The sequence below is a fragment of the Hibiscus syriacus genome, unplaced genomic scaffold (assembly GCF_006381635.1).
Source record: "Hibiscus syriacus cultivar Baekdansim isolate YM2019G1 unplaced genomic scaffold, ASM638163v2 tig00110317_pilon, whole genome shotgun sequence".
Taxonomy (NCBI): domain Eukaryota; kingdom Viridiplantae; phylum Streptophyta; class Magnoliopsida; order Malvales; family Malvaceae; genus Hibiscus; species Hibiscus syriacus.
The window spans coordinates 837-72,925 of NW_024062676.1; the positions used below are offsets into that span (position 1 = coordinate 837).

The 72,089-nt window shown below is 36.7% G+C and overlaps 2 protein-coding genes and 1 pseudogene across 2 annotated transcripts in view; 1 reads left to right on the forward strand and 2 right to left on the reverse strand.

Moving 5' to 3' along the window:
• Positions 1–12,740: 12,740 nt before the first annotated feature.
• On the reverse strand, positions 12,741–40,878 carry LOC120116985 (annotated as a pseudogene).
• A 355-nt stretch (positions 40,879–41,233) lies between these two features.
• LOC120116986 (squamous cell carcinoma antigen recognized by T-cells 3-like) lies at positions 41,234–49,444 on the forward strand. Its single transcript, XM_039137348.1, has 14 exons — positions 41,234–41,482; positions 41,605–42,009; positions 42,104–42,379; positions 42,602–42,736; positions 42,857–42,982; positions 43,585–43,629; positions 43,719–43,823; positions 44,342–44,484; positions 44,576–44,699; positions 46,336–46,410; positions 47,065–47,430; positions 47,541–47,633; positions 48,173–48,323; positions 49,248–49,444. The coding sequence occupies exons 1-14, from the start codon at positions 41,294–41,296 to the stop codon at positions 49,442–49,444; spliced, it is 2,430 nt and encodes an 809-aa protein (XP_038993279.1). The 5' UTR covers positions 41,234–41,293.
• A 12,378-nt stretch (positions 49,445–61,822) lies between these two features.
• Positions 61,823–72,089, reverse strand: part of LOC120116964 (potassium channel SKOR-like) — a 12,767-nt gene continuing 2,500 nt past the window's right edge. The window contains 15 exon segments of the mRNA XM_039137332.1: positions 61,823–61,832; positions 62,806–62,808; positions 65,031–65,270; positions 65,703–65,824; positions 66,155–66,320; positions 66,323–66,448; positions 66,539–66,614; positions 67,215–67,403; positions 67,553–67,774; positions 68,160–68,258; positions 68,794–68,874; positions 69,230–69,525; positions 69,672–70,011; positions 70,629–70,692; positions 71,142–71,366. Coding sequence (XP_038993263.1) covers positions 65,032–65,270; positions 65,703–65,824; positions 66,155–66,320; positions 66,323–66,448; positions 66,539–66,614; positions 67,215–67,403; positions 67,553–67,774; positions 68,160–68,258; positions 68,794–68,874; positions 69,230–69,525; positions 69,672–70,011; positions 70,629–70,692; positions 71,142–71,366 — 2,245 coding nt within the window. The 3' untranslated portion in view covers positions 61,823–61,832; positions 62,806–62,808; position 65,031.

Here is a 72,089-nt window from a genome sequence, read left to right on the forward strand (position 1 = left end):
GTCCCATTCATCTGAGGGTAAATGCATCTCCCACAGATTTCTCATTCCAACATCCTTACTAAGGTGCCCCTCCTTTTTATTTTTACTCGCCGTATCTTCCCTCAACCCATCAGACGAGGCTAATGCTTATATGATCTATCATCCCTCATACGGTTGAAAGACTCTGATCCAACACTTCTTTTCCATTTCGCTCTCTTCAATACCTTATCATCATCTTTTTGGGATTTCTGCTTACAAAATGCCTATCTCTGCCTCCGTATCTAGCTGCACCTACCGAAACTTTCTTCCATCTATTGAGATACCATTGACATTCGCTATCGCTTTCTTCATTCCTTCCTCCTTCGCAAACTGAACGAACGCAAACGTATGGTCTCTATAATTTGGCTTGTTATAATTATTCTGGATGTAAACTCGCATAACACTACCTTGCTGACGAAAAATATCCCTTAATGTTCTCCAAGTGACTCTCTTGCTAAGATTGTCTACAAACACCGTCCAATCCTCACCAGAGGACTGTCCCCCTAAGACATTATCTCTCTAACCAGGCGTTTTCAAATTTCAAATTTCAAATTTCAGGCGATTTCAAACATCAAATTTCCATTCCTTGTAAACCACATCCACACTCCCCGGCGTCTTTCCTCTCAAACCCAGTGGTCGGCCACCACTTCGCTGCCGCGACAGTCACCGTCAATAGTCTCCGACCGTCGCTCGGCGGCATCGGAAAAGGAAGAAAAAATACACCTTTTGAATCCTCTTCACCCAAGCATAGATCGGACGTTGGTTTTTTCAAAATCGAAATAAATCGGAGTAGATCTAGAAGAAAAAATTCGCGTTCAAACGAAATTCTCCCCGTCAGACAGGAAATTAAAAAGGTTCGTGGAGTTCGTCAAATGATGATTTCTCAGTGGCGGTGCTTGCTTCCGAATTGGGTATAGAATCCCGTCCTTTCTTTTTCAACCACGACACTGAAATCGAAGACCAAGACCACTGGCTCGACTGTCCCCAGGATTTTTTCGACCTCGTTCTCCTCCAGTTCTTCCGCCGTCAGTGACGCGATAAATTCGGTAACTATATCATCCGTATCATCGGAAAGTATTTCCCGTTGAACACAGAGACTTCCTGTTTTGCTCGCTTCGAAGTCATGATCAAGGATATACTTCCACAATGAACATAAGCTGACTGATCTTCAATTTTGCCGCCCTTGTTGGCTCTACCGAGCATTCTCTGTATCTTTGAAGAAAGAAGGATTCCGATCAGTTTTCAAATTCTGCTTTGCTTCAGATTTTTGTTATAATCTGAATTTAATTGCCTTCCGAGTTGAGAATTTGGTTCGTGTGCTTGAGTTATATCGGATTTGGCGTTAAATCCAAGCTTGAGATTTTCTTCGGGTCGTCTTATGATGGCAAGTAAGGTGACTAGTTCTGCTGGGAAAAATTGTTTTACGGTGATCATTTTCAACATTCCAGAGCGTCTTCATCATAAAGGGCTTTGGCTGGTATTCGATAAACATGGAGAGGTGGTCGATTCTTTCATCCCTAACAAAAGAAGCAAGGGAGGAAGTAGGTTTGGCTTTGTTCGTTTCACCAGATTGGAGGACGCAAGGAAGGCTATCAACTGTGCTGACAGATCTAGGATTCGCGGCAATGAAGTTAGAGTTTTTTTGGCCAGATTTCAGCCCCGGAAGCTTTTTGGAGAAAGAAGTTTTCGGGTTTAAAACCAGCCGAGACAAGAGTAAAAGGGAGGATGTTGGGCATTTAGAGGCTCCCATTGTGGGGTTCTGTTGACGAGGACAAACTGCTAACTTAGAGGCAGCTTGGTAGGGTGGTGCAGAAATTTTTTAAGATGAATGAGTTGGATGCCATAATGCATAAGGAAGGCATTTTAGGCCCGAAAATCATGAGGCTAAGCGGGGTAGCAGTTTCTAATCATTTTTGAAGATGATGAGAGTAGGGATTTCACGCTGAATAATCAGATGGGGGCATTGAATAAATGTTTTGGCAAAGTAGAAGTGGGTCGGAAAACTTTCATTGCAGCAGCCGTCGGGCGTGGCTTTCGTGCAAAGGGATCCCACCGTTTTTGGAATCCCTCCACCTTCAGAAGCATTGCAGACAAATGGGGAGAACTTATCTCCATTGACGAAGGATCTGTGAATCAGGTTCTTTTGAAAGGGCTTGCTTCAAATTATTACAAACCGTCAAACACGTGTGGAAGAATCCGTTGTTTGAAAGCCGGGGACTTGTTATTACAGTTTGTATTTCTGAGTTTGAGCCTTGTTTCAGTCCCGACTCGGTCTGGGTAGACTCGTTCTTGATGGATGAGGCAGTTGCCTCCCCGTTATCTTTGGTGGGGGAGCTCGTCGGTGTCTCGCCAGTTAATTCTACCGTGGTGGAGGTATGTCTTGAGGGAGCTGGCAGAAACGAGGACTCTTCGGTGGAGAAGATTTCTGAGCGTTGTTCTGTGGATGAAGAAAGTTATTGTATGGGGAAAGAGTTAGTGGCTGCTTCTCGTCGGGTGGGGAAGTAGTGGAAAGGAACATAGGGAGGATTTTATTATGGGCTTAAGGAATTATGCTGCTGGTGTGGGATTATTCCATCGAAATTCGAGGATGTGGTGGAGCACGAGAATGTGCTGGATCAAGGGGCTAGAGAGTCAGTTTTTGAAAGCAGCGAAAGTTGTATGTCTGCACGTGATAGAGAGAGAATATTGGATTTTTTTGATTCATCCAACTTGGATGGTCGGTTAAAGGCAAAGGTGATGAAAACGTGATTAACATTATTAAGAGGCGTGCTATTAGTAGTTCCAAAGGTGTGGAGGCCCATCAGGATGGGGATGCCCAACAGGTTGGGGCGGTGGTGACAGGATGGATGGCAGAGATATATCGGGGTTAGCAGAGAAAGTTTCGGGACCCCAATTAATGGCTGATACAGCCAAATCAAGCAGCATAGAAGGTTCAATGTGTGGGAGATTTGTATGTTCTGGGAGCCAGATTATGATTCCATTTTTCCAGCTTTGGAGCCAGAGTCTATAGTTTGGTTTTCTGCCCTCTTCGTGTGGATGGAAGCTCCTGGATGTCTGTGTTTTATTTTGGATACTATGGTTTGAGTCAGCTGTCATTTTCTCTCTTTTTTAGGTGTTCTGTTTTCTGGTGCTCTCAGAGTCAAGTTAGACTTTTAGTTGGGTCAGTCCTTTAGAGGCTATTGTGGTTGATATTAGGTTGAGCTACTGTGCTGCTATGGGGTGTGGTTGTTTTATGGTGTTTTGTTTTATGTACGGGGTTGATATCTGGTTGTATTTTGGTGTTCTTATGTTCAATGAAATCCTAAGGAACTCTTTTCCTCCTTCCGCTGATTAAGGAGCTTATCTTTAAGTCTTTATAATCAAGAGGGAGGTTTTTATTGAGGCCTTCAATTCCTATCAAAAAAAAAAGTAATGTATTGGACCAAAGGGAAATGGCATTTGAAGGTTTCAACAGGAGGAAAGATATAAAAAATATTTGGGAAATGCATATTCCTTCAGAGAGCTCCAGTTGGGTGAAGAGGTCATTAACGGATTATTAAACATTCTTTTGAGTTAGAATTAGTCCAGAAGTCTCTAGTTAATGAAGGCCTTGAAGTTCAGATGCCAGATGGGGTTACGTTTGGAATTCATTTGTTGTAACCTTTAAGTCGGATGAAGAAATGTTGGATGCATGGTCGACGAAAAAAGATGAAATTACTTTTAGTTCGATAGCACCTTTATTGAATGATGATGGCATTCCAATGGCTTTTTGCCTCATAGAACTATCTGGGGTTCCATTATTATGCTGGCAAAACACCTTCTTGGAACGTTTAGCATGGAGGTGGGGAATGGTGGAAGATATCCATGAAGATACAAAAAACATAGAAGACCTCTCCACGGTGAAGATTTTGATCAGGGGTGGAGAGCCTTATGATGTCCCTGAGGGTGATAACACTTGGAGCTTATGGAAGATCTTATACAGTGAAGATTAAGCGGGTTCAGTGCTTGAGTATAATTCAGATTTTTCTAGCAAATCGCCGGTGGGAGGTTCCGATGAAATTCAAATTGGTGAGAAGATTGCTGGAGAGGAAGCTGACAGGAGTGTGTCAGAAAGTATGGAAAGTGCTGAACATTTAGAAGAACACAGCAGACAAAAGGTAGACTATGGTTTGACACAGGGAGCTCATACGGGTTTGGTTGGAGTAGGTGGGGAAAATCATATCCCAATGCTTAACAGAGATGGGAAAAGCATTAATTGTGAGGTGTCAGACTGCCAGGATATTGGGAGAAACAATTTGGGTGACTATGCCGGTTTGGGATGCAGAGTTTTTAATTTTCGGCTGATGGGTCTGAAGCCCAGTCAGCAGAAAGTGGGCAGCCTGTTTCTACAGATTTTAAAATAATTCCAGTTGGGCCAGTTATTAAATTGGATAGTTTTGGGAGAATGGACCAAAACCAATTTATAGTTCAATCTGTCAACATGGAAGAAGCAAATAATGGAGGTATATCTCATTCCAGTTTGATGCTGCGTAGTGGGGGAGTAGAGAGTTAACAACAGCAACTAAGATGATTGACTCTAATGCACATGCTGGAAAAATTATTTCTAGGGGAAGATCGCTTCATCGATCTAATTCATCTTTAACTACTAGGAGTGAGCCATTGGAAAGGAGAAGAACGGTTAGTTATAAAAGGGTGTATTCGAGATCAAGGGAGAGAAGACTTGGCCATTACCTACAAAAGAGGAAGCTTAGAAAAGCTAAAGGGTAAGGACTTGGTGCTAAATTCAGTTTGCAGTCAGTCCCAGTAGCAGATTTTAATATGGATGGTTGTGTGGAGTCTACTGTGGAGAGGCATGTTGCTGATAGTAGTTTGGGTAATACGTGTGAAGAGTGGTTTTCAGAAGGTGATGATTTAATTTCAATTCCATTACATTTATTCGAAGAGCCAAAAGATTGTTGATAAGGGAGGCATTGGATCAGGCTAGCACTTCAACAGTTTCTTCTCCAGCTTTTTCAGTTCTATTGGAGGAAGCCTTAGCTACTTGGGAAGTCAGTAAGCTTTTGGGGGTGTCTTTCAAGGAAGGGAAGTCACTTTTTTGGAAAAATTATAAAGTTGGAGGAAGATTTGGGGCTGGTTTGAGCTTCGGTTTTCTTGGCAGTTCTAGTTTTATTTTTTTTGATGATTAACCAATTAGCAATTATTTCATGGAACGTTCGGGGATTGGGAAGAAAGGAAAACAAAGATCTGTTCAAAATTTAGTTTTAAAGAAACACCCTATTTTTCTTTTGCTTCAAGAAACGAAATGGAGAAGATTCAGAGGCATATTTTGAGGAGGAGTGGTTTGAATACCCTTCAAGGGTTTACAGAATCTCCAGCAGTGGGTTCTTCTGGAGGTTTATTGAGTTGTTGGGATGAGGGCATGTTTGAAGTGGAAAATCATGTTATAAACCGAAGGTTCATTGCTACTTTTGGGAAATTTCGAACTTCACAACTTAGGTGTGGTTTTATCAATGTTTACGGTCCTATTGTTGAAGAAGAAAAAGCTTGCTTTTTTGAAGAGTTAGTTGTTTTTATGTGGTCAGAGTATTCCTCTTTGTGTGGGAGGTGATTTTAACGTGTATCTTTCAGAATAAAAGAAGATTGGAAGAGCCCAAAACAGAAATTCAATAAGAATTTTCAGTCATTTTATCCAACAGACATGTTTAATTGATTTACCTCTGCATGGGGGTAGGTTCACATGGTGTAGCAATCAGGATATACCCACCTTTGTTAGACTGGACAGGTTCCTAGTTGATGTCCATTTTTTGGAAGCCTTTCTTGAAACTATACAGTATTTGTTACCTAAGGCTGTATCATATCACAATGCCATTTTTCTTGAGAACAGTGGAGTTAGTTGGGGTAAAAAACCAATAAGGTTATTTAGTTATTTGATGGATGAAGAAGGTTTTCAGAATTTAGTTGGCTCTGCTGTACAAAACTGCAAGAGTAAACACAACAGAGCTGGAATTTTTTCTATCATGAAATCTACCAAATTGGCGATCAAGGAATGGGCGGGGAATAGAGATCAATACCCAGCTGTAGAAATTGCAGAATTAGAAGGAATATCCACTTAGCAGAGGAAAATTTCCAGCAAATGCAAGACTCTAATGGTTGTGAAAAAGCAGCAAAATTGAGGACTATGAGAACAAAATTATGGAAGCTTTATAAAACTGAAGAACATATATGGTTTCAAAAATCGAGATCAAAATGGGTGAAAGCAGGGGATCGTAATACAAGATTTTTCCATGCATGTGCTTCAGTCAGGAGAAAGAGGAATTTTATGAGTGTTCTAAATATCAATGGTGAGATTATTCAAGATCCAGCTATCATCAAAGCTACTGTTAAGGACCATTTTTTTGGAATCTATAATTCTAAGTCTACCTTGGAAGTTGAAGATTTGAAGCTGAATTTTTCCAGAATTTCTGTGGAGCAAAGTGTGTTTTTGGAAAAAAGAATTTACAGAGGAAGAAATTTGGGAAATTCTTCAATCGTGTGATAGTAACAAAGCTCCCGGACCGGATGGATTAAATATGGGCTTTTTAAGAGATTTTGGTCTATTCTAAAGGTAGATATTCTGAATTTTTTTCATAATTTCTATATGGGGAAAGATTGGGAACATGGAGTCAATCATACTTTCATTACTCTTATTCCCAAGGTGTATAATATTGGTGGATTAGATGATTTTAGACCCATAAGCCTTGTAGGAGGGTTGTACAAGATCCTTTCAAAATGTCTTTCAAGGAGATTAAGGAATTGTATTACTAGTTTGATCAGCCCAACACAGTTTGCATTTATTCTAGGTCGTCAAATATTGTATTGCTCTCTTATAGCTAACGAGGGAGTTGATTTTTGGAGGAAAAAAGGGCTTAAAGGATGTGTGTTTAAAGTGGACTTCAGAAAGGCCTATGATACCGTGGATTGGTCTATTCTTTTTACGGTTATGGATAAAATGGGATTTGGCTTCAAATGGAGGAGTTGGATCTGACAATGTGTAATAACAGCCTCAATTTCAGTTTTGATTAATGGGGTCCCTTCTCAGAAATTCCCTATGGCAAGGGGTCTCCGTCAGGGCATTTCTCTATCTCCTATGCTTTTCAACTTGGTTGGGGAACTTCTAAACTTACTGCTTTTAAAAGCAGTATCTGAGGGATTGTTTTCTGGACTGCAATTTGGAAGAAATGAGACGGCTTTTAATTTTTCTCATCTGCAATTTGCAGATGACTTAATTATTTTCTGTGAAGCTTCGAAGAACCATATTTTAAATGTTAAGAGGGTCCTAAGAGTGTTTGAACTCATTTATGGCCTTCAATTGAATTTGAAGAAAAGCATATTATTTGGTGTTAATACAGCTGCGAAGGAGGTTGAGGAGTGGGCCTCGTCTATTGGTTGTGCAGATGGGAATTTTCCCTCTGAATATCTAGGCTTGCCTCTCAGTGCATCTAGGAATTCTTCCTCTCTTTGGGATCCGATGGTTTTACAATTTAACAAGAAGCTTGCAGGTTGGAAATCTAACACTCTTTCATTGGCGGGGAGGTTAGTCTTGATTAAATCGGTTCTTTGTTCACTTCCAACCTATTATTTATCTCTTTTTAAAATTCCTTCCTCGGTTAATTCCAAACTTAATTCCATAATGTCTAAATTCCTATGGGGAGGTGGAACGGATAAAAACAAGATTCATTGGGTCAGATGGCCCAATGTGTGCAAATCTAAGGAGGAGGGAGGTTTGGGAGTGTTGAATATTATTAATATGAACAGAGCTTTACTAGGGGAAATTGTCTTGGAGGTTTGCTAATGAAAGGAATGTTGTTTGGAGGAGGTTGATATGTTCAAAATACAATCTGGATCCCTACTCTTTACTGTTCAATAACAAGATACCAGCTCAATCCTCTTGGATTTGGAGTTCAGTGGTTAATTCTCATTTTAAAGAAGACTCATTTGGCTCAAAATTTCTAAGTATGTGCAGAATTCAAGTTGGTTGTGGTCAGTTTATTCGGTTTTGGCAGGACAAATGGGCAATGGACTGCCCTCTTATGGTCTCTTTCCCAAGGCTGTTTGCTATCTCTTCAAATCAGAGTGGTAAATTGATTGATTTCGGTGAGTTTAGTTCTTTAGATTGGATTTGGAATATTCGATTGAGGAGGAATTTGGCGGATTGGGAATTTGAACTGTGGACTAATCTGATGACAATCATTTCTAATTTTTGCTTGTCTAAAGATGCCAGCGATGCTCTAATCTGGAAAGGGAGAGGGGATGGTGTTTATTCTGTTAATTCATGTGTGAAGATTTGTTCCTCGGTTTCTCAGGCGAACTCTTTTTGGAAGAAAATTTTGTGGAAAGGATTGGTGCCACCAAGGATTGAGACTTTTATGTGGCAGGTGGTCCTTCAAAAACTGCCAGTGAGGACTGAACTGGCTAAAAGAGGGGTTTAGGATATTGTAGATCTTTCCTGTCCTTTATGTAATTTGGTGAATGAATCCTCTTCTCATTTATTTTTCTCTTGTTCTGTCGTGTGGTCTTTGTGGAATAAATTTTTTCAGTATTGGAGTATCAGTTCGGTCTTTCATGGAAATGCTCAAAACTTTCTTCTAGCTTGGGAAGATCTAAATTCCAGTTCTACTATTTGGAACTTTATTCCGGCTGATGTTATGTGAACTGTTTGGAAAGTTAGAAATGACATCGTCTTCGAAAGAGGGAAGTTAGATCAAACTAATTTATTTTTCTTAGCTAGAGTAAGGCTTGCATCTTGGTTCCTAGCTAAGTTTGCATATTCGGTCATTTCTTTGGATTCCCTTATCAGTGACCCTTCCCTTGGGGATTTATGTTTCCCTCCAAACAAATCAATTGTCTCTACCATCCCTTGGTCCCCCCTCCTAAGGGCTTTGTCAAATTGAATGTGGATGCAGCTACTAGTTCTAATTGGAAGAGCAATGGAATTGCGGGTATTCTAAGAGATGAAGAAGGTCTACTTTTAGGTTCTTTTAAAACGGCTTCTGGTCCAGGTCCACCTATTCTGATGGAGTTAAAGGCTGTTAAGGAGGGTTTAAATTTCTTTCACTCAGTGAGAGGAGGTATTAAGGGTCAGTTGATTATAGAATCAGATTGTAAAATGGTAGTGGATTGGATTAAGGATGGATCTTGTTGTCCTGTTTTCTATGCCTCATTTGTTAGGGAGGTAGCTGTTAAACTCAAAGAAGTCGAGGAGTTATTAGATGGGTGGCTAGGACAGCCAATATTGAGGTTGATGGGTTGGCTAAGTCTGGTATTGGTTAATTTTACTTTGTTGTTGGGGTATTTTATTTTGGGTTTTTAGGTTGTTTGTAAGGGTTTTATCTTGTTATTGTAAATCTTATGTATCTTTATTAATAAAGTTTAAGGCACTCTTTTCCTCCTTCCTCTGATTAAGGAATTCAATATGAGTTCCTTAAATCATGAAGGGGGTTTTTAATGAGGCCTCAATTCCTATAAAAAAAAATGTAGCATTTTCTACCTTCCACTGGGTGAAGGGAAAGTATGCTAGGAATAGAAATGAAGGATAGCCTAATCAGAGCTTCCTGTAGTTTACAATGTTACATATTGTCCTGATGTGCCTCATTATCCATTTAGCCAGAATCCCTTATTTGATAAAGAACATCAGCCCCAACATGATTGGTTCATTATGCAGCCCAAATTTAAGCTCTCAAATTATGTTAACGTACTCGGATTTTCTAGCTTAGCTGACCAGACATTTTATTCTTTTATTCCACTTGTAACATAAAGTTCATCTTTAATTTCCAGTGTGGATTGAAAGTGACGAGGGAAGTAATTAAGTTTTCGACATGTAAACCATTCCAAAATTTTGAAAAAAAAAAATATTTCCATTTTCAGATTCGTCTTCAACTTGAGACACTGTTGGCAGAGAAGGCACGACTTGCTCATGAGAATTCCATCTATGCGCGTGAGAATCGTTTCCTGAGGGAGTTGTTGAATATCACCAACTCACCATGCAGGATGTTGTATATCTGGATGAGAGCACTGAAGAAGTTACCGAAGTTTACCCTTTCAAGGTACCTTCATTACCAAATATGAACTCCAGGCCTGCTGCATCTGGTGCACGACCATCTGAGGCATCTCTTGACACTAGTCTGCAAATAGCTCAGAATATCCCTGTTCACCCTGTGGCACCCCCTGAGTTTGCTGAGGCTTCCCAAAATTCTCTGTGTCCAAGCTCTCGAGCTCAATTTTAGATGGAAGAGGATGCTGAGTATGTATCATACTTTCTATATGGGCTCAATTCACATTTAGTATACATACATATATATTCTTATATATTTATATATTTCTCATGAACAATTGAAGTGTTAAAAATAGTCTTTAGTTCACCTTTCCAATTTTCTTATGAGTTACGACTCATTTATTTATTTATTTATTTGGTGGAACCAAGATATCCTCTATGTTTGTTTTCTGGTATATGAATACTAATCCTTTGTGTGTCTGTGGGCGTGTGTGTGTGTTTTTTGGGGGTGGGGGGTGTTGTCTCTTGTTATCCCTAAGGTTTGAACATGAGTTCTCTTTATGGCAATGCAATGTGTCTATAACTATGCTCAACACAGGTTGCGTTCTCTTGTTTTTTGAATTTTTTTTAATTGGTGTCTCCCCTAAGTCCCCTTGGCCCGTTGACTTGATAAATTGATGGTGTATTTCTGAAGAACATTGTGTTTTCTGCAGTACTAGGATCAATCTGAGCTTATTATTACGCTGAATAGTAAGGTTTGAAATACATGTTCTCTTAGTTTCTCTGAAAATTTTGTTTTGTTGTCGTTGCTCAAAGTACATTAGCTGTTACTGATGAATAAAGGCCAAACATCATTACCATCAACTGTCTATAGCAGCAGGACTAATGCTATGACGTGGTTTGGTTAGTAGTAGTAGGTTGATGAATTGCTGAGCCCATGCACATAGCTAGTTTTTTAACGCAATCCTTTGTTACACAAAACCAAAAATGCAGCTGAAATTTGCTAATCAAGTTATTGAAAGATTATGTTGAGTGTATGGCGTTTGGTTTCATAACAAATGTCAGATTTTTAGAACAACCGCGATTCTGGATTAGTCGATCCATTGGGAAATCATCTGATACTGGCTGTTTTCAGTTTGGTAAACCTTTTAGAAAGTGGGGTAGAAAAGTGCTTTTTAAAAGTTATCGTAAACATTAACTTTTGGATTTTTGTTTAAAAATCGAGTGTTTAGGATTGTTGTCAAAAGAAAATTACTTTTAAATAGATAAAATATCTGTTTTAGACGTTTTTGAAAATATAAAAGAATTGGCATCGCTTCTAGCCTTAAAAACACTTTTGACCTCAAAAGCACTTTTAAGGACGATTCAACTAGTACACTACAAGAATATGTTTGTTTGATTTCATCTCATCCTAGGTAAGATGTATTTTTTTTTATAAAAAATAGGGTAAGGTGTATTCTAACGGGGGCTTAGCTTTCATATGGCTTTTGTAGACATGTAAGCATGCACAAATAAATGTTTATTTTGAAAATAATATTTAAAATATATCATTTTTATTTAAATATTTAAAGTATTTAAATAATTTTTCGGTGAATATTATTATTTGTGCATATAGGAGAATATTGGTAAATAATATCATTGGTGCATATAATATATTTTTTCTTAATCAAACGTTCTTTTACTGTACAATGATAATATTCACCTACTTTGATAAACAAACATTAACATCTAAAATAAAATAATAATTTAAGCACTTATTCATCGAGGTGTGCATAATTTGTGCATATGTAAGTTGAAACTTGTATAATAATAATTTTCTAATACATCGTAATAGTGCTTTCCAATGTTAATAACCATTTCTATTATTATTTTTAGATATAATAATCATTTTTTATGAAATTAAGTATAATATTTTTCGATATTCAAATTTTCAAACAAAACATTTCAAAAACCTTAAATATGAGAAAGTACTGCAACCTAAAAATAACAGATTTTTTATGCCTAATTTTATGGATTTTAAAGGATTTTTAAGAAAATCTTAATCAATTACTTGTCTCTAAGAATGATCGTAAAAGACATTGAAAAATTACGATTTTCGACTATGATTAAAAGTAGATGCAAAACTTTTAATTTTGATGAAAATAATGAAAAAACAATTAACTTCATGTCAACACCAAATTATTATTTAATTATTAAAAATTATGGATCAATATTATAATTATTAAAGTTAAAGTTAAAATCAATTATATATTTCAATTGATATAAAATTTAACGATAAAATAAATATAAAATATAAAATTGAATGGAACTTAATATAAGTTATCCATAATAAAATCAGAATTAAAATATGGGTAAACTACGCCAATGTTCTCTGATGTTTGAGTAAGTTTTCGTTTTCACCACTAATGTTTCAAAAAGTTACAAATAGGTCACTAACGTTATCGTTTGTGACAAAATGGTCACTGGCCGTTAACAGTCGTTAAGAGGCATGACGAAAAATACAGATGGACCATTATCTGCTGAGGTGGATCGTTGACTGCCATTTTGATCGGCTCTTCTTCTTCTTCAACCCATTCCCCATCTTTTTCTTCACTTTTCTTCTTCTTTCTTTCTCTTTACTTTTCTTCTCTTTCTTTCTCTTCACTTTTCTTCATTGTTCATTTAATACCAAAATTTTTGTTCAACATGTTAAAGGTTAATCATGTGATCAGAACTAGCTAAAATCTATTGTGGATTCACCAATGAATGAAATGAGTATTTGGGATACTTTCCCTGCAGTTGTATTCTCTGGCCCCCTTGATTGAAAACTCCAGGATTCCAAGTAAAGCATATATCTCATTTGCTTTTGGATGAGATTTATCAGCAACAAGAAACTCGTGTACATGTCCATTTAGTTGTATCCAACTACAACCGGGGACTTTCTTTAGTCCTTTCTCTTTAATAAGTCTCCTCATTTTAGCAAATTTGTCCCACTTCCCTGCGGCTCCATACATGTTCTGTAACACCCCCAACCCGTATCCCAACCCGTATACGAGTCAGAGATATTACATTGACTTTTAAAACACAACTCATTACAAATAATAGTAAAATACTTGAACTTATATTACGAAAAAAATACAATAATATATACATATGGTAATATAAGTTTACCAAAATATTCAGAGCATACACAACTTAACTATTTAATTACATGCCAACATCCATTTTCATAACAAAATGACCTATTGATTAAGTTGCTTCTGATCTGATAGTTGCAGGAGTAATGTTGTCCAGCTGCTTAACCTCGATCGTCTACTTTATCGGATCCTATGTGTGAAACACTCACACGCTAAGTCATCGACTTAGTGAGGCAATAATATAATAATAATATCAATAAATATAAAGTAATTGCCAAAATGAGAGGGGTTGCAGTAATAAGATGTATGTAAACAATGCAATAACTAAAACCATGTTTCTTACAAATATACTTATCAAATTCACATTCATAAGTTCGCCTTAGTAAGTTCATTAGCCCATGGTACCATACAGAGAACCTAAGGTATGTGAGTATTGTGAGGTTGTGCACTATGCTGTCACCACAGCTCGTATAATTGCACATAAGTGCCACTTAGAATTGCACCGGAGTGCCGCGTAGAATTGCACCATAGTGCCATATAATAATGTCCATAAGGACCACATATTATTCCTTAAGAATCATATACATATGCCAAGGATCAAGTATGTGTCTCACCAGACCTCACACATGTTCCAAAGAATGCATATATGTCCCGAAGGACCACATATCATTCCTTAAGAATCATATACATATACCAAGGATCAAGTAGGTGTCTCACCATACCTCACACATGTTCCAAAGAATACATATATGTCCCGAAGGACCACATAGACCCTCTACCCTTGGCATGCCAACTATACCTATAGTTCTCATTTACATAACATGGGCTTTCACAATTTATCTAATTCATATCACGTAGACATATTATTTCCATACCTTTATCATATAACTCATATAACTTTTTCTTTCATATTCATGTCCCATAATGCATATGGTATGGATTTGTAGATGCTTAATTTGTCTGGGAAGTTAAGAAACCAGAAAAAACTAGAGGGAACGGTTTGTAGAGAGTGGGGGGTATTGTGAGTTATCAAAAAAAACTGTAAATGGAGGAAATGGTCAGTTTTGAGGGGGTTTTTTAACCACTAAAAACTATCAATCGAGGGAAGGATAGAAAAAAGGGCATCATAGAAAAGAAAGGGGGGGGAAAAGGAAGAAAAGATATAAAAAAAAAGAGCTCCTTCGTTTCTCTGGACAGAAAGTAGATAGCAGAACGAAAAAACAGTGTAAGAAAAATTTGATTTTCCGAAAAGCAATAGAAACAAGTTTTGTTTTATGTTATTCTCCCAACTGAAGGAAAGTTCACAAAGAGCAGTGTCATATTCTCAAGCCAAAAACAACACCAAATACAGAATACAATCCAACAACGAAAGCAACACATAGCATCAAAAGGGTATTCGTTTTCAATTTCCATTTTTCATTGCTTTTATAATGTTCTTGTGTGTGTCTATGTTTCAAATCAGAACCAAAACAGAAATATAAAAAGGAATAATAGTATGTTTACCTTAGATGTTTACCTTAGAAATTGGGGCCATTTCCAGTGCCAGGGTTACATCCTTAGGGCAGAAGCTTGTTAACTTAGCATCTTTGAGGCGATTTAGGAGATTTCGTTTGAAGGAATGATCTAAAAAATATGTATTATGAAAATGTTAGAAACGAAATTTGTTCATTGAAATGAATGCTATAATGAAATTTTTTACCTTACTTCTTCGTCGATATACTTACTTCCGTTGTTGGGACTTTGAGCGATGGAGGTTTGTGATGGCTGTTTTGCTTCGGTTAGGGTTTCGTTTAGGATGTCATAGAATATAGGTGGTCGGTTTAGCCATTTTCAGTTGTACTAAGTGGTGGCCGGTGGGGACTAAGGCTTTTGGGAGTCTCGGCTGTGGGAGAAGAAGGAAGCTATAGTGAGGGTTTATGCTCGGTTTAGGGGATGAGAAGTTAGTTGAAGAGAGATGAGGGTCGGGTATGGTGGTTCAAGGAGAAGAGCGACGCTGTTGTTGGTTAGAGGTTGGTCTGGGTTTCGTCGGACCACGGAGGTCGAGGTTTTAGGTGAGCAGGGAAACGGTTCCATTAGGTTTCTGTCGAGAGAAGATGGAGAAGAATGGAGCATTACGGCGTTGTAGGGGTTGGGCTTAACAGAAAGAAGGTTTAATTTTTAGGTTAAATCTTAGGTTTTAATTAACAGGGATAAAGCGACGTCGTTTAGGTGTTTAGAGTACCCATTTCACGTGTGGGTTATCCACAAAGTGAGCCATTCAACTTTCAAGGTCATGCATTCTGATCCTGAAGTCGAATCTTTTATGTTTTAATTCTGTCTTTTTTATTTCATGAACATTTGAATTTAGTCCTGGACACTAGTATATTTATTTTCCATTTACTTATACATTTGGCTCATAATTCTCTTCATGTTATATCTTAGTGCTTGAATATAATCTTTTCTGTTTTTTTTAAACTTAGTTATCAATTGTTACATTCATTTAAATTTAATCACCACATTTATGTAAATATACATTTTTTTAAAAAAAAAAATTTGGTTTAACATATTAAGTTTTTGTTTTTACATTTGAGTCATATTTATACGTTATATGTTAATAAGCATTGTTTATATTTTAATTTTAAATATTTTTTTTATTTTTATTTTATGATATTTTTAATTTAGTTTAATTAATTTTTGGCATGACATATTTTTTTGCATAATTTGTATGATAACCTCATTTGCATAACTCGACATATTACATAATTAGATTAAGGGTAATACCCTTTTAATTTAAAATTATTGTAAGTGGACAGTCATAACTGATTTGAGGTCCGCTTTTAATGATTTTAAAATAAAAGTGTATCCCGAAAGTGAAACAAAAAAAAATGATTTGTCACCTAAAATTTGGGAATGAGAGAAAAAGAAATGTTCGTTTATTTAAATATATCGAGAAAAGGTTGTTATATCTTTAAGATCTGGTCTCGATATTTGTAAATAATCGAACATTCTTTATCTTTCTAAAACGACTCGGTAATTTTAATTTAATTTATTTGAGTGCTTTTGAATGTTTTAAATTTACATTTTTATTTTATGGGATCAAAAATCAAATTGAATTCGAATTTGTAAAGTTCAATGCAAGGACGTTAATTAATCGATTAGGTACCGATTTAAGGCGTTGTGGGGGTGCTAATCCTTCCCCACACGTAACCGACTCCCGAACTCGGATTTTGGTAACGCATACCTCAATTTGTTGTTTTAATTAAAATTAATTTTTATTTAAAATGACAAAGCATTTTTGGGTGCCCAATCACACCCTAATCAAAGATTGGTGGCGACTCTTTGAACCGTATTTTTTGATCATAAAGGAAATCCAAAAATTTTCGAAACGAGAGGTCTTTTAAATCGCATTTGTTTTTTTTAATTAAAAAGAGATAATTAAGAATTAATGTGGTTTTCAAAATCTCACCTTTAAGGAAAAATCGTTTCGACAGCTTGGCGACTCCGCTGGGGACCTTTTTTTTAGAGAGTCAAGCCGATAGTCGATTAATTAATTGTCTTTGCAATTGAAAATTACAAATTCATTTTAATTTGATTTTTGATCCCTTGTTTGGTTTTTAATAAGTTTTGTTTGCATTTTGATTTCTTTAATTTAATTTGATTGACAATTAAATAGTTGTACTGATCTGTTTGCTAATGATTTCAGAATAATTGTGTGTTTTGGGAATTGATTTTGAGTGTTTTTATTGTTTGTTTTTTCGCTTTTCCTCACACACTGCACAGCTGCATTGTCATAACATGAGCTAAAACCCCGCTCCGTCCTATTTAAGTAGGAGTGAGAGACTATGCCCTCGTGTGGTTTTCACCTCCGCATGGGATAGTGGATCGCTCCTGGAGCTCACGCCTTATGGTCCTCGTGATGGTAATCACCTCCGCATGGACATAAGGAGGTGTGTTCCCTTGAAATTGAACTCGATCCCCTAAAGCCTGTGAGGGGCCAGGATTGAGGGTTCGGCAGCCCAAGGGGGCACCGACAAGGACAATTCGAGAACCTCTTACTTTAGAACCTAACCCAGCATATAGTGAACGTAGAGCCTGAACTTAGGTCGAACCAAACCCGAATCTTAAGAATCCCGTGAGGAGGGTACACAAGGAAAAGCTTTTTTGAGTCATTTATTTTCATTTTTTGAATAAATGCTTGCGAACTAGATATCATGCGGTTAGGTTTATTTTTCGAACAAGCATGCGAACTAGATATCATGCGGTTAGGTTTATTTTCTGAATAAGCATGCGAATTAGATATCATGAGGTTAGGATTTCTTTTTGTGGATAACAAAGCATGGGGGTAGATATCATATTGGGTAGGATCTGATAAAGCATGATGGGGTAGTCAACATATGTGGGTAGGATTTTTGAACAAATTATTATCCTGAATTAATTGCTTCATGTTTACTAACCGATCTTTTGTTGTTTTTGCCTGGTTTCTTTTCTGTTTTGCATTGCATTGTCCATTACATGGTGTTGATTTGGGATCGATGTCCATATAGAAGGCCAGTAATATGGAACGAACGGCTCAGAAAGATGTTGAAGATAATGCAGATGTTTTGAGGTGGTCGGAACAGTCCCAACTGACCAATGGGGACAGCGTAATGCCTGGATATGTGTCAGAGTTATTTGGTTACACTCACATCAACGTGCGTCAGAATGCTCTAAGTGAGCTAAAGGAGATATGGGGAAGATGGACAGTAGCCGATAAGGAGATGTTTTATCAGTTGTACGGCGATATTCCTTATCTTCTGGATGTTTCTATTGACCGAAATCTGTTTAGAGCATTGGCACAGTTATGGAACCCGGCTTATAGCTGTTTCACATTTGGTAGAGTGGATCTAACACCAACAATAGAGGAGTATCAAGCTTTGGTCCGTTGTTCGAGGTCACAGATGGATAGAGTATATACCAAGCTGCCAGTCACTCCTTCGTTTAAGAAGAAATTACTATTGATGACCGGAATGAGTGAAGATTGGGTAATCAGAAACATTAAGAAGAAGAGACAGTGAGTGCATCTCTTGGGCTGCTCTGAAAGAAGTAATTGCTCATCATCCTGATAAGAGAAAGAAGCTTGACTTGTTTGCTTTAGGGATTTATGGGCTCGTTATTTTTCCAAAAGTGTTAGGATATGTAGACGTATCAGTTGTTGACCTGTTTGAAAGATTAGACAAGCGCGTGGATCCTGTTCCAGCTATTCTAGCTGAGACGTTCCGGTCTTTGAGTTCTTGTAGGCGCGAGGGAGAAGGACGCTTTATAGGATGTGCGCCTTTGCTGCTAGTGTGGATTTTGAGTCATTTCAAACATGTTGAAAGGGCACCAGGACGAGTATTTTTAGACGGTTTCTCACCTTTGAAGGATTTTCTTTCTAAAGAGTGGCCTGGGGGTTTTACCGAAGAAAAATGGATGGTTATCTTCAAGGATATCAGAGATGGTGATATTTTGTGGTGAGCTTCGTGGAATACCTCTTCGGATATACTTTACCGATGTGGAGAGCGAGATTGGGTTCCTTTGCCAGGTATATGGGGTTCTGTTGGATATGCACCGCTACTAGTTTCCAGACAGTATGGGTCAAGGTAGTTCATTCCAGCCACATGGGACTTGGTAGGGTCGGATTTTGCATTCAAAGGAGATCAGTATAAGGGTAAAGTTAAAGGGGTTGCTGAGGCCTGGAAGTAAACTCGTCGCGTGAATTTATTTACCTCGAGTTGTCTCAAGAGTACGAGCAGTGGAGAAGCGGTCAAGTAAATGACAATATCCCGATGGTGAATCCTGAAAATATTCAGCCGGTGGAGGAACAGTTGAGAGTGGTGCCATCTCCATTAGAGTTAGTCAAGCGTGATTTCGAAGTAGAACGGAGACAATGGAGAATGACTGTGCAGAAGCTAGAAGATGAAGTGTATCAAAAAGGATTGGAGATTGACATTCAGAAGAGTAGAGCAGATCGAATTAAAAAAATAGAGAAGCAACTTCGACTAGACTTTGACGATCTTCGGTCAACTTATCAGCGAATGGTAAAAGCTCAAGTAGGTTCTAGCTTGAGTAAGTATGTCGAATTGAGGCAAGAGGTGGCGAGCCTCAAAAGAGTAGCCGGAGAGAGTCAAGAAGAGCTCAAGCAAAGCAGGCACCAAGTTAAGATTTTATCGAAAGAAAATGATTCTTTAGAGCAGCGGTTACAAGAGAGTCAAGCCCAGAATGAGAAGTTGAAGGGGAAAATTTCAAGTTTAGAGACTGCATTACGACGATACCGAAGCGGGGAAGGTAGCTCGAGCCGTGGGGAGGTTGAAAGTTTGAAGAGACAAGTGAGCGAGCTTGAAGCCATGGTTCAAGAGTTTCAGAGGCAAGGAAGTGAGTTATCGATAGTTCCCTATGAGGGAGATATACAATGGCGTTTTCGATGGGAGCGAGCTCAGGCGAGAGTTAAGCAAAGAGAGGAATTTATTGCTTGTTACCTAGAACACGCGCGAGGAATAGCTCAATATTTGGTCATTCTATCTGAGGAAGCTGCTGATGTAACTGAAGAACTGGATCCAGAGGCTGAAGAAAATCAGAAGATTGTAGAGTTACTAGCACACGTACAAGAAATAGGAGAGATGGTGCAAATTTATTTGTGATATGTTTCAACTTTGTAATTGAACGTCGTTCTAATATAAAGAGTTGTTCTAAGGAGTCGTTCCAGGATCAACACCCTGCATTTTGCATATGCATTTTTAATGCATTTAATTTTTGCATCGCATTCTATTCATTCATAATCATATATTTTATATTCATTAATAAATATCAGCGATAACAAAATGACTCTGTGACAGAGTAATACTGGAAAATCTCAAGCATATCTACAGAACCAGGAAGAAAGTTATGGAAGACAAACTTGCCCAAATTGAGAAGGCTCAGTCGGAGTTACAAGATAATATCAAGAAAATGCAAGAAGATATGATGAATGCCCAAAAGCAGATGTTTGCCAAGTTTGCGAGTATGTTGGATGGAAGAAATCCAGAACATGGGAAAAGCCCTATGCCAGAAGGTGTAACTGAAGACCCACTTCATCATTCAGGGTTAACCCCAGAACAATCTCAGAATGTTCAAGTGACCCCTGTTCATGTCGGGAAGGTGCACATTAATCCAGTCGGTGCTTCTGTTAACGTACAGCCTGGATCTAGTTCGTATCAGGAAGAACATCAATATCATCAAGTTCCGGACCTTGATGAAGAAGCCAAGAAGGACCAAAACAATCTGTTGGAAGAGAAATGGAAGCAGTTAGAAAGAGAGGTCAGAGCCATGAAGGAAGATACCAGTGTCTATGGATTCGACGCAAAGGAGTTAAGTCTAGTTCCTGATCTGGTCTTGCCTCCAAAGTTTAAAGTTCCTGACTTTAAAAAGTTTGATGGTACCAGGTGCCCCTCTGCACATATCACAATGTTTTGTAGAAAGATGACCGTATACATAGGGGACGATCAATTGTTGATACATTGCTTTCAGGAAAGCTTAACTGGCTCGGCAATCCGATGGTATAACCAGCTGAGTAGAGCTAATATTAAATCGTGGAAAGACTTGGCTAAGTCCTTTCTTGAGCAATACAAACATGTGAAGGATGTTAGGCCCAACAGGATGATGTTGCAAGGAATGGAAAAGAAGTCTAACGAGAGTTTTAGACAATATGCTCAAAGATGGAGAGATGTAGCAGTGCAAGTCCACCCGCCATTGGAAGAGGAAGAAACAAATATGCTTTTTGTCAACACCTTAAAGGCTCCTTTTTTCTCGCATCTTATTGGTAATCCTTATCGAAGTTTTGCTGATGTAGTTACGGCGGGAGAAATGATTGAAATGGCTGTTAAGAGTGGGAAGCTCGAGGGAGGAGAGTCTAGTAAGAGGCCACCAATGAGGAAAAAGGAAAACGAAGTCAGTAATGTGAGGCAGTACGATTCTAATAACATCACTGTTTCCCGTCCTCAAGGAGCAGGGTCGTCAACACAAAATGATAATAGACAAGGGGCAAGGGACCAGAGGAGAGTGAGGCCTCAATTTGATCCAATTCCGATGACTTATAAGAAATTTTTTCTGATTTTGTATGATCGGCATGTGATTTCGCCATATCACGTGACACCAATGCAACCTCCTTTTCCCAAATGGTATGATGCTAGTGCTCAGTGTGAGTACCATGCAGGGAACCTCGTACATTCCATTGAGAATTGTACTGCTTTTAAGAAGGTTGTCCAAGCTTTGAGAACGAGGAATGTCATCAACTTTGGTGACAGTGAGCAGCCGAATATAGCTCAGAATCCGTTGCCAAGCCATGTAGGGGCAGGAGTTAAAGCGATTACTGAAGATAAGGGAAAGAGGATTGTAAGGAATGTTAGTGAGGTGGTATCACCTATGAGTTGGGTGTGGTGCCAGATGGTCAAGGTAGGATTGTTGAAGCCCAGTTTGACAGGTGAACAGTTTAACAGTGGAGAGGCATGTCTGTATCATAACAGTGAAGGACACAATATTCAACAATATCCTGACTTCCTATCTTTGGTACAAGACATGATGGACAGTAAAGAAATTGAGTTCTTTAGAGAGATTGTTGAAGAAGAGGAAGCGGAAGTTTACGCTTCAGAAGGATCGTCTAAAGGGGTATACAATGCCAGTTATCCCCTAATTATTACTCCCAAAAATCGAGTTGCTGAGAAGGTAGCCCCGAAAGTGGTTATTACACCTCCATCTCCATTCCCATATCGGGATAATAAACAAGTGCCTTGGAGATATGATTGCCAGATGGGAGATGTAACAAAAGAGAATGAGGAAATAGATGAGGTAGGACGCTTTACTAGAAGCGGTAGGTGTTATTCTCTTAATCCACCTAAAGAGTCTGAGAAGAAGGTTGCAGTTGATAAGGGGAAAAAGGTTGATGTGCAGATAGAAGAAGATAAGCCTGTTATCAATGAACCAGTAACCGAGAGTGAAGCGGTAGAATTTTTGAAGTTTCTGAAACACAGTGAATACAGTGTTGTGGAACAGTTACACAAGTTGCCTGCCCGTATTTCTGTTTTATCATTACTTTTGAGTTCAGAGGCCCATAGGAATGCTCTGTTAAAGGTTTTGAACCAGACTTTTGTTCCGAAAGAGTTTCCCATTGAAAAGTTGGATCGGTTAGTTTCTAATGTACAAGCTGATAATTTTTTATCTTTTTCTGAGGATGAAATCCCTTCTGGGATGATGGGTAGTCAGAAGGCTTTGCACATTACAGTTAAATGTAAAGGGCATGTGTTGTCCCGGGTCTTGGTTGATAATGGTTCAGCTTTGAATGTGATGCCTTTAGTGACTCTAAAGAAGCTTCCATTAGATAGTACACTTATGAGAACCTGTCAAAGTGTGGTTCGAGCTTTCGATGGGACTAAAAGATAAGTATTGGGCAAGATTGATGTTCCTCTGAATATTGGTCCAGCAACTTATGAAGTAGAATTTCTCGTAATGGACATTATGCCTACGTACAATTGTTTGTTAGGAAGGCCTTGGATTCATCAGGCCGGTGCAGTTCCGTCCACATTACACCAGAGACTGAAATTTGTGATTGATAGAAGGTTGGTATGTATTCATGCTGAAGAGGACATTATTGCTTCTGTTTCTACTACTGCTCCGTATATTGAAGTTGATGAGCAAGCCGTCGAGTGTTCTTTCAGATCGTTAGAGTTTGTCAATGCTACGTTTGTGGCCGAAGGCAAGAAGATACCAAAGCCTCGATTGTCAAACTGTACCAAGATGGGGCTTAAATTGACTCTTGGAAGAGGAGCAAAAGTTGGAAAGGGTTTAGGCCGACAGTTGCAAGGACCGGTGAATCCCATATGCCCTATTACTAAAAAAGATCGATTTGGTTTGGGATATCAGCCAACTTCGAGGGATAAGATGAGGGGAATTAAGAAGGGCCAAGAAATCAGAAAGGCCAGATTGGCTGGTGAAGACCTTAGCTGGGAACCCATGACCTTCCCGCCGTTGAGTAGCATTTTCATGTCTGGGGGGCATATGTTTCAAGGGAATTCAAGGAATACTGAGATGATGGTTGAGAATGCCTTGGGAGATTTAAGCATTAATGTTATAACTGATGATGAATCCGAGGAAATGAGAGCTATGGGCATTTATCCTGCACCACCGGGCTTCGTGTTGAACAATTGGACCGCGGAAGAATTGCCTGTAGTTTACAAATCTGTTACAGAGTAATGCACTGGAACTTTCTCCCTGTTGTTCATACCCTGGGGCAATAGGTGATTTTATGTAAAGGGTTAAGCTGTTTGTTTTTTCTTGCTTTCAATAAAGGATGCATTCTGTTAGTTCCAAATGGCAAACATTCTCCCATCCATTTCATTCATTCATTCTTTGTTGTATATATGTATGTATTTATTTCTTTTTATTTATTTATATGGGAAAAGATCCTCCCATATGTATATATGTATATATATCTTCTCTTTCATTATTTTTTCAGGAGCTCAAATATCAATAATATGAATGCCAATGACTCTGACCCGGAGATTGATTTCGAGAAGCCTATATGTCAAGGGGAAATCGAAGATTGTGATGATGATGAGGGATGTGAATTACCTTCTGAATTGCTGAAAATGGTGGATAATGAAGATAAACAGATTCTACCTCATAAAGAGCCTACTGAGATTTTGAATTTGGGGACAGATGAGGATAAGAGAGAAATAAAGATTGGTACCACTCTGTCAGTTGGAGGTCGACATGATTTGATAGAATTGCTTCAAGAATACAAAGATGTGTTTGCTTGGTCATACGAAGATATGCCGGGTTTAGATACAGAGTTGGTTGTTCACAAACTACCAATAAAACCTGAATGTAAACCGGTACAACAAAAACTGAGAAGAATGAGACCCTGAGATGTTGCTCAAGATTAAAGAGGAAGTGAAAAAACAATTTGATGCCGGGTTTCTTAAAGTGGCCAAATATCCTGAATGGGTAGCTAATATTGTCCCAGTACCGAAGAAGGATGGGAAAGTTTGAATGTGTGTTGACTACAGGGATCTCAACCGAGCTAGTCCAAAAGATAATTTTCCTTTGCCACATATAGACACTCTAGTGGATAATACTGCTGGAAATTCTTTGTTCTCTTTTATGGATGGTTTATCTGGCTATAATCAAATTAAGATGAACCCTGAAGATATGGAAAAAACGACATTTGTTACCATGTGGGGAACGTTTTGCTATAAAGTAATGCCGTTTGGACTGAAGAATGCAGGGGCAACATATCAAAGGGCCATGGTGACGTTATTTCACGACATGATGCATAAAGAGATAGAAGTTTATGTCGATGATATGATAGTCAAAGCCAAGACAGAGGAAGAACATATTGGGAATTTGAGAAAACTTTTTAAAAGACTAAGAAGATGCCAGCTAAAACTCAACCCAAATAAATGTACTTTTGGGGTGACATCTGGGAAGCTGTTGGGATTTGTAGTGAGCCGAAAAGGAATTGAAATAGACCCAGATAAAGTAAAGGCTATTCAAAACTTGCCACCCCCACGAACACAAAAAGAAGTCAGAGGATTTTTGGGGAGATTAAATTATATAGCTCGGTTTATTTCACAGCTGACAGAAAAGTGTGATCCCATATTTCGCCTTCTTCGCAAGAATAACTCAGGAGAATGGAGTGAAGACTGTCAAAGAGCTTTTGAAGCAGTGAAAAGATATTTGTCGAGCACTCCAATCTTAGCACCACCCATCTCAGGCAAACCCTTGATTCTTTATTTGTCAGTTTATGAAAATTCAATGGGGTGTGTGCTGGGGCAACGTGACCAAACTGAGAAGAAAGAAAGGGCTATTTATTATCTCAGCAAGAAGTTCACTGAATGTGAGACAAGATACTCACCCGTTGAAAAGTTGTGTTGCGCTTTAGTATGGGCTACCCGAAGGCTTAGGCAATATATGTTGTATCATATTACTTGGCTTATATCCAAGCTTGATCCCTTGAAATATCTAATGGGTGTGCCTACATTATCTGGAAGATTAGCTCGTTGGCAGATCTTATTGTCCGAATTTGACATCCAGTATGTAAACCAGACGGCAATTAAAGGAAGTGCTATAGCAGAATTCATTGCAAGCAGGGCTTCGGAAGAATATGAGTCGTTGAGCTTTGATTTCTCAGATGAAGATTTAATGGCTATTTCGGTAGAAGAAGCAGTGGCATCCACTAGCAAATATTGGAAGTTGAACTTCGATGGTGCTTCAAATGCCATGGGACATGGAATTGGGGCAATTTTGGTCTCACCAGATGGAGAGCATTATCCTTTCACCAGTCGGCTTAATTTTGATTGTACTAACAATATGGCCGAGTATGAAGCTTGTGTTCTGGGTATTAGAGCTGCTGTTGAACGCAAAGTAAAAATGCTCAAGGTGTATGGAGATTCAACTTTGGTAATCTACCAACTCAGGGGAGAATGGGAGACAAAAGATCCTAAGCTTGTAGAATACCGTAAGTTGGTTATGGAACTTGTTGAAGAATTTGAAGAAATAACTTTCAATTACCTCCCCAGAGAAGAGAATCAGATGGCAGATGCCTTAGCCACACTGGCAGCAGCGTTTAAGATGAACGAGCATTCAAATATGATGCCCATTGAAATGAAAGCTTATGAGTATCCAGCCCATTGTTTTAATATCGAAGAGGAAGAAGATGGAAACCCTTGGTATTATGATATCTTGCAATATATAAGGTATCAGAGTTATCCAGAACAGGCCACTGAGAATGATAAGAGAACCATTAGAAGAATGGCATCAAGGTATGTGCTTGATGGTGAGACTCTATACAAGAAAAGTCTGGATCAGATCTTGTTAAGATGTGTGGACGCGAAAGAAGCCAAATTGATTCTTGAAGAAGTACATGAGGGAATATGTGGTACCCATGCTAATGGGCATGCTATGGCTAGGCAGATTATGAGATTTGGGTATTATTGGCCAACTATGGAAACAGACTGTATCAATTATGCCCGAAAATGTCACAAATGTCAGATTTATGGAGATAGGATACATACTCCTCCTCATCCGTTGCACGTAATGACAGCGCCATGGCCATTCTCAATGTGGGGCATGGATGTTATTGGACAAATTTCGCCCAAAGCTTCAAATGGTCATCGCTTCATTCTGGTAGCCATAGATTATTTCACCAAGTGGGTAGAAGCGGCTTCTTACGTAAATGTTACTCAGTCTACAATATGCAAATTTTTGAAGAATGAGATCATTTGTAGATATGGTTTGCCCGAGAGGATTATCTCCGATAATGCGTTGAATTTAAATAATAAGATGATGGACTCGGTCTGTAAACAGTTCAAAATAAAGCATCATAATTCCACCACTTATCGCCCAAAGATGAATGGGGCAGTAGAGGCGGCCAATAAGAACATCAAAAGGCTCATAGAGAAAATGACTGAGACCTATAAGGATTGGCATGAGAAGTTACCCTTTGCTCTGTTTGCTTATCGAACTTCAGTACGGACGTCAACTGGGGTAACTCCGTTTTCTTTGGTTTATGGGATGGAAGCTGTCTTACCTATTGAGGTGGAAATTCCCTCACTTCGGATTTTGTCAGAGGTAAAGCTTGATGAGGCATAATGGGTCCAAGCTAGGTATGACCAGTTGAATTTGATTGAAGAAAAGAAATTGAAAGCTATTTGTCATGGTCAGATGTACCAAAAACGTATGATACGGGCACATGGTAAGAAAGTTCGCCTTCGAGAATTCCATGAGGGAGATTTGGTGCTTAAAAGGATTTTGCCTATTCAGAAGGATTTCAGAGGAAAATGGATACCCAATTGGGAAGGACCTTATGTTGTCAAGAAGGCCTTTTCCGGGGGAGCTTTAGTCCTAACTGAAATGGACGGATCAGAATTACCATATCCAGTGAATTCCGACGCTGTTAAGAGATATTTTGCTTGAAGAAGAAATAAAAGAGAAAAAATGAAAAAATGAGAAAAAAGAAAAATGAAAAATGATGGAAAAAACAAAAAGAAAGAAAAAGAAGAAAAAATGGAAAAGGGAAGAAAACGTATGTAAAAAAAATAAAAAAATAAAAGGAGGGTTCAGAATGAAAACCCGAAAAGGGCGTCATGGAACCAAATAAGGTCTCAAGTTGAAAACCCGCAAAGGGCGACTTGAGTTGAATTTGAAATTCAGAATTCGCGCATGGTGGAGGTTCTGAATTAATTTTGGAAGTGGAAAGAGCTCCTAATATGGATAGTAACAATGACAGTTGGTGATCAAGGATGAGACTAAAGATTAATGAGTCTCGATGAAAACAACCAGAAGAGAAATTGAATGCATATGAGATTCAATACTGGTTTAGGGCATCCAATGATAGAGATTTGGGGAGTTTAGAAGTAGCTTCATACTCTTAAGCACCACAATTTTGGAAATCCTTCTGACAGAAGCTACATTCGAGATATTCTAACGGCGTGCCAGTTCAAAAGCATTTGCATTATTGATATTTGAAGATGCCTACTCTTTTGTTCTTTTGCTGTTTCCAGTTAAAAGTTTGCCATTTAGTTGCCTAAAATTCTCTGTATTTATACAAATAAAGAGATGTCTTTTCTTGATAATTTCCCTTTTGCAAACATCTTATTTTGAAAGGTTAAAACATATGGCTTAACTTGAAGTACATGAGATCATTTTGTATTATTGTGCAAAAGGTTTTGGAAAATGCAGGTATTCTGAAGTTGACAATGGTTTAAACATTTGAGCTTGTGTGGTTACGGGAAAATGAAATCTTGAAGTTCGTAGAAAATTTCAGCCATTAAAAGATGACCCTAAGAGATTGTTGTTTGTCGAGAAGTTGGTCAGGGATACTGGCGGGTTTCAAGAAAGAAATAAGTAAAGGTACTGTTAAGCCGAGAGACATGGAATTGAGATTGTTAACTGGGGTGAACTGGTCAAACGTTCTGTGCCCAAGATGAAGCCGAGTTCCATCAAGATCAAAAGGAGATAGAGTTCCTTCAAAGAAAAAAACGCATTGAATTGCATAATTGCATACATTTTAGGCATGAGTAGGGTCATGGCGTTCATAATCGCATGATGGCTTAAATATCTACAGGTTTCCCAGGGATAGTTGAAGATTGAAGATATGAAAGCATCGAGATGAAGATGGTCTTGAGATTTTGACAAAAATGATGTTTATACGAAAATTGAGTCAAAGCAGATTCAAATATCCAATAGCTCCAGACAAGTTTTCACGATGGAGATGGATTTTCAAAAAATTTCTCAACTTCTAAATTTTTTAGTATAATATTTTTCAAATATACATTCATGATGAATAATGTTTGATTTTCAGGTTTGATCTTTGAAGCAAATCATCTATAAGCCTTCACGAAAGAGTAGTGAAGCAAATTAGTTCGTTGAAGATTGAGTCCTATACTCTCTGAAGGAATAGAGAGCGGACAAGTTCGTTGAAGATTGAGTCCTATACTCTCTGAAGGAATAGGGAGCGGACAAGTTCATTGAAGATTGAGTCCTATACTCTCTGAAGGAATAGAGAGCGGACCCGTTTTGTTGAAGATTGTTCGAGTTCTGTACTCTCTGATAGAATAGAGAGCGGACCCGTTCGTTGAAGTTTGTTTGAGTCCTGCTCTCAGAAGGAATAGGGAGCGGACATGTTTATTGAAGATCGAGTCTTATACTCCCTGAACGAATAGGGAGCAGACACGTTTGTTGAAGATTGTTCGAGTTATGTACTCTCTGATAGAATAGAGAGCGAACCCGTTCGTTGAAGTTTGTTTGAGTCCTGCTCTCTGAAGGAATAGGGAGCGGACATGTTTATTGAAGATCGAGTCTTATACTCCCTGAACGAATAGGGAGCAGACACGTTTGTTGAAGATTGTTTGAGTCTTATACTCCCTGAATGAATAGGGAGAAGACACGTTTGCCAAGGATTGTTCAAGTCTTATACTTCCTGAAGGAATAGGGAGCAGGCTCGTCATTTGAAGATTTTTTCAAGTCTTATTTATCCTGACGTAACAGTGAGTGGTTTATTTTTTGAAGTTCTCATGACCAGACAAATTCGATCATCTTTTGATATTTGCTCTATTCTCGTTACACGACAATGAACAAAGAGGGGCAGCTGTAGATGCTTAATTTGTCTGGGAAGTTAAGAAACCAGAAAAAACTAGAGGGAACGGTTTGTAGAGAGTGGGGGGTATTGTGAGTTATCAAAAAAACTGTAAATGGAGGAAATGGTCAGTTTTGAGGGGGGTTTTTAACCACTAAAAACTATCAATCGAGGGAAGGATAGAAAAAAGGGCATCATAGAAAAGAAAGGGGGGGAAAAAGGAAGAAAAGATATAAAAAAAAGAGCTCCTTCATTTCTCTGGACAGAAAGTAGATAGCAGAACGAAAAAACAGTGTAAGAAAAATTTGATTTTCCGAAAAGCAATAGAAACAAGTTTTGTTTTATGTTATTCTCCCAACTGAAGGAAAGTTCACAAAGAGCAGTGTCATATTCTCAAGCCAAAAACAACACCAAATACAAAATACAATCCAACAACGAAAGCAACACATAGCATCAAAAGGGTATTCGTTTTCAATTTCCATTTTTCATTGCTTTTATAATGTTCTTGTGTGTGTCTATGTTTCAAATCAGAACCAAAACAGAAATATAAAGGAATAATAGTATGTTTACCTTAGATGTTTACCTTAGAAATTGGGGCCATTTCCAGTGTCAGGGTTACATCCTTAGGGCAGAAGCTTGTTAACTTAGCATCTTTGAGGCGATTTAGGAGATTTCGTTTGAAGGAATGATCTAAAAAATATGTATTATGAAAATGTTAGAAACGAAATTTGTTCATTGAAATGAAGGCTATAATGAAATTTTTTACCTTACTTCTTCGTCGATATACTTACTTCCGTTGTTGGGACTTTGAGCGATGGAGGTTTGTGATGGCCGTTTTGCTTCGGTTAGGGTTTCGTTTAGGATGTCATAGAATATAGGTGGTCGGTTTAGCCATTTTCAGTTGTACTAAGTGGTGGCCGGTGGGGACTAAGGCTTTTGGGAGTCTCGGCTGTGGGAGAAGAAGGAAGCTATAGTGAGGGAGAAGTTAGTTGAAGAGAGATGAGGGTCGGGTATGGTGGTTCAAGGAGAAGAGCGACGCTGTTGTTGGTTAGAGGTTGGTCTGGGTTTCGTCGGACCACGGAGGTCGAGGTTTTAGGTGAGCAGGGAAACGGTTCCATTAGGTTTCAGTCGAGAGAAGATGGAGAAGAAGGGAGCATTGCGGCGTTGTAGGGGTTGGGCTTAACAGAAAGAAGGTTTAATTTTTAGGTTAAATCTTAGGTTTTAATTAACAGGGATAAAGCGACGTCGTTTAGGTGTTTAGAGTACCCATTTCACGTGTGGGTTATCCACAAAGTGAGCCATTCAACTTTCAAGGTCATGCATTCTGATCCTGAAGTCGAATCTTTTATGTTTTAATTCTGTCTTTTTATTTCATGAACATTTGAATTTAGTCCTGGACACTAGTATATTTATTTTCCATTTACTTATACATTTGGCTCATAATTCTCTTCATGTTATATCTTAGTGCTTGAATATAATCTTTTCTGTTTTTTTTTAAACTTAGTTATCAATTGTTACATTCATTTAAATTTAATCACCACATTTATGTAAATATACATTTTTTTTAAAAAAAATTTGGTTTAACATATTAAGTTTTTGTTTTTACATTTGAGTCATATTTATACGTTATATGTTAATAAGCATTGTTTATATTTTAATTTTAAATATTTTTTTTTATTTATTTTTATTTTATGATATTTTTAATTTAGTTTAATTAATTTTTGGCATGACATATTTTTTTTGCATAATTTGTATGATAACCTCATTTGCATAACTCGACATATTACATAATTAGATTAAGGGTAATACCCTTTTAATTTAAAATTATTGTAAGTGGGCAGTCATAACTGATTTGAGGTCCACTTTTAATGATTTTAAAATAAAAGTGTATCCCGAAAGTGAAACAAAAAAAAATGATTTGTCACCTAAAATTTGGGAACGAGAGAAAAAGAAATGTTCGTTTATTTAAATATATCGAGAAAAGGTTGTTATATCTTTAACATCTGGTCTCGATATTTGTAAATAATCGAACATTCTTTATCTTTCTAAAACGACTCGGTAATTTTAATTTAATTTATTTGAGTGCTTTTGAATGTTTTAAATTTACATTTTTATTTTATGGGATCAAAAATCAAATTGAATTCGAATTTGTAAAGTTCAATGCAAGGACGTTAATTAATCGATTAGGTACCGATTTAGGGCGTTGTGGGGGTGCTAATCCTTCCCCACACGTAACCGACTCCCGAACTCGGATTTTGGTAACGCAGACCTCAATTTGTTGTTTTAATTAAAATTAATTTTTATTTAAAATGACAAAGCATTTTTTGGGTGCCCAATCACACCCTAATCAAATATTGGTGGCGACTCTTTGAACCGTATTTTTTGATCATAAAGGAAATCCAAAAATTTTCGAAACGAGAGGTCTTTTAAATCGCATTTGTTTTTTTTAATTAAAAAGAGATAATTAAGAATTAATGTGGTTTTCAAAATCTCACCTTTAAGGAAAAATCGTTTCGACAGGATTCATGTCATATATCATCATATGAACTTCGATCATGTATCAAAATATTGAATCTAGACTTATCACGAGTCTATAACTGAATAAAATACATATTCATGCTATGCATATGCACTCACCTAGATTTCTTTGTCTTTCCCTCGATTGATCCTACTTGTTGATGGTTCCGGAACTCGATTCGGCTCAATATCTACATAAGCAAAATTTTCAAGATGATTATCAGATGCCTAAGTCTTGAAATTAACCTCTAATAGCCTACCAATTTAAGGGATTAATAGTTTAGTCTCTCTTATTTCTTTTCTCTTTTTTTTATGGGGGAATCGGTTCCCCCTTGGGGGTATCGATTCCCCTCTATAGTTCTAGAAATTCATATTCGTTTGAGGGGGTATCGATTCCCCTTGAATGGGTATCGATTATCCTAGCCCAGAAATCCTATTTTGAGCTCGAAATTCACTTCATTTCAGCTTAAACCTTCATATTTTACTTCCTTTAATATTCCTAACTTCCATACACATATTTAAACTCATTCCTATTCCATAATCACTTCTTTAAACCCAAAATTCCATCATTTACATGGCATTCAAAAATCACACTAAATTTTCAAGGTGTTCTAATTCCAATTCTAACACTTCATATCCCTTAATTAACTTGATGACAAGTTAAATCTCACTTCCAATTCTTATTATGAACTCTAATCTAAGATTTCACTTTTCTACTTCCTTTCTTTAATTCTTCATATACTTCTCCTCTTGAGGTTTTAAAACAATTTAAACTTCCTTTAAGCTTAACCATTGCCTAATGGTCATGAATCAACCATAAATTCATCAAGAAATTCACTAACAAGAAAATCTTACCTTAGCTTGGGTCCCACGTATGAAGAAGAAGAAAGAAGAAGAGGACTCTGGAAGCTTGTTTTAATTTCCTACTCTTCCACGTGGTTAATATAAAACTAACCCCAATAATTATTTTGCTATGAAAAAGACCATTTTGTCCTTCTAATCTTCATTCTTTATAATTCAATCCTACACAAAATAATTCAAATAAGTCATTGAACTCTTCCATCATTCTACTTAAATCACCAAATGCTGAAACTTTACAAATTAATCACTAACCTGGCATGGAGGATGTTACAAATCTCCCTCCCTTAAGAAAGTTCGTCCTCGAATTTTCAATAAGAAAAGAGATGGGGATACTAATTCCTCATATCCTCCTCACGCTCCCATGTTGCTTCCTCTACTTTGTGATTCTTCCATAAAACTTTAACCAATGGGATAGTCTTGTTCCTCAATTGCTTAACCTCATGAGCTAAAATTTGAATCGGTTCTTCCTCATAAGTCAAATTCGGTTGTACCTCGATCTCTTCTAGGTTTACGATATGGGAGGGATCCGATTGATATCTCTGAAGCATTGAGACATGGAATACATTGTGCATCTTTTCCATTTCTGGTGGTAAAGTCAATTAGTATGCTACGGGTCCCACTCTTTTTACAATCTCATGTGGTCCAATAAACCGGGGACTTAACTTTCGTTTCCGACCAAACCTCAGTACATTCTTCCATGGAGATACCTTTAAAAACACTTTATCCCCAACTTCAAATTCAATCTCCTTTTTTTTAAGATCATAATAGGACTTTTGCCGATCAGAGGCCACTTTGAGGTTATGTTGAATTTCTCAAACTTTCTGTTCTACATCTTGAATTAAATCCGGACCAAGAACACTTCGATCTTTGAGTTCATACCAATTTAATGGAGTACGACATTTTCTTCCATATAATGCTTCATATGGGGCCATCTTTATACTATACTGATAACTATTGTTGTAAGCGAACTCTACCAGCGGTAAATACTTTTCCCATGATCCTTTGAATTCCATTACGCATGCTCTCAACATATCTTCCAATATCTGAATAGTTCTCTCTGATTACCCATCAGTCTGAGGATGAAAAGCCGTACTAAAGTTTAAACGAGTCCTTAACGCTCCATGCAAAGATTTCCAGAATCTAGAAGTGAATCGAGGGTCTAGACCAGAGACTATGGAAACATGCACTCCATGCAATCTAATAACTTCTCTAATATACAGCTCTGCATACTTTTCCATAGAGAAATCCATTATAACTGGAAGGAAATACGCTGACTCAGTTAATCGATTAACAATTACCCAGATTGATTCTCTTTTGTTCGGAGTCATGGGTAACCCCGAAACAAAATCCATCGTAACATTTTCCCATTTCCATTGAGGAATGAAAAGCGGTTACTATAATCCTGACGGAACTTGATGCTCAGCTTTGACTTGTTGACATATCAAACACTTAGGCACAAATTCGGTGATGCTTCGTTTCATCCCTGACCACCAAAATCGATCCTTCAAATCCATATACATCTTGGTTCCACCCGGGTGCATCGTTAACAGACTGCAATGAGCCTCAGTTAATATTTATTTCTTCAAGTCGTCATTGTCAGGTATTACAATTCTTCCTTTACAATATAGATTTCCATCTGACTTAATCTCAAAGTCTTTAATCTCTTTGTTCTTTACTTGCTCAATTATTTTCAAACACATTTCATCTTTACTTTGCAATTCTTCTATTCGTTCCAACCATGTTGGTTTAAGGGTTAACTCTGCACAAAGACCACCGTCTCCCGTTAAAGATAATCTTGCATCCATAGCTCGTAAAGCTGCAAACGTCTTTCTACTCAAAGCATCTGCTACCACGTTAGCCTTTTCGGGATGATAGTCAATTATCACATCATAATCTTTTAAGAACTCTACCCATCTAGGTTGCCTCAAATTCAACTCTTTTTAAGTCATCAGGTACTTCTGGCTCTTATGATCCGTATATAAGTAACAACGCTCCCCATAAAGATAATGACGCCAAATCCTGAGAGCGAATACTACAGCAGCCATTTCTAAATCATGAGTGGGGTCATTCTTTTCATGTGGTTTCAACTGTCTTGATGCATACGCTACCACCTTCCCTTCTTGCATTAATACACACCCCAACCCGTTATGGGATGCGTCACTGTATACTACAAAATTCTTGCCAGATTTCGGTTGAACCAATATCAGAGTTTCCGTCAGAATTCTCTTTAAAGCTTCAAAACTTTCTTGACATTCAGAAGTCCAAACAAACGGTACATTCTTTCTCATCATCTTTGTTAAAGGCAGTACTATCATCGAAAAATTCTTAACGAATCATTGATAATAACCGGCAAGTCCAAGGAAACTCTGAACTTCAGATACATTCTTTGGAACTTCCCAGTCCATTATAGCTTTAACCTTCTGAGGGTCTACTCTAATCCCAACTGCCGAGATCACATGCCCCAATAAAATTACTTCGTTTAGCCAAAATTCACATTTGGACAATTTCGCATAGAGATTTTTATCCCTGAGAATTTGCAAAACTAGCCTCAGATGTGCGCTGTGCTCTTTAATGGACTTCGAGTAAACCAGTATGTCATCAATAAAGACAACAACAAACTGGTCCAAATAGGGCTGAAAAATCCTGTTCATGAGATCCATGAAAGCAGCTGGTGCATTCGTTACTCCGAATGGCATTACGATGAATTCGTAACGACTATATCTCGTTATGAAAGCCGTCTTCGGAATATCTTTCTCCTGAATCTTCAATTGATGATAACCCGAACGTAGATCGATCTTCGAAAATACCGAAGCTCCTTTTAGTTGATCAAACAAGTCATCAATGCGCGGAAGGGGATACTTGTTCTTGATGGTCACCTTATTAAGCTATCGATAATCAATACAGAGACGCATTGATCCATCATTCTTCTTAACAAATAACACCGGAGCTCCCCAAGGTGACACACTTGGTCGAATAAATCCTTTTCCTAACAACTCTTGCAATTGATTCTTTAACTCTTGTAATTCTTTCGGAGCCATCCGATAAGGTGCCATTGCAATTGGAGCGGTTCTTGGCATTACTTCAATTTGAAATTCTACCTCTCTATCTGGAGGTAATCCTGGCAACTCAGCCGGGAAAACTTCAAGGAATTCTTGAACTATTGGAATCTCCTCTAGCCCTTTCTCTATAGCTCTTAAATCTATCACATTTGCAAGAAATCCTTGACATCCCTGTAGCAATAGCTTCTTAGCTGACATTACTGATATTACATTTGCTAAGGGGTTAAACTTTTCACTGCTCACACTTATCTTTGTTCCTCCTGGACTTTTCAGGGTTACCTTTTTCAATATGCAATTAACATCTCCATAGTAACGGAACAACCAATCCATTCCCAGAATCACTTCAAACTCGTCAAAGGGTAATTCCATCAGATTAGAAGGGAATTCAATTCCCTTAACCTTTATGGGACACCCCTTACAGACTTTATTCACCCGAGCACTATAGCCTAACGGAGTTGTTACTATAATCTCATTACTCGTAGCTTCTAAGGGAATCCTCAATTCCTTTACTAACTTACTTGTAATATAAGAATAATTAGAACCCGGATCAATCAGTACCAATACTAATTTATCATACAACTGAAAAGTACCTGCTATAATATCAGGGTCATCACGGTCTTCACTTGTCTTTAGATTGTACACCCGTACGATTGATCGAACTTCAGGTTGAGCAGAGAATTCAGACGGGTTCCTTCCTCTGCCTCTTCCTCGTCCTCTTTGTGAGGAAGAACCAATTCTTTCAGATGGTGCAGGCTCACCAACAATCAATGGACAATCCCGTATAAAATGTCCAGCATCTCCGCATCGAAAACAAGTGCCAGCAGCCATCCGACAAGCCCCAGAATGGTTTTTCCCACAGTGCTGACACTGTCTCGCTTAACTCGGAGTAGATATCCCAACACCAGATCCCACTGACTGCGTCTGTCTAGGTCTTGCCTGACTTGCTCCCCTAGCAGACGATGCAACTGATTCTGATCTAGCTTGTGATCGAAATCCCGAGTCTCTTCCCCTTTTTGATGGTGCGGATCTAGAAGAAGCACCCGTTCTCTTTGATGTCTGAACTCTAAAATCCCCGAATCTCTCATTCTGAGCTCTTTCAAGAGCCTTGGCACGATTAATCACCTCTTGAAACGAGGACAAATTCAATACTATCAGCATCTCTTTCAATCTAGGGCGTAAACCCTCCACAAACAATTCACAAGCCTCTTTTTCAGTAGGCACAAGCTCGGATGCAAACCTACTCAACTTGTTGAACTCACATTCATACTCATATACAGAGCGGTTCATCTGTTTCAAATTCAAAAACTCCTACTTCATCTGTCGAATAAATTGATCTCCAATGTACTTTTTTTTAAATTCATCTAAGAATAAAGACTAAGTTAATTGGTCACTGGGCATCCTCGTGGTGACGTTCGTCCACCATATTCTCGCCTGACCCCTCAACAACGAGACAACTCCATCTAACTTCTCCACTTCAGAAAAGTGGAGACCATCCAACATGATTTTTAAATCATTTAACCAAAGATCTGCCGCAACCGGACCTTCTTCGGTTTCTCCCTTAAATTCGGGAGCTCCTAAACCTCTTAACTCTTTTGCTACATTCATCCTTTGAGTTGGTGGAGCAGGAGGTTGCAGACGCGTTAGAATAGCGTCTAACGTTCTGAAGAACATATCTTGATCTTGCACAGGCACTCCTTGAGATGCCTGTTCTTCACCTTGCCTGGCCAGGGCAGGTGAATTACTACTTTCAGCAGGCCTATATTCTCCCGCTTCACTTCGGGAGCTATTATGTCCGGATATCTAATAAGAATAAACACATTATTCTATTAGCAAAACATCATACTCATACTATACCAGATCAGAAGTTCTCACTATTTGTTGGCATGTATTCCATTTAAAGACTCTATAGACTCTGGTTTATACCTAGAATCGGCTAAACCATAGCTCTGATACCATTAAATGTAACACCCCCAACCCGTATCCCAACCCGGATACGAGTCAAAGATATTAAATTGACTTTTAAAACACAACTCATTACAAATAATAGTAAAATACTTGAACTTATATTACGAAAAAAATACAATAATATACATATGGTAATATAATTTTACCAAAATATTCAGAGCATACACAACTTAACTCTTTAATTACATGCCAACATCCATTTTCATAACAAAATGACCTACTGATTAAGTTGCTTCTGATCTGATAGTTGCAGGAGTAATGTTGTCCAGCTGCTTAACCTCGATCGTATACTTTATCGGATCCTACGTGTGAAACACTCACACGCTAAGTCATCGACTTAGTGAGGCAATAATATAATAATAATATCAATAAATATAAAGTAATTGCCAAAATGAGAGGGGTTGCAGTAATAAGATGTATGTAAACAATGCAATAACCAAAACCATGTTTCTTACATATATACTTATCAAATTCACATTCATAAGTTCGCCTTATTAAGTTCATTAGCCCATGGTACCATACAGAGAACCTAAGGTATGTGAGTATTGTGAGGTTGTGCACTATGCTGTCACCACAGCTCATATAATTGCACCTAAGTGCCACTTAGAATTGCACCAGAGTGCCGCGTAGAATTGCACCGTAGTGCCATGTAGAATTGCACCGTAGTGCCATATAATAATGTCCATAAGGACCACATATCATTCCTTAAGAATCATATACATATGCCAATGATCAAGTATGTGTCTCACCAGACCTCACACATGTTCCAAAGAATACATATATGTCCTGAAGGACCACATATCATTCCTTAAGAATCATATACATATACCAAGGATCAAGTAGGTGTCTCACCAGACCTCACACATATTCCAAAGAATACATATATGTCCCGAAGGATCACATAGACCCTCTACCCTTGGCATGCCAACTATACCTATAGTTCTCATTTACATAACATGGGCTTTCACAATTTATCTAATTCATATCACGTAGACATATTATTTCCATACCTTTATCATATAACTCATATAACTTTTTCTTTCATATTCATGTCCCATAATGCATATGGTATGAATTCATGTCATATATCATCATATGAACTACGATCATGTATCAAAATATTGAATTTAGACTTATCACAAGTCTAGAACCGAATAAAATACATATTCATGCTATGCATATGCACTCACCTAGATTTCTTTGTCTTTCCCTCGATTGATCCTACTTGTCGATGGTTCCGGAACTCGATTAGGCTCAATATCTACATAAGCAAAATTTTCAAGATGATTATCAGATGCCTAAGTCTTGAAATTAACCTCTAATAGCCTACCAATTTAAGGGATTAATAGTTTAGTCTCTCTTATTTCTTTTCTCTTTTTTTTATGGGGGAATCGGTTCCCCCTTGGGGGTATCGATTCCCCTCTAGCGTTTTGGAAATTCATATTCGTTTGAGGGGGTATCGATTCCCCTTGAATGGGTATCGATTCCCCTAGCCCATAAATCCTATTTTGAGCTCGAAATTCACTTCATTTCAGCTTAAACCTTCATATTTTACTTCCTTTAATATTCCTAACTTCCATACACATTTAAACTCATTTATATTCCATAATCACTTCTTTAAACCCAAAATTCCATCATTTACATGGCATTCAAGAATCACACTAAATTTTCAAGGTGTTCTAATTCCAATTCTAACACTTCATATCCCTTAATTAACTTGATGACAAGTCAAATCTCACTTTCAATTCTTATTATGAACTCTAATCTAAGATTTCACTTTTCTACTTCCTTTCTTTAATTCTTCATATACTACTCCTCTTGAGGTTTTAAAACAATTTAAACTTCCTTTAAACTTAACCATTGCCTAATGGTCATGAATCAACCATAAATCATCAAGAAATTCACTAACAAGAAAATCTTACCTTAGCTTGGGTCTCACGTATGAAGAAGAAGAAAGAAGAAAAGGACTCTGGAAGCTTGTTTTAATTTCCTACTCTTCCATGTGGTTAATATAAAACTAACCCCAATAATTATATTGCTATAAAAAAGACCAGTTTGTCCTTCTAATCTTCATTCTTTATAATTCAATTCTACACAAAATAATTCAAATAAGTCATTGAACTCTTCCATCATTCTACTTAAATCACTAAATGCTGAAACTTTACAAATTAATCACTAACCCGGCATGGAGGATGTTACATGTTCAATAGTAAAACATAATTTCTAGCATTTTCAGGTTCCATTGTTAATAGTTTCTTGGCTGCAGATTCTGCTAACTTGGTTTCTGAGTGCAGTTTACATGCACTCAACAAGGGCCCCCACACTCAAGTATTAGGTTTGAATGACATTTCGTTGATAAGTTCTCTCGCTACATCAATACGTCCGGCGCGCCCTAGTAAATCCACCATGCAGGCATAGTGTTTTTAGTTGGGTTGGCAACCATAGATTTCCTTCATCTCCTTAAAAAAATACTCGACCTTCTTTAACAAGCCCTGAATTGACACAAGCAGTCAGTAGGCCAAGAAAAGTAACTTGATCCAGTTTCAGATTCAACCGTTTCATCTGATTATACAACTTGAAACATTGTGACCAGTCTCCATGCTTAGCATTAGCACCAATTATCGAATTCCATGTTATGATATCCTTGACATCAATTCCCTCTTCATCAAAAAGCTTTCTGGCCAAAACTATGCATCCACATTTTGTATAACCGATAAGAATTGTAGAATTAACCGATGACAGCAAATTCATATTGAGCTTCAATGAGCATCCATAAAGGGATTTAACTTGTTCTAGGGCCCCTATATTCACACATGCAGACAAGAAGTTGATAACTATAATGAAATCGACTTTAACTCCATCTATTTTCATCCTGGAGAAAAGAGAAAGAGCATCATGATTCTGGTCATGGTTTACCCATCCTTTGATCATTGAGCTCCATGAAGCCACAGTTTTCTATGCTAAATTTTCAAAAACCTTTCGAGCATAGGTTAAACAATCGCATTCATAATACATATCAATAAAAGAATTATGAACAGACACTTGATAGCCTAAATCGTTTGTCATTACATAAGCACGCAGTTGCTTGCCCCACCCAATAGATTTCAACTGCCTGATAGAGGAAATAACAGGAATAACAGTAAACATATTAACATTAATCCCAAAATTTAACAAGCACCTCAAATTATGAACAGAGCTCCATTGTTCATTTAATACTAAAATTAAATTCATTTCAATTTTCAGCTTTTTGATTCGATGCGAAAGAAGAAAAGTGAAGAGAAAGAAAGTGAAGAAAAGTGAAGAGAAAGAAAAAGAAAAGTGAAGAAAAAAGATGGGGAATGGGTTAAAGAAGAAGAAGAGCCGGTCAAAATGGCGGTCAACGATCCACCTCAGCAGATAACAGTCTAGCTGTATTTTTCGTCACGCCTTTTAACGGCTGTTAACGGCCAGTGACCATTTTATCACAAACGATAATATTAGTGACCTATTTGTAACTTTTGAAACATTAGTGGTGAGAATAAAACTTACTCAAACATTAGTGACCATTGGCGTAGTTTACCCTTAAAAATATAAAGGCGGGAGCCTACGCCGACTTAAAAACTAAAAGGAGGAGAAGAAAAGAAGTAAAAACGAAAAGGGGAGGAAAATGGAGGCGTTTGAGAAATCACCCGTGGGGCAAGACACTGGAATGGACGAGAGCGATACTGTTGAAAACCCTAAAACCAGTCTGAAATCCAGCAGCGATTCAGAAGATGAATCAGATCAGAAAGAGAAGCTCTTAACCCTAGAATACGAGCTCTCCACCAATCCTTCCAACTACGATGCCCATGTCCAGGTAAACAGTACTTTTCCTTGTTCTCCTTTGTTAAACTAAACTTAAACATATTATCCTACAGTTCTACTACTAACGATGCTATCATTTCCTGTAATTTTTATTTATTTGATTCGATTTCACAGTACATAAATCTTTTGAGGAGAAGTGGTGAAATAGAGAAGCTGCGGGAAGCAAGGGAAAATATGAATACATCGTTTCCACTGAGTCCTGAAATGTGGATAGAATGGGCTAAGGACGAAGCTTCTCTTTTGAATGATTCCAATTTCGAGTCAGTCGAGAAGCTTTACCAGAGAGGCATCTTTGAGTATCTGTCTATCCCCCTTTGGTGTGAGTACCTAAATTATGTGCAACGACATGATAAAAAAGTGTGTGATTGTTCAGCCGATGGGATTTCAAAGGCAAGAAATCTGTTTGAGCGAGCTGTCACAGCTGCTGCTCTGCATGTTTCTCAAGGCTCTCTAATATGGGATGCATATACCCAATTTGAGCAAGCTATTTTACTAACTATTGACCAATCCGACATCCAGGTCTCAGCATGATACCATTTTCATTACACTTTAAATACTTTTCTGATCAAGAACATTTTTGAGTTGGACTTCTGGTTATCCATTTATTGTTCAGGCCAAAGAAAAACAGGTCCAGCGCATAAGGAGTATATTCCATCGGCACTTGTCTATTCCCCATGCTAACTTGGAGTCTACTCTTCTAGCCTACAAGGCATGGGAGGTGGAGCAAGGGAATTCTCTTGATGCTGAATCCGGCAATGTTTTTGGGATTTCTTCCCATGTTGCTTCGGCTTACCAGAAGGCAGAGGAGATGTACAATGCCCGTGCACATCTTGAAGATCAGATTACTAGGCAGGATGTATCCGAGTCTGAAAGATTTCAACATTACATGGTATATATATATATATATATCATACTCTAAAGTCTCTTTCGTGGGGAAGTTCATTTATTCAGTACCAAATCTGATGTCAAATTTGATTTCATGTATGCTTTAAGGCACTGTCTCTCCTTTCTTGTGAGACTAAATATTTGGTTTTCCTCTCTACCCTATTGTAGTGTTGGCATTAATGCCATTCTGCCCAGTTAAATTGACTAATAAATTTTTTTATTGCAGAGCTACTTAGATTTTGAAAAATCCTGTGGTGATCCAGCCCGTGTTCAGATTCTGTATGAACGTGGCATAACTGACTTTCCTGTATCAAGTGATCTCTGGCTTCATTATACTCGCTATCTTGATAAAACCTTGAAGGTTTTTGGTTTTACCTGCTATTAGTCAATTAACCATTAAAGTTCTTGCTTTTAATTTTGCAAGTTATAATTGAGTTTGCCATACGAGATACTGTTCTTTCTTATCTTTTTGTCCTTTTAGGCAGGAAATGTTGTGAAGGATGTTTATTCCAGGGATACAAGAAGCTGTCCTTGGGTTGGAGAACTTTGGGTTCGATATTTGCTGTGTTTGGAGCGTGGTCTTGATTCTGAGAAAGAGATATCTGCTGTATGTTCTGTTTTTCAAAGATTATCTCTTCTTCTCTCTGTCTGGAGTCTGGACTGCAGTGAACACATCAAATAGTTGTTCAAAGTTTGATCTGTAGTAATCATTGGGGAACTTATAGCTCCTGCATATAAATACATGAATTTTGACTTGTAGCTTTAGGAAATTCTTAAAAATCAGTTTAACAGGGAAAAATGAGTATGCATTTTTTGTTTGTTCTGGTCAAGTATTGCACTAAGATTTTACTATGAGCTCAAAAGAGGAAGTGATAATGTGGAGAGAATTTTTGGGAGCCTACCAAAAACAACAGTTCAGTTACAAAATCCTGTGTGCTACTTTGTGAACATGATTTTGTCTCTCGGTTCCCATCATCATGTAATATGATCTTATATCCGCATCCAACTGATGCCATCACCTTTTCTTGGTGGCTTTAGAACTGATTTCGGCACTTTGGCTTTAGAGCTATTAGTTATCTATTATAGTTTCAGGATTTTTTAAAAGGAGATTTCCTTGACTTGTATGTAATGGGGAATGTGTAAAATGCTTTTATTTTTTATGATTCTATTTAAGGCTATTTAATTGATTTTTTCTTAATTTTATTTCAGGCATTTGAGAAGTCCCTCAAATGCACGTTTTCAACCCTTGAGAAGGTATGGATTTATTCATTGATTTATCTATATTGTGAATCCATTCGACACTGTTCATGTGTTGTACTTTTTATCTCTTTTGCTTGTTATAGTACCTTGATTTGTTCCTCACCCGAGTAGATGGCTTGAGGCGTAGAATTTCATCAGATAGTGGAGATGATTCGTTGAACCTTTCAATTATTAGGGAAACTTTTCAGGTTTGAATGGGTACTTATTCATCTCCATGTTTAAAATGAATTTCATAGTTAAGGAAGTCTGAATCTGATCGAAGGTTATCCAGTACATTAATGTTATGTTTGATAGGAGTGTTATTTATTCCTCACGTTTTAATACATGAGTTAGTAATAAACTAACTTCACTTAATAATTTTTAGCCACTCACATGATTTAGTTTGATCAAAGAGAAGGAGTATATATTACTTATTTTGTATAAGTATTATTTTCTACTTGATTTTTTACTCATTTTTAATTTCAAGTTTAGAATTGTTCTGATTCTTCTCAATGCTTTTACAATCTATTTTTGAACTCATGTAATGATTAAGCTTTTACTTGTGTTAATACTTTTGTTGCCAAATGTTATGTTAAGTTCAGTGCCTTGTTAAGAGTTATTGTAATTGTATGTAAAAGCACTTTGGAATTCATAGTCTTCATGATGTATGGGCTAGTAATACGTCCCTTTTATAGGCGTGAGTTTTACTCTGTGGTCTTCCTTTCAGCAAGCAGCAGATTACTTATCACCGCACATGAAGAACACTGTTGGTTTCTTGCATTTGCATGCTTATTGGGCTCGTTTAGAGCTGAAATTGGGAAATGATTTAAATGCAGCTCGTGGTGTTTGGGAGAGCTTGCTTAAAAGCTGGTTTGACTGTTCAGAACTTGCATGCATAATTCTATCGTTATTTTAACTACCTGATATATCAGAGATTTCATGAATGTATATATCTGTGCAGTGGTTCAATATTGGAAGCATGGCAGAGTTATATATTAATGGAAATCGAGTTAGATCATATAAATGAAGCCAGGGCCATATATAAGAGATGCTACAGTAAAAGATTTAGTGGAACAGGTTCAGAGGTATGTTTTCCATGTTTAATGTAAATATATTTTGTATTTGTAGGACCTGATTATCTTCAAATGTTTGCTTTCTTCAGTTTTGTGGGTTTGTTAGGGAAAAAAACTGATGTATTTTCCATCTGTGCAGCAAATATGTGTGTTTTCTTGCTTTTTTTTCCCATCTTTTTTGTATTCCTACTGTTGACTACAGGGCAGAAGTGTGAGAATATATACGTGTGGAAAAGAAACGCAAAACTGGAGTAGCATTAAAATTTCTAGCATATATTATTTTTCCTACTTATTGATTCGTTTAACTTGTTTTCTTTTGGGAAAAGGTGTTGAGGCATTCGCCATAAAATGTTAACTTAGAACATCTCTGGGGAATTATGCCTACTCAGGCTTTGACCCCCGGGGCTAGAAAATTAAGCGATTCTAGGGTTCATTGAGATTAAATTTCTGAAGTGCCAGAATTAGAGGGAAAGGTCAATGGAAGTTTTGTTGCAGCGGGTGAATTGGAAGAATGATTTTTGTTTCTTTCTTTTCTATCATATGTAAGTGAATTTTCTCATTTGAAGATTAACTTGTTCTCTCTGTAGCTGATAGTATGATGCAGAAATCGTATTATTCTAGACTTCTTTTTTGGACCGTGTGTTTGTGATTGATCGAAGGGATATTGAAACCTTTCAGCTCATCAGAGGGAGTCTGAAACCTTGGGATTCGTTAGAGAGAGACCTAAAATGCGTTAGGGTTTTTGATAAAAAAAAATCTGCTTATCATTTTGCTATGTCATGTGTCCTTTTAAACAAGGACTAGTCTTATTACATAAATAGGAAATCTATTTTAGAAGGGAAATAAATCAGCTAAATAGAAAACATAATTAAGAAACTTGAGGAAAGAAATATAATTGCCATCTAAGCTTTAATTAAATAACCCAAAGTAACTGCCTTTCCCAACATGGATTCAGTCCATGAAATTACTTCCCTCTTGTAGAAAGAGCTTTTCCTCAAGCTCTAAGTCAAGATGAACTTGGTGAAAGGTCTCTTCCATTACTAATAGTCAAAATTGTTAGGGGTAATACATCATCACAAACTTTTTCTCATTTAACAGCACCATTGAATAATTCTCTTCAAACTTTTCCAACATGGACTTGCATAGGATAAGAAAGAGAGTTTGGTGGAGGCTGTCATGATTTGGTTTTGTTTATCTACCAAATGAACGGCCTTTCATAACATAGATTCGGTCTGCGGCACTTGTTTATGCATGTGTTTTGGAACAAATGTTATGAGAGAGAGCTACAGTTCATTGTAAGGCCATAGTTCTAATATTCTTCTGTCATATGGTTACTCGTTTATTTTTCTCTTTTTAATTTTACTCCTCTCATCACTGCTATCTGTTTGAAGCTAACTTCATTTTCTATCTCAACTGATAGAGATGACTACATGTATTGGTCGCTTCACATAGTTTTACAGTTGGTCTTACTAGAGTGTCTACATTAACTTATTATTTATTACTTTTAGCTTCTAAGATGAATAGATCTTTTGCGGTTGTAATTTGTGTTGGTTATTTTAAGCTGTACTCCTGAATTTTCTTCAGTTGCTCTACAAATATTATGTAAATTAGATGATATATTCCTTCCTAAAAAAACAGAATCATTCAGGACATCTGCCATTCTTGGTTGCGCTTTGAGAGGGAATTTGGAACACTAGAAGAACTCAACCATGCTGAGCAAAAGGTACTAAATTTTACTATTTTTCCCCAGTTCTTCTGTTCTTGTTCTTTTGCTTCATATGGTTAACATATTTACTTTTATAATTATGGAACTTCACTTCCTTGTGTATGGGTTGAAATCAAGTCAATAAATAGTTACACATGGAAAAGTCGGACATTAGATTGTGGAAGATGTCAGGGATTTTATATTTTGGCTAGCAATCTTTGTTATTTAACATCAAATCTGTTTTTGAAAGAATAGGAGGTTTACTCAACAAAGAAGCAAATATTGTGTTCATCTTCTAAAAAAAGTAGTACTTAATGATGAGTAAAAGTGGAAATCCTGAATCATCTGTTTTCACCATCAATTGCCCCAACACTTCTTGAGGTGATTATAATGTCTACCACCGTTTTTACTCTTGTCTACTTCCTAAATCTGTTATCCTGACTATCCATGTATGTAAATTTTTTACTGCATTCACTATTATTTGGCTTGGTGGAATATTTGCCATTAGGTGTGGAAAGAATGGTAGATCTGATCAAATTTTGTTATGTTAACATTAGTAATTAATTGTTGAGACACTTTACATCATGAATGAAATTTTCTACTTGTTTACCTTAGTAATTAGTTGCCTTCATCAAAGTCAGAATTACACTTGTTTTCCTTGCCATTTCTTAGGTTACTCCTCGTCTTGAGGAGCTGCAGTTGTTTAGGTTACAGCAGGAATCTAAATGTCTCACTGGAGCAACAGATCAAAGAGAGCAGACCCTTAAGAACACCGTTCGTGAGAAGAGGAAATCAGGTTCAAGTGCAATAGATGATCACTCTCCAGCAAAGCAGCAAAAACATACTTCTCAAAATAAGAAATTGCACAAGAGAGAGAACACACAAGGGCTGAACTTAACTGAAGTAAATGATGGGGAAGAGAAAAAAGGCAAGGTTGAGGAACAAGTAAATGAGAAGCAGATGAAAGACACTAATCCTACTAAGCCCAGGATATATACGGATCAGTGTACTGCATTTGTATCAAATCTGAGCATTACGGTAAGTGGAACCTTGATGCTGCTCTTCATCTGCTTTTTCTTCTTTCAGATAAACTTACGGATTTGCCTTCTCATAATGTTGATAGTGACATTTATATTTTTGGATAGCAGGCAAAAGATGAAGATTTACTTCAATTCTTTAATGATGTTGGTGGGGTGACTGCAATTCGAGTTCTGCTCGATAAGTTCACTGGAAAATCAAGGGTCTCTTTCTCTCTCTCTCTCTCTCTCTCTATATATATACCGCTGTGTATGTGTGCACGCATGCCGGTGCTTTGTTATTTTATTTTTTGTACTGAATATGCTATTGCTAGAATAAAATGAGAAACTGACTGCATAAGTGCTTCTAGAAGTCAGTCTTGTGCTCAGACTTCTATATCATGATCTTTCTCTAGTAGTATAGATTTTATTGTACAGTTTTATGAGCAATATTTACCATCTCCTTCAGTAGATTAGTCCATGGCACGCTCTGTTTGTGGTGACATGTAATATGTTTAGATAAATGATGAATGAAGAAAAATTAGCATAGAAGAAAAATAATACACATCTGTATGCAAAATTTCTGAACTAAAAATTTAGTGCATAGGATTTAGAGCTTGAGTTAATGGAAAAATTAACAATCTTCCCTAGGTCTGGTTCCTTTTTCTTAATTTGGTTCAAATTCAAATAATACTTGAATTTGAAGCTTTTTATCAGTCATATGACCAGTGGTGACCTTTTATGCCTTCTATTGAATTTTGAAGGGACTGGCATATGTGGATTTTGAGGATGATGAACACCTTGCTGCAGCTGTAGCGAAGAATAAGCAAATGTTGCTTGGAAAGAAGTTGAGTATTGCACGGTCAAATCCAAAGCAACACAAGAGATACTCTTTTTCTCGTACTGCACCCGGTGGTAAGATAAGGGATGTGAAATTTACTCTTTCCCCTCTGTCCTTGACCAATTTCTTTCCCATATCTTTCTTTTACACTTGCAATTATGCACTGATAGATATACCTCTTAAGTCATTGATGCATATACCTAATATTTTTCAAATGTATCACAAACCTTTTCAATGTGCAGTGTGTTGTGTGCACGAACATTTAAGTTTGAAATTGAGAATATTCAGTCCCAAAGACTTGTATGCCTGCTAAACAGACAGTAGGAATAAATGTCTAGTAGGAAAGATATGCTGAGAGGAAGCAGAAGCAGGGTTGAAATTGGAACATGTTATTATTACATGTCTTAGCCATATTGAGCTGATTCAGCAAGCAACTCTTTCTTTTGAAGGTTATTATTTACATGGGGTGGGATCGTCTTATACCTTCCTTTTCTCTTGGTTCCCTTCTCGTTCAGATGATAGAGGGGACTGGGATGTTCTTAATATATTCATTAGAAAAAAAAGAAACAAGTCCCTTGAGTGATTGTCAAAACTCCTTCCATAATTGAAATGTGGGGAATTTTTTTTTTCTTGGCAGAAAAGCTGCTAGGTTGGCTACAAATGAGACGAGCCTTGCATGAATAAGTTTAGGACTAGGCTTTTGGTGAAACCATGAAAACACTATGATATGTGTGGGTGTTGTGTTTATGTATTTCCACATTTATTTTCCTTCCTTTATGTTATCTAGGATCTATTTCTTTAAGTACTGTGTCTGACAAATTCGGACATGAGTATGGGGCTCGCTGGATATATGTAAAAAAACTTGGCCAAACTTTAAGAATACCCTGAGTCTGGATTACATAGCTAAAGCTTTGCTTTTGTTTCCATCCTAGTTTTACGATTATATAAATTACATGGTAGCTTGCTTAGATTCTAATGTGTCTAAACTGAAATTGCAGAAGAAGCTAGCAATCAAAGTGGAAAGCATGGGAGTTCCGTATCTAAAGAATCTGGTGAAAACTCAAAGGGATCTAGAGCACCGCATGTATCACAATCCACTGGTCGTAAGCGTGATGAGAGAATCCAGCTCCAGAGGAAGAACACATTTGCAGCGCCAAGAAATGTTAAACCACTTGGATGGACTGTGTCGAAATGATTTTTCTCTTAAAAGGTAAAAAGGTGAGATTTTAAAAACCACATTAATTTTTAATTTACCTCTTTCAACTGATTTTTAATTTAAAAACAAATGCGATTTAAAAACTTTTCGTTTCGAAAAATTTTGGATTTCCTTTACGATAGAAAAAAAATACAGTTCAAAGAGTCGCCACCAATCTTTGATTAGGGTGTGATTGAGCACCCAAAATTGTTTGTTATTTTAAATAAAAATTAATTTTTATTAAAACAACAAATTAAGGTCTGCGTTACCAAAATTCGAGTTCGGGAGTTGGTTACGTGCAGAGAAGGATTAGCACCCCCACAACGCCCTAAAACGGTACCTAGTCGATTAATTAACGTCTTTGCAATGAACTTTACAAATTCGAATTTAATTTGATTTATGATCCCCGACAAAACAATAATATACATATTTACATCATTTGTAAACACCAAAACAAATTAGATTAAAATTACCCAACCATTAGAAAGATAAAGAATATTCGATTATTTAAATATATCGAGACCAGATCTTAAACCAGTTATAACTACCTTTTCTTGATAAATTTAAATAGCCGAATATTTCTTTTCTTTCCATTCCCAAATTTTAAAGTGACGAATCAATTTTTTTTTGTTTCACTTTTGGGATATACTTTTAATTTAAAATCGTCAAAACGACCTTCTAATCAGTTAAGACAGGTCATTCAAGACAATTTAAATTAAAAGGGTATTACCCTTAATCCAATTATGTCGTATGGTCGAGATATGCACATGAGGCTAACATGCAAATTATGCAAAAGGATGTCACGCAAAGATTAATTAAATAAAAATATATGTTACATCTAAATCCATGCTTATGAACCACGTAATAACATATGCACACATATCATCATCGTTCAAACCAAGGATAAGTATACATCCTAAACGGATCCTAACTAATCACATATGCATACACATAAGAAACTTAAACATGAACTAAAACGTAACATGTAAACACTTGGAGCCCTAATGCCTAGATCACAAAAAACGAAATAACCAACATTTATGACCAAAATTAAATGCGCATGAAATGCAAAGATCAAATTAAAAACATAACATATTAGATTTAAAGACGAAAATGCCAATTAACCAAAATTACGTGCCAAATGCGTAAACAATAATAAAAAAAAACATAAACAAGTGACCAAGAAAGAAACACTTACAAACCTGAAGAAAAAATTATAAATTTGGAAAATGTGATTTAGTGACTCAAACGTGACATGCAAAACAATGAAAGTCAAAAGTCAAAAATAGCAAAATTTAAAAAACATAAGACTGGGGACCGAAATGAAATGCACGAAAGCTATAGGAACAGAATTAAAAACATAAAAACTACGACATAGGGACAAAAACGAAACATAAAGAAAATTAACAGTTCAATGTCTGAAATGGCAAAGATTAAATACAACAACACTTAAGACTAAAATTAAATGCGGGTAAAATAAAGAGACAAAATTGGAAACAGGAAAACATTCAGTTTGGGGACCAAAATAAAAATAAACACAAAACTAGAGGGATTAAACGACATTTTCACCCTAAGGATTCGGTGGCTAAAAGTTAATTTACCCAAAACAAATTAATATATAACCTAAACTACAAAACCTAAACTAAATCTAATCCTAAGTAAATCATGCGCAGGAACACTCTGCCGCTCAAGTTCCATTTTTCAATCTTCTTCGCATACTGCCCATACTCCTCTCTTCTGGCCTTCAATGCCATACTCGGCTACCATCCCTTTGGTGGCCACTTCTCTTCTAAACGTAGCTCACCATCACACTCTCGTCCTAAAACTCTACACAATCGAGCCTAATAAAGCCGACCACTGTTCAAGATGGTTCCCTCCTCTCCATTCAACACGGGCCACAACCGAGGGAAAACAACCACTGCGGCCCCTATCGCTCGTCTAACAAGTTTCCACTCCCGACGAAGGCTTGGGATCACTCCTCTCCGGCGAAATTGAAGCGAAACAAGGTATAAAACTAACTAGTAATTTCTGTTTTTACTTTACAATTTGCATTTAGTTTAATTTTTTTTTAAATAGATGAATGGAAATACTAATGTAATTGTAGGAAAGAAAAGAAAAACCTTGTAGGAATTGAATTCCACTTTGTATTGCTTTGATTCGTTGAAACGAGCGAACTCTTCCGTTCCTTTGATTTTCAAATTGAAGGAAAAAAATACAGTATAATGTTTTTTTGTTTTGCTATCTATCTTCTGTAAAAAGAAACAATGGAGGTTCTTTTTGTTTTTTTGCTCTCGGTTAATTGCTCCCCCTCACTGTGTGATTTCTGCCGGATGATCCTCTTCTCTCTAATTCCCCTGTTCTGTCCCAAAAACCGCCCCTCACTGATCGTGTAATTTTTTTTCTTAAAACTGATCTCCCCCTTTCCTTTAGTTTAATCCCATTAAAACTGATGATGGGTGGTTATCTCCTATAAACAAAAACTGCTAAAAATCGACCCTCAAACTGCTCTCTTCTTGTGCATATATCTGTTGTCCATTGGGCTTGAATGGGGCCTGTAATTAGTTTGCTTCGGGCCTGCTCCGACCTAGACTCGGATAAAAACGAGCATCTACAGCTGCCCCTCTTTGCTCATTGTCGTATAACGAGAATAGAGCAAAGATCAAAAGATGATCGAGTTTTTCCGGTCATGAGAACTTCAAAAGATTAAACCACTCACTGTTACTTCGGGATAAATGAGACTTGAAAAATCTTCGAATGACGGGTTTGCTCCCTCTTGTTCAGGGAGTAGAATTTGAATAATCTTCTGCTTACGGGTTCGCTCCCTCTTGCTTCAGGGAGTAGAACTCGAATAATCTTCTGCCTACGGGTTCGCTCCCTCTTGCTTCAGGGAGTAAAACTCGAACAATCTTTTGTCTACGGGTTCGCTCCCTCTTGCTTCAGGGAGTAGAACTCGAACAATCTTCTGGTGTGATTCTGCTTCACTATTCTTCCATGAAGGCTCAACTTCGAGGGTTAAACCTGAAAATCAAACGTTGTCACTCATTAATGTATGCTTGAAGATTTGAAAAACATTATACTCGAAAAAATTAGAATTTAAGAGAATCTTTGAGAATCCATTTCTCTTGCGGGAGCTTGTCTCGCAACAACTAGATATGAAAATCTTCTTGGACTCGACAGCCATCTAAACCTCTCTCTTTCTAGGACCTTGAATTAGTTAATGACTCCTGATGCGCATTTCCTTTTAATCAATTGATCTGCTTCTTTGTACTCGAGAACCTTCGCTTTCTTCCCACATCTGATGACCTGATAGTTTTCTCCAACACTATTCCGAAAAGGCTTAAAATGGCCCGAAGGACTTATCATCTCACTCGAAAGACTTACAAATGACCCGAAGGATTTCATCATCATGCTCGAAAGACTTACTGATGAATTTACTTCACTACTCTTCGGTGAAGGCTTACAAATTTTCCGAAGGATTTAATCATCATGCTCGAAAGACTTACTGATGGCCCGAAGGATTTCATCATCATGCTCAAAAGACTTACTGATGGCACTTACTGATGGGTTTGCTTCACTACTCTTCGGTGAAGGCTTACAAATTACCCGAAGGATTTAATCATCATGCTCGAAAGACTTACTGATGGACCGAAGGACTTATAAATTGTGAAATTTTGAAAATCGCATTATTTGTTTTCAAAAATTTCATCTTCTCAAAACATCGTTTTTCATTTTCAAATTCTTTTGAAAACATCTTACCCGAAGGTTTTACAGATGGCCCGAAGGACTTATCATCTTGCTCTAAAGGCTTACAGATGACCCGAAGGATTTAAGCATCATGCTCGAAAGACTTACTGATGGCCCGAAGGACTTATAAATTGTGAAATTTTGAAAATCGCATTCTTCGTTTTCAAAAATTCCATCTTCTTAAAACATCATTTTTTATTTTCAAATTCTTTTGAAAACATCTTACCCGAAGGTCTTATGGATGGTTTGCTTCACTGCTCTTCGGTAAAGGCTTAAGATTGACTTGCTCCAATCTCATGTGTGCAAGTCTTTCCAATCGATCGATTCCCTTCTTTATACACAAAAATCTTTGTTTTTCTTCTATATCTGATGGTCATCACTTCAGAGTAATGCTTCTTCTGTGGATTAGACCTCTCAATTCTTCAGGGTATGCCTCTCTAAATGTAACTCCTTGCGTTTGAGGTTGGAAATTTTCCCTTCAAACTTGTCGGGCTTTTGACATCATGAATCTTCTCTTTTCACGGGAAGATCCATCAAAATCATGTATTTATGCATGAAACACTAATGCAATTAAATGTATCAGTGTAATGCATTTTCTTTTATGCAAATGATGTTCTCATGAATGCATAAATGTTGAATCAATTTTCACTTGGCTCCAGAGTGGTGAGCTTGATCTTCTTCTATTTGATCATTCTTTCAAGGGTCTACTTCATATGCTCGTGTAGCAACTCACGGTTTCCAACTTGCATCTTTGACAAGCCCTCTAATCTTCTTCTTGTCGTCTTTGTTTTCTTTCTTTATTTCGGAGAAAGTGTTTTCTCTCTCAACATCTTGTTATAGTAAGAAATACGATTGTGTTGCCCCATTTCCGTCCTTGGCTCAATTATACTTTCAGAGTTGTTCTTCCAGGACTCTGCCATTGATCAATGCTCAGTTGATTTGCTTTACAAGGTAAGCTCTGCTCAAATTCACGGTCTGCCCCTAACACTTCAAGTTGTGAGGCTCATTCTCAATATCTGCTTGATCTGAATCTTGTCACCCAACATGATATGGGTTTCTGGTCATGCCCCAAAGTGGGTACTCTTGGATCTCTTTGTTCCCAACATATCATAACTTGAATGTTCTCATTCTCGTGTCACTACATAGTAGTGTTGTCAAGTAGTTTGAAGGCATCTCTTCACATTGTCATAAACACTTAAGTGCCTAATTTTTCTAACAAAATGTCTTGCATTTTATACAAGTTGTAATATGTGCCCCTTCTGAATAATGAGATCATCTTCTTCTTGATGGGTAATTGACAACGTCACAAGGAAATTTTATAAGTTTCATTCTTCATTCATTCTGTTCTCTTGGACCATCTACTTCAAGATCGTGGAATACTTCATGTTCTGGCATTGCTTATTCCTTTTCTCCAATAGAGGCATAATGAGTCTCACAAGCTTCAAGGACCTTTGACATTTGAGACTGTCCTGTTTGAAAATGTTTTTCCCTTTTCTCTTATTATAGGGATCAAAGAATGAAAGAATTTTATAAAATATTGCCCCTTAATTCAGGCTCACAATCAAATCAAATCAAATCATAAACATGAGTTCAAAAAATATCAAAAGAATCAATAACTATTTAATTTTTCAGAGTTATAACTCTTTGACAAGTGTCAAAATTGATGGGTTGGCTTCAGTTGGCTTCCTATTTTTTAAGGTTTCAGCCAACAAACTTATATTTCTTTCTCGGTCTTCGTGAACATCACAACATGCCCCTTCTTCTGGCTTGGTATTTTAATCGGATACGGACAAAATGACGCAACTTGCATAATCAATTACTAGACTTTATAGAACACTTCTATTTCAGTTCTCTGAAATCTTCCATTTGTTCAAGCCTCGTAGACTCCTCTAACAAAGGCAGTGCAGAAATATCGATCTAAAAATGAAATTCCTGAGTGCTCGTGTAAAGTTGACTATAACAGGTTTTCCTTAACTCCCTTAGTCAATCTTTACCGAAACTCCTTATTTAGAAAAACTTGATTTAATTTGCCATTGTCTGGCTAGCTGAAATCAGTTTTATTGTAATTTGCCTCTATCGGGCTAGCTGAAGGGTTCGTCTCATCACAAAGTCTTTGACTTGACAATCACAGTGGAGCATACACCAAATTGCCAGGTACCCGATCAAGGTCATGGTTTGAATATAATCTATTCATAAAGCCAGGACTTTCGAGTTTCCTCTATAACCAATTGCTTTAGCGGAATAGCTCAGCTTTATTGTATATATATAATATCATCACCTTTATTAGGCTAGCTAAATTATGTCCATAAAGCCGGGGCGTTTAACCAATTGCTCTAGAGGGACAGCTCAAGCTTTATTGTATACATATAATATTATAATTTGGGTATACGGGTCCAATTTCTTAAGCTTGTCAAGAAGAACCTGTCATAGTCTAGGTGTTGTTGAAAGTCAGAAAATCTCATCGTTAGAGTTCAATTTCCAAGTAACTGACCTAAACTAGATTCACCTACTCGACTATTTCATCCGTAAAGATCATAATCATCATTGAACGTCATCAACAAAAGTGTGGTCTATTCAGTTTCGTGACATCATACACAAAAGATGCCCCACGTTGTCCGCTCCTATACATACCTGAATACCAAGCCTATGGCTCATTCCATTATGATAGAAGAAGGCTATATCGGTCCCTGCAATAAAAAGGTATGGTGTTCGATTGTATCTTCTGGGGATAAGGTCAAGGTCCTTGTTTTATCAGGTTTCAACCTTGTCATCTTGTCAAAGATTTATAACTCTAATCATTTACAGAGTTTTTAATTCAGTAGGTATTCAAAGAATTTCAAGTTACAAATTCGATTCAATGTTTACCATCCTCAAAGTAACATGAATTTATTTAAACATCATTATAAAAAAAACTGAGAAAGGATGAAAAACAAGTTCAAACATGATGTTGCAAATGAAATAAAGCTCCATAATGAATGAAATGATCTCTTCCTAATTAGGATGCCCCATTACCCATCTAATGTCGTGGTACTTAACTCAAACGGATGTTACATATTGTTCTTTGATGCCCCACTCAAGCTCGTCATCCACTGTTCCACCAATTCCTCTGTTAACGTCCCATTTGCCACAAGCATCTCTATCTCCTTTAACAGCGGCCTACAGTTTCCCGTAGAATGTCCCAATGCCCCCAAGTGGAAATCACATACATTATCTTGATCATAGCTATGAGCAGAAGGGTCTGGTTGCACCTTCACTGGCCTCGGTGTGAGGTATTGACCTTCAATCAAATGGGGATACAGATCTGAGATAGGAGTTTGGAACACTTTTAAAGCATTTTTCAATCTTGAGACTTTCTTTGGACGTCTCGAGTAACCCGCAACCCCTTTTCTTTTACGATTTTGAGAGATCTGGACGTAACATTCATTCACCTCATCAGTTTGTTCCTTTTGATCGGTTGGTTTTTTAGAAGTGTCTTTCAAGTTTCCTTTGCTGATTGCATCCTCAATTAACTCTCCAGCTTTCATAAGATCCTTGAAGTTATTCGTCGACTTTCCCAACATTAACTCAAAGAAAGGAGCTGGAAGAGAATCGTGAAACATATATGATATTTCTTCTTCTAACAAATGAGGCTGAACTTGTGCTGCCACTCCTCTCCATCTTAGGGCATATTCTTTAAAGCTCTCAGTAGCTTTCATTCTTATCCTTTGAAGGTCATGACGTTTTGGGGCTAAGCCTTTAACATATTGATATTGTCCCAAAAAAGCATCAGCTAGATTGACCCATGTCTTGATCTGTTCTTTGTTCAAACGGTTATATCATACTATAGCTGGCCCAACAAGACTATCATGAAAGTAATGAATCAACATACTGTCATTATTTAGGTACCCTTGCATCTTTCTACAAAACATCTTCATATGAATTATGGGACAACTAGTGCCATCATATTTCTCAAAATTAGGCACCCTAAATTCATGTGGGATGACCAAACCATGGACCAAACTAAGTTCTCTAGCTTCTAACTCCTTGTGAGGGGCATTAACAATCTTCATATCTTTAATAACTTCATTCAACCACCTGAATTTGTCTTCAAATTGTTCAAAATTGATGAGGCTCGTCCCTAGGTCTGAGTTAGACGCTCCAGGGCAAATTATCACTCTTGATGTACCAGTCTGATGAGATTGATTTCCTTTATCCTCTATTTTCTCTTTACTAGCAGCCTGTGGTACCAGTACCTGGATCATTTGATTCGATACGCCTTGCAAAGAACCCGATGCTTAATTCCCCGTATCTTGTTGTGACCCGACTAACTGCTCTTGCAACTGATCTTGTGATCCCTTATGAGATTGCTCCATTATTTCCATTTGCTTATTCATGACGATGAGAAAGTAGTATGAATGGATGATCTTGTTATTACTGTCACATAACCTTCCATAAATTATTTCTGTGTTTTTATAATTAATGCATGTAAAATGCTTAAATAAATACATGTAATGCAAATTCAAATGCCAAATGCAAATACAAAAGGTGTCATTCCAGAGTGACCATCTTAAAACAACTTTCATTGAACACAAAGGTTTCGGTTCATCAAATAAACTTTACATATAACAGACAACTTTCACTCCGAACTTTTCTATCTCCTTCAAAAGCCAATTTAATTTCCACTCATGCTCGGGGGTTGAGTTGTCAATCTGCTTTAATTCTCTTGCAAAGCCAGCTAAATCAACCCATTTCTGAGCCACATTTCTTGCTTGGGTCATAACTTCTTTCATGACTTTGTCCCTTTTCTCTATCTTAAGTGCTGATTCTCGGAGCTGTAGACACTGCTGTTGAATCTTCCTTGTAAGAAAGTCATTGTGGTTATGAAGCTCTTGCATAAGATCACTATAATCATCCACAATCTTCATCAACTTCTTGTTCTTGGCTCTAACAGCTTCTAGCTCAGCGTCATTCTCCCGCTTATGGCGCTGATATGAGATTTCCATATTGGCAATGGATCTGTTCAACGTCTGAATTTCGGCTTGATATTTTTCCAAATTATCAACAACTATATTGCGTCTTATTTCTGCAATATGTAAATCATGAGAAAACTTCTCGGCTCGACCCTCGTGTACCTTACAATTCCTTCTCCACTGTTCAGCGTCATTCCACAGTTTAGCGACTCCTGTTATCCACTCATCTAGTACATTTCCCATACCAGCAAATTTAAAAGCCTGATTGATCCTTTGAAAATCATCTCGCATGGCTTCCATCTCTCTGCTCAATTTATCATTTTCACTTCTTAAATGACGAATCAGAGCTTCGTATTTTGGCAAACAATTTTCTTCCTGGATTTCCTTACTGATACCCTTACCTTTGGTCACTGTTGGTTCAAACTCAACAGGATAATCTGTTTTCAAACTGGGTTGTTCTTTCAATTCAAACTCCAATACTCCATGATCTAGAAGAAGTTGGACTCGACGTTTGAAGGTAGAACAATTCTCAATAGAATGTCCTTGAACTCCAGCATGATATTCACAACGAACGTTGACGTCATACCAACTTGGATATGGAGGTTGCAAAGGTTTTACATAATGCGGTGCCACTTCTCGGGCTTCTAACAGTTCATCATACAATTCCTTATATGATATTGGGATGGAATCACAATGAGAGCCACCTCTCAACTTGGGTTGAATTGGAGTTTCCATTTTTATTTCCCTTGATGTTGGAAGTAAACTATCAAACACCATCGAGTTCTGACTGCATGGCTTCTTTTCATCCTTCTGAACTTCTATAGTTGCCACTATTTCCTTGGCATTTCCAAACAACTTGTTGATACGAACAATGATTGTGCGTGATTTCTGATACTGACTAGAATCAACAGGTTCTAAAGTAGTCCATTGCGTATCTGACACCTCGAGATTGTTTTCATTGAGTTCTTTCTTTTCTTTTGTAGAAGTCTCTCTTCCTTTGGACAAAACATCTATTCTATCCATCATCTTGGACATTTGCTCTTTTATCTCTCTTATCTCATTGTGCTCTTTGTGCGCCATATGATCTTTATGCACACAACCCTCCACTATTCTCGAAGCTTTCATAGGATGCCACTTCTTGACTATGTTATAGCCTGCTTGATCACGAAACCCTTTGTCCGTCATGAAAACCTTTTACTATGATGACCACTCACAAATCAACACCTTTTGAATATGTCATGATCATGCAATGCGAACAAAGAGAAAAAAAACAATATAGAAACAAGTAAGTACAAATGAGATAACAAAATGACAAAAAGCAACAATAACAAAATAAATAAATTAATGCTAATAAGAATGCAAATGCACATGCACAAGGTGTTAATCCTAAAAGTGACCACTATAGAACAACCGTCATTTAGACAACAAGAATTCAGTACACCATGTAGTCAAAATATAAATGTGATTCTTCATTTCTTCATTTCCTTGAGCCGTACTCTTCATGGAATCTAATATTGCACCCAAAGTTATCGGCGTACTTTATCACCTTTGATGACGTCAGATGTCTTTAAATTGAATCTTGAGGTCTCCATTTTTACTTTCAATACGAAGTGATCTTCATGTCTTTGTGAAGGGTATTCTCGTCCTTGGTATAATTGTATCTATCTCTTGAATCAACATCTTGGCCTTTGCCCCATTAAAGGAAGTCTTCAATCAGTTTGATTTCTTCATTCAACAGATATCATTCTTCATGATCAGTCGAACATCTTTGTATCTCCCGGTTTTGACTACATGGTTGAGAATTTTTTATCTCAATATGTCTAGCCTTCTCATTAGTCAATCACTTGCAAATTAACACCTTGTGATGACATGAAGATGTAAATGCAATAAAATCAAAATAAAATAGACATATAACAAAAAATGGGTTAGTGCACATAATATAAACAATAAAATAATAAGTACTATAAATATCAAATAAAACCTACCCTCATATATTGGCTACCCAATCATACTTTAGTTGATCCTACCCAACATGATATCTACCCCATACTTTGTCATTCACAAAAAATCCTAACCGCATGATATCTAATTCGCATGTTTGTTCGAGAAAAATAAACCTAACCGCATGATTTCTAGTTCATATACATTTTATTCAAAAAGCAAAATTAAATGACTCAAAAAGCTTTTCCTTGTGTACCCTCCTCACGGGACTCTTAAGGTTCGGGTTAGGCTCGACCTAAATTCGGGCTCTATGTTCACTATATGCTGGGTTTGGTTCTAAAGTAATAGGTTCTCGAATTGTCCTTGTCGGTGCCCCCTTGGGCTGCCGAACCCTCAATCCTGGCCCATCACAGGCTTTAGGGGATCGAGTTCAATTTCGAGGGAACACACCTCCTTATGTCCATGCGGAGGTGATTACCATCACGAGGACCATAAGGCGTGAGCTCCAGGAGCGATCCACTATCCCATGCGAAGGTGAAAACCACACGAGGGCATAGTCTCTCACTCCTACTTAAATAGGACGGAGCGGGGTTTTAGCTCATGTTATGACAATGCAGTTGTGCAGTGTGTGAGGAAAAGCGAAAAAGCACACAATAAAAACACTCAACTTTCCTAAATTCACACAATCAGTCTGAAATCATTAACAAACAAATTAGTACAACTATTTAATCGTTAATCGAATTAAATCAAAAAAATCAAAATACAAACAAAACTTATTAAAAACCAAACAATGGATCAAAAATCAAATTAAATCGAATTTATAATTTTTTCAATTGCAAAGACAATTAATTAATCGACTATCGGCCTGACTCTCTAAAAAAATCCCCAGCGGAGTCGCCAAGTTGTCGAAACGATTTTTCTCTTAAAAGGTAAAAAGGTGAGATTTTAAAAACCACATTAATTTTTAATTTACCTCTTTCAACTGATTTTTAATTTAAAAACAAATGCGATTTAAAAACCTCTCGCTTCGAAAAATTTTGGATTTCCTTTACGATAGAAAAAAAATACAGTTCAAAGAGTCGCCACCAATCTTTGATTAGGGTGTGATTGGGCACCCAAAATTGTTTGTTATTTTAAATAAAACTTAATTTTTATTAAAACAACAAATTAAGGTCTGCGTTACCAAAATCCGAGTTCGGGAGTCGGTTACGTGCAGGGAAGGATTAGCACCCCCACAACGCCCTAAAACGGTACCTAGTCGATTAATTAACGTCTTTGCAATGAACTTTACAAATTCGAATTTAATTTGATTTATGATCCCCGACAAAACAATAATATACATATTTACATCATTTGTAAACACCAAAACAAATTAGATTAAAATTACCCAACCATTAGAAAGATAAAGAATATTCGATTATTTAAATATATCGAGACCAGATCTTAAATCAGTTATAACTACCTTTTCTCGATAAATTTAAATAGCCGAATATTTCTTTTCTTTTTCCATTCCCAAATTTTAAAGTGACGAATCAATTTTTTTTTGTTTCACTTTTGGGATACACTTTTAATTTAAAATCATCAAAACGACCCTCTAATCAGTTAAGACAGGTCATTCAAGACAATTTAAATTAAAAGGGTATTACCCTTAATCCAATTATGTCGTATGGTCGAGATATGCACATGAGGCTAACATGCAAATTATGCAAAAGGATGTCACGCAAAGATTAATTAAATAAAAATATATGTTACATCTAAATCCATGCTTATGAACCACGTAATAGCATATGAACACATATCATCATCGTTCAAACCAAGGATAAGTATACATCCTAAACGGATCCTAACTAATCACATATGCATACACATAAGAAACTTAAACATGAACTAAAACGTAACATGTAAAAACTTGGAGCCCTAATGTCTAGATCACAAAAAAACGAAATAACCAACATTTATGACCAAAATTAAATGCGCATGAAATGCAAAGATCAAATTAAAAACATAACAGATTAGATTTAAAGACGAAAATGCCAATTAACCAAAATTACGTGCCAAATGCGTAAACAATAATAAAAAAAACATAAACAGGTGACCAAGAAAGAAACACTTACAAACCTGAAGAAAAAATTATAAATTTGGAAAATGTGATTTAGTGACTCAAACGTGACATGCAAAACAATGAAAGTCAAAAGTCAAAAATAGCAAAATTTAAAAAACATAAGAATGGGGACCGAAATGAAATGCACGAAAGCTATAGGAACAGAATTAAAAACATAAAAACTACGACATAGGGACAAAAACGAAACATAAAGAAAATTAACAGTTCAATGTCTGAAACGGCAAAGATTAAATACAACAACACTTAAGACTAAAATTAAATGCGGGTAAAATAAAGAGAAAAAATTGGAAACAGGAAAACATTCAGTTTGGGGACCAAAATAAAAAATAAACACAAAACTAGAGGGATTAAACGACATTTTCACCCTAAGGATTCGGTGGCTAAAAGTTAATTTACCCAAAACAAATTAATATATAACCTAAACTACAAAACCTAAACTAAATCTAATCCTAAGTAAATCATGCGCAGGAACACTCTGCCGCTCAAGCTCCATTTTTCAATCTTCTTCGCATACTGCCCATACTCCTCTCTTCTGTCCTTCAATGCCATACTCGGCTACCATCCCTTTGGTGGCCACTTCTCTTCTAAACGTAGCTCACCATCACACTCTCGTCCTAAAACTCTACACAATCGAGCCTAATAAAGCCGACCACTGTTCAAGATGGTTCCCTCCTCTCCATTCAACACAGGCCACAACCGAGGGAAAACAACCACTGCGGCCCCTATCGCTCGTCTAACAAGTTTCCACTCCCGACGAAGGCTTGGGATCACTCCTCTCCGGCGAAATTGAAGCGAAACAAGGTATAAAACTAACTAGTAATTTCTGTTTTTACTTTACAATTTGCATTTAGTTTAATTTTTTTTTTAAATAGATGAATGGAAATACTAATGTAATTGTAGGAAAGAAAAGAAAAACCTTGTAGGAATTGAATTCCACTTTGTATTGCTTTGATTTGTTGAAACGAGCGAACTCTTCCGTTCCTTTGATTTTCAAATTGAAGGAAAAAAAATACAGTATAATGTTTTTTTGTTTTGCTATCTATCTTCTGTAAAAAGAAACAATGGAGGTTCTTTTTGTTTTTTTTGCTCTCGGTTAATTGCTCCCCCTCACTGTGTGATTTCTGCCGGATGATCCTCTTCTCTCTAATTCCCCTGTTCTGTCCCAAAAACCGCCCCTCACTGATCGTGTAATTTTTTTTCTTAAAACTGATCTCCCCCTTTAGTTTAATCCCATTAAAACTGATGATGGGTGGTTATCTCCTAAAAACAAAAATTGCTAAAAACCGACCCTCAAACTGCTCTCTTCTTGTGCATATATATGTTGTCCATTGGGCTTGAATGGGGCCTGTAATTAGTTTGCTTCGGGCCTGCTCCGACCTAGACTCGGATAAAAACGAGCATCTACAGACTGCTAACAGACCAGGAAGCAGGACAGAGGATGATGAGAAGCCAAAATCAAATGATGAGTTCAGAAAAATGTTTATGAAAAGCTGACGTTCATTTTCCAGTTTCTGATTAAGATGGTGCTTAGAATGTCATCCTTTTACAAATTTTACTTGCAAACTACCGTTTTTTTGGGATAAAATAGTTGGGGGCTTTTAGTAACCTATTTACGGTGGTGGAGAGGCTACTAGACCTCTATGGATATTGGAATGTTTTCTTTGTCTCAAGGCTCAACCTATCCTTGGTAATGGCTGTCTATTGGTCTTTTCTTTAATGTTTACACTGTTTAGAAGCCTGTCTACTGCGTTGGAGAAGGCTCGTGATACTTGCAGCAGGGTTTAAGGAATTTGCGCCAGATATTCTACTTCCAAAGCAACTCATCTTTATCACAAATTGAACTCAGTAGTTGGGCATTGTGTTTGTCTTGTCGGGTGTGATTTTAAATTTCGACATTATGGGTAAGTTGTAACCTCACACATTCTTAAATTGTTTCAAGAGGGTGAAATATAGGTTATAATTTTACAATCACGTATTCCTTGAAGTAATCTTAGATTACGTGCGCAATTTTAAATCTTTGATGAATTTATTCTTTGTTTTTATTATTTTAATCAGTTCAAATTTTTGCAATAAAAGTTCAGTTGAATATAAAATGTCTTTTTTCTCAACATCAAAATAATAGATGTCAGTTTCAAAATTATAATTGTCAAGCTTCAGTGATTTATTCGATGAAGTTGAGTGAATATGAAGTAGTATCAGTTCAAAGACTATTAACTCTTTGACAATGAACGTTTATATCTCCACGTATGCGGTGTTCAAAGTGGTGTTATATAATTATGGTTAGTTATATAATTGGATTTGTTTCTCAAGGAATGATTTTATTGATAGATGTGATCGACTCCAAAGCGTTGTTAATAAGGTAGAAGCTTACAATGTAAAGCAGCAAAACAAACAATGAAAAAAATAAACAAAATAGCAGACATGCCTGAGTCATGTGATGCACTCCTTGGCCCATTTCAGTAAGGTCGTTAAAGCATACTTGTAAAAGCATTATTTCTTTCTTTCTTTTTGTTAAAGAATGTGTGTTTTACTTCTCAAGAATTGTATTTATTGGTTATTTATGATTAAAAAAATATCTTAGGAAGATCTTCAATTAAAAGCTTATTTAAAATAAAAAAATACCTTAGCTAAAAGTTTAACCTATACAAATATGTAGTGGGCAACAGATGTTGAGATTTGAATCTCATATACGTTTGGATGTGAACTCGTAAAGGGTGAATCTCAAGACATGCAACAACTATATTAACGGCAAAACCATATTTACAAGTGGACCTGGATGTGGACGTGGTACAATAACAAAACAGCGACATTGTTACAAAATCACAATGACCCTATGTTTCGCTGATCAGATACAGCTTTTGTCCATCATTAATCAAGTCTACATCAAGAATTTTACCTCCATCTTCCGACAATACAAAAGAAGCACCTGCAAATTGTAGCTGCTCGGCAGCCGTTGTAACAAGTGCTTCCATCGTGTGAGGGATCCATAATACAATTCCAGATCTCCTCTGTTCTTTAGCATTCCAAGGGTGGAAAGGAAAAACCGTGCATTTCTTTGGGTGTATTTTATCTGGAATTAGCAACACAAATTCTGTCATTAGTGCAGAAACGAAGATCACTTGAGCAGTCATTGATGTTCTAATAGAAACTGAAAACCCTATTTAGTGGTACAACCTAGATGTTCTAATAGTTAGTAACCACTAATAGAGTCAAGTTCTGACCATTGAACAGAAATAAATCAAGCTCTTTAGTTTTACCACTGAAGAAACCAATAGGTAAACGTAGATGCAACGATGAAAGAGAAGGTAGAATCATATGTAATGGAAAGTCTGAAAGAGGATGGTAGTGGAGTTGAAAATTCAGTGTCCTTAAATTCAGTTCCATTTCTAGTCAAAATGTTAAACCATGTGGGACAATTCTTAATTGCTTACAGCAAGCTATGATCGGTAAATTACATATGTGAAATGTAAATTAGAGTGTGGTAACACAGTTTCAGCAATACCTGTGATTTCGTTCGAACGATATGGGAATTCTGATAACTGAGTAGATTTTGCATCTTCCAGTAGTTTGATCAAATTCTTGTTCCCACACATCTGGCCTTCATCAAGTGGTGTGTTTCCCCATCTGCACAGAAAGGCATAATTGTTGGAAAAAAACTAATGATACTGAAGTAAGGCAAATGTCTATGACGTATATCAGTATAACTCATAGGGAAAAATTAGGATATAAATAAGAAAATGTAAACAATAAAAAGAATTTGCAACAAAAGACATGTACTATAACTCCGAACAACTTGTATACACTGCAAGGAAGTTCATATGGTGATTATTTAACTGTTAATCCAAATCCAGTTACAAACCAGACGGTATAGCTAGAAACAAATAGTATCAGTTGAATAAGCTAAACATGATCACAATTATAAAAAACTAAGTGAAATCAATGTCCTAAATGTACCTGTCTTTGGTAAATACACTAGCTCCAGCCTCTATCAAAAGCTTTGCCATCAAATATAAGCCCTCAGAAGCAGCTACATGAAGTGGGGTTCGATGGTCATAATCTCGGGAGTTAGGATCAACTCCATTAGACAAAAGCCTTTTCAAAAAGTCCGTGTCCCCTTTGAAACTGCCTTACACAGAAAACTACCAGCATCATCAATGTTTAAGGAAGCTCCTTCTTTAACTAGCAAAGCAGCGACATTGTCTTGTCCATTTTTTATCGCTTCTAGCAAGGGTGTATTCCCGAAGTTATCTATAGAAAAAAATTATTATCACAACAATAGACGAAATGATAAAGACTAGAGTTTTAATTAATCAAAGTAACATTTCAAAATATAATTACCTTTAATGTTGATGTCTACCGGATGCCGAATAAGGAAACTTGTAATATCTTCATATCCTTTGGATGCAGCCAGATGCTATTCAAAACAAACATTTGGTTTTAGATAAGAGCTTTCTTTCTTCCATTCTCCATTTGTAATGTGTAGCTAAAGAGCTATAAAATTTAAGTAATTAAACCCGAAATGTAACCAAGAGTTCTGAGGATTTTATGGCATGTCTGAATGACAAACCTTATTAAGGATGTGGAGAAAATTCAATGGACGTGAATAATTCTGACCAAGGGAACTCGATTTAGCTACTTTCAAAAGAAGTAACACATGATATACTGAAATTTTAGTAAATTTTGAGTTAAAAGAAGCATAGGATGTTTTCCGTTTGTTTTAAATCTTCATTACTTGTATAAGGACATGATTTCTATAAAAATTAAAGAATGAGAGAAAAGAAAATAAAACATTAAATGAAGTACAAAAATAGCCTACAGGTATAGAGACCACACATGTAATAGATTTTAAACCATAGACTGAACAGTAACAGATGCTCTAGCAATAGAGCATCTCTGCAGGATCTGAAGATCTCATCAAATTATTCAAAAAAAAAAAGATCTCATCAAAGGAGAACTATAATAGAATGTATTTGAAGACCGACCTAAAGGCTTCAGTTAAAATAATAATACTTACCAAGGGAGATCTTCCATCGTAATCTGTTTTGTTAGGATCAGCTCCAGCTCGCATCAAACTTTTGAGCTGATACAAATCTCCATTATATGCAGCACAATTCACCCTCAAAGCTAGTTCAGCTTCTTGTCTTCCAATGTGAAATGCTATCTCTGATTCCAGTTGCTTAATTCGAAGATTGGATTCTTTCCCCTGAAATTTTAGGTTGACAAATTTATATTCAAATGACTTTTTGATCAAATGATAATACCCAGCCTGCGTATACTTTTCTCTGATAAAGCCATGTATAAGAGGAGCAGAAACATGGTATATGCAATAGAGAAATGAGGAAACAGGATTACCTCCAAAAGATTGTTCAAAACTTGCCTTCCATCATGGAAATATATCTCGAGGATACTTGAAAATGATTGCTTATCCAATCGCAGAAGCCTACATAATTCACAAACCCGAACAGTATAAGGCTGAGGGATGTTGCAGAGTATAGAAATTTCTCCAAATGAGCTATTGGGTTGCAGAAGCGTAACAGTCTCTGCTGATCCATCTTCCCCTATAGCAACCTCCTCCTGTACAATGATACTTTGGGTTAAGCGTCATTTAATCAGTTTATAAAAACATTGAGATCCCAATTCAATTAAAGTCTATGGGGTGCTATGCATAAAATGTATAAACTGAACAATGAAAATCACAATCAGGAAGCATGATGAAGCACATAAAAACATTCCGTGGCATGGAAAATATTTGAAAGCCAACCTCAGCTGCTAAACACCAAGTGGAAAGAGCAGAGCATCTTCAGGCTAACAGATACATAAATATGTTTGATGCTTAGAGGAATATATATATACAAACACATATATATCAGGCTTTGGAGATATCTAGGAAAAGATGCAGGTAGGGAAATAAGAAATAACGGTATTTTATTGACCACAATAAAAACATAACGAATCATACCAGCACACCATGACAGACAAAATAAACTTGATCTACAACATTTCCCTGTTCCATTATTACTTCTCCAGGGAGAAAAAATTCTTCATGGAGTCTAATAACCTGCAAGATCAAACGAAGCAACTGTTAACTTTATATAAAGTTATTTCTTTATTTTTCCTCTTTTCCTACTTTTTTATGTAATTGTGAATGAAGAATGTTGATGCAGCAATAAAGATTTGATGACTTTTTTCCTTTTTGTGATATAAAATGATTATAAGTTCAAGAGACCAATTTACTTTGAAAAAAAATTATACCATTCTGCTTCAAATAAGCATTTGGAATAGCATTCCTGACATTGAACGCAAATACTATATCTAAAAGCAGTTATCTGAAGATAAAATTGCCTGGACACAAGCTTAGTCCATATGCTAATGCTTTTCTCAAGGCCCAGAATTCCATGAATATTAGCATAGACATGTTGAATCATGTCAACTCTCATTTATGAAACATGACGCAGGATTAAAGTTCAATAAAACCAAGAACAAATGAGCTTTGTGCAGCACATAAGAACCATTTATTACAAATCAGAAGCAACAATAGAAATTTGTCTTTTTAAGCAACTTTCATCCATTATTTGAGAACAGAATTGACTTACAATCTGATTAATAAACTCTGAAGAGCATTCCTTGAAAAGGGGAACATTTTCAATGTATGGCATATATAAAGATTGGGAAATCTGCAAAACCAGAAACAGAATAGAAATCAATGAAGGAAAAGAATAAACATAAATGTATGAGCACTAGCGAAAATACCGATGAAGAGAACATCCAGACAGATATGATTGTTTTCTTAAGTAGAAAATAAATTGTTTTCGTCATTATAATCTATAGTCTACTTACTTAGCACTATTTCACTCGCAACAGTTTAATTTGTGATTGGAACAACATATACATGGATTAATCTGATAGTTCAAAAACAATATCAATATAGAAGAGTAAGATATATTTCCTTATTTTGTTTCAACTAAAAATAGTTTTTGTGTTAACAGAAACATAAAAGGAACAGCAGACTGCATACTATTTATATGTTACCTTAGCTCGGATAGAGATGGGCAAATCCTGAATAACGGCAGCCTCAGTGTATTTACTTTCATACTGTAATCGCAAGTGGCATTTGATCTGATTACGGAGATCCCTATCAAGTCTATTTCTGTTCATATACTTAATAACATCTGCCATTTTGTCCCTGAACCTCTCAGTATTGGATCCTTTTACAATTAAAGCTGTCATGTTACCAATCAAATAAGCACCAAGAACCATGTCAAAGGAGACATATAACATTATGAATATCATTTCCCTCAAATTGACTGCATGTATGTCTCCATAACCTGTCACAGAAGAGCAGATTAATTAAGAATGGATTTAAAACCTACGGAAAACAAACAAACACACACATACAAATTAAGTATAGAAAACAAAGAAAAAAATCAGTTCAGTAATATACAGGATAAAGTAAATTAAACGGGTTACTTACCAACGGTAGCCATTGTGACAATAGCAAAATACATGGAAGTCGTGTACCGCTTCCACAAATCAATTTCTCTGAAGTTTGAATAACTATAATCTCCCAACTTTAAGCTTCCAATCCATGTGTACCCCTCTTGTTCAGGAGGCAGTGTGGTAGCCAGGTAGTAAAAGATACAAGCTGCTGTATGTGTGCAATAGAGTTCAACAAAAATAAGTTTTATAATCCTTGCAAAAAGGTAATTAATCCGTATATCCTTCTCCATATTTCGGAAGAAATCAGTGACTTTGTGAACCCGATATAGCCTAATCCATAGGAGATACCTCACTTCTTCTTTTCTTCCACAACCCTGCGTGGAAGAATAATCTCAAAATGGTTATTAAGAAAGCTACAACTATAAATTTGCAGCTTGAAGTTCATATCTGTGTTTCATTTTCTAAAGAGGTGTGTGGTATATTAAGCTGTCTAAGAGGAATTATATTAGGGAACAAGTCCGTGATATTGTTCAAAACTCTTTCAAGGAACATATGTTAAAAACTTAATCACCATGCAAGTAGAAAATCAGAAATTATTTGTTAAAGGTTGTGTCTAACAAACACACTGAACATAGATAAAACAAACTAATTTTAGAAAAGCATACAAAGAAAAACCAGAAGGATGTAAAAGAGAGGAGCATGGAGGGTGTTTTGAGGGCTAAATATCAGGATCAGAACCATTTTATATATGTCAAATATAATTTCAGAATTAGTACAACAGCTTTCGTGATTTGACTATTATGGTCTCCATGAAAATGTAATCAGAATAAACATTTTATTTCTCCATGAACACAAACACTTTTATTTTTTAACTATGATATTTTAAGATATAGATATACACACAAATATGTTGATAGCTTATACATGACCAAATTCATATGCAAAGAAATACTTTAGGAAATGGGGAATGCGTGGAGGAAGAAAGCAATACCTTGTAGATCATATCCCAAGGCATGCAACCAAGTAAATCAATAAGAAAACTAGATTTCAAGTACCTGCAATTGCACAATGGGGAATACAACCAGAACGAGGCTCAGTAGCAAATCATTGAGAGATTTGTAAGAATGCAAGTGTGAACAAAAACAAACACAAGATAAATATACAAGCAAGTACCGACGACAATAGTACCAGAACTTAATACACTTTCGTTAAGTAATAAACGGGATCTATTGCCTTGAATGTTGTCATGCTATATAAACTAACAGCATAATAAAGCAGCTTAAATCATGCTACAAGTGCGAGTAGAATCAACTTTTTGAAATAAGTAACAGAATTCAGAATATCCTGTGTTTGCTGGTTCATTTTTGCTGATCTTGTAGCAAAGCGAGTGGTAAAAAAAACACTATCATACTTATCAGAAATCACAAGCTAATAAATCAAATGCAGCAGGAATTGAATTTATAGTCATTTGATGAAAAGGGGAAGAAACATAAGAAAAACTAACCGAATTGCAATAGAAGTGGGCTTATAGACCATTCTGTAGGTCTGGGAGTCTCTATAGGCAACGAAGAAATGCAAAACGATGTCAAGGAGGAAAGCTATTTGTCCTGCAATGTCTAGTATAAAAAGATTTTCTGGCAAACCCCTGAAGAACCCAAACTCCAAAGGAGTAAAGAAGGAAGAGTACAGCGCCCATATTAGTATGAACTTGGTCCATGCTCGATACCACCTGCATTTATATATATAACACATCAATCCTGTGTCATGCAGAGGTCAAAACAACAGTAAAAGCACAAACAAAAAGAAAAAAAACAAATACCCTTTTGGTGTGAGACAGTTTGATAATTGGATTCTAAGGTGTACGTACTTGGTAAGTAAAAGAAGAAGAAAAATGAGAGGAAGAATAGGACTGATCCGAGTGAATGGAAATACATGTATATATATACTCTGAAAGACCAAAATATAAAAATTAAATTCTGAATGTTTTACTAAAACTAGACTAATTTTTCTCTTTCATGAAATTTATTATGCCTCTTATTTTTATCACCCAATCAAGCAAAATTTCAAAATTGCTATTTATAAAATTGCTGTTTATACCATTAATGATTAGCATGAAAAAAGAGAGTCATGATATCTCTATTTTATTAATCATATTTATCTATCATTTTCGTTTATTAATTTCCAGCTTTCTTTTTTGGTTCACACGTCTTTAATACTAATGCTGCTTATATCAGGAACAATATCCTTTGACAAAATTAATAAATAAATAACAAATCTTGCTGGCAAATAGGGTGTTTCCTGAAATTAAGCCACATGTCATCATTGGATTGAACTAGAGCAATTCTCGCCGATCTAACAGTAGAAAAATTGTTTTTATATTTACCATATGATAATGTTATTTTTCATTAATGAGCTAACAGTAAATATTATTTTTGTATTTACCATATGATAA

Coding starts and splice junctions, on each gene's coding strand:
- LOC120116986 (XM_039137348.1), top strand. CDS start 41,294: ATGGAGGCGTTTGAGAAATCACCCGTGGGGCAAGACACTGGAATGGAC. Junction 43,824..44,341: donor TTATTAGGGAAACTTTTCAG/GTTTGAATGGGT, acceptor TCTTCCTTTCAG/CAAGCAGCAGATTACTTATC. Junction 46,411..47,064: donor TCAACCATGCTGAGCAAAAG/GTACTAAATTTT, acceptor GCCATTTCTTAG/GTTACTCCTCGTCTTGAGGA.